We start from the raw sequence: 64452 nt of genomic DNA, 5'->3' as shown, positions 1-64452 counted from the left end.
AACATATGTATGCAAGACCTTCCTTGTATTTCTATTAAGGATTACCCTATGTCGAACACCTAACCCCCAAAGATGATGCAAGGATGAATGATGCATGAAATTAAAAGTAAGAAAGGATAATAGGAAAGAAAACACCTATTTGTATTGATAAATGAAGTGTACAATACATCTTTTGACTTTTTAGGCCAGCTAGGCCCTAACTAAGGGTTTAGCCTCTCAGAGTCATAAGGGACCTTACACTAGAAAAGGAGTATAGGAAGGGATGGAAAAAGGGAACATAAAATGATGAAAGAGAAGAAAGAATTCTCTAAGGGAGAGTTCTTAGGCTTTAGGTGCGTATTAGAGTGTTCTGAGACTCGGTGTGTCTTTTCTCCTTGGCTTGACCCCCTTTTTATAGCTACTGGAATGGACTTCAGCTTGACTCTCTTTCTATAATTGCTGGAGTGGACTTAGGTCTGATGCCAAAAAGTCTTCCTTATTTATATTTTTGATATTTTCTGGATTTTTTTTTTTGCTTTTAATCACTCCTTTTCATATCTACAAGTCATAAATAAGAAAAATATCAATTCTTAACATTTAAGCCAAAAATAACTGCTATATAAATATTTTTAAAGATATTTTCAATATATTTTTATTATAAAAAATAACTCATAATTAGCAGTTATCAGTCACGTGTCACCTTCTTTGTTTTTTTCAAATATTATATTCATGCTTTCGAAAATGTCGTGCATTCCTTCCTCTGCTTCTTCGTTCCAGCATTGGCCTCTACTTTTCAAATTTCAAATTTGAATTTGAATGGGTTTCCATAGAAACAAAGCAGAGCCTCCACATGGCCTTATGTGTTCTGCTTAATTAGTTTTTGAATTTAAAAATTTTCATCTTCTTGTTCTCCTCTTTTTCCTCTTCTCTTTTCTTTCATCAAATTCTCCATCAACAAACCCTTTGAAACTGGCACATCAATCCCAACTCCTGGGTTAGCTTCGACGAGCTCACCTATTTTTTTCGCTCCCTCACCGACAACAATGACAACTCCATTTTTTTCTCCTTTTCTTTCTTCGTTTGCTCTCCATTCTCCTCTCTCCTCTCTTCTGTTTTAAGGTGTTGTCTGTTAAAATCATGTTCACTAATTTTTGGTTACAAGTCACGTTTTATTTTTGGGTTTAATCTGTTTCAATAGACTTTTGTAAATAATAGAAATATCTTTTGATTTTATTACTAATCATTTGTCTTCGCCTCATAACAGTGGATGCTTCAAGCACGAGGTGCCATGAGTTACAAATCTGGTATAGGAAAGGACAATTTTGGAGAGGAGATGAAGAAGAAATGTACACATATGGTGTAAAGATAAGTTTAATCTTGTGATTTGTCTCCTCTTTTCCTTGTGATAAGCTACTTTGTGTCTGATCCATGAATACCTTTTTTCTTTGTGATTAACTACTCTTGTGTTGTTTGTGTGGTTAGTGGTGAAAGATCAAACGATCAAACTTTCCTTGATTGTTTTATTCTACTTATTATATAACTCAATAATAATGATATTTTATGTTGTTTTTTTAATAGTATACTTCTTCAGCTTAACATAATACTTCATTACAAGGCAATTAGGAGGAATTGGGTGGCTTAATAAAAGGTCTATTGTTTTATTAATAAAAGATTATCAATTGGGTGGCTTGGAGTTTCTATCGACCCAAGCATAGGAATTTTAGTTGGTTGTTTTGAACTGAGTTTAGTCTAAGCAAAGCTTCATACCAAATTTCACTTTATAGATAAAAAGGACAGAGCATGAGAAAAAAATATTTATTATAACATATTTTCCTAAAAAAACTTTGTTTTTAAATTTCACTCTCACTTCATGTCTCGGATCACTTCTTCATGTTTTTCCTTTTCATCAAAAAAAAAGAAAGAAAGAAAAAGAAAAAAAAAGTAAAGTTTGTTATCTGATGCGCTACATTATCATACTTATCTTAACCATCATTTATACATTTTTTTAAATAATTATATGTAAACATAACATTAAATAAATTTTTCATTTTTTGGGTTTAATTTTGTTTTCTAAATTTTTAAAAAATACTCTGATTTGTTCTCATGTTTTTATTAACTCATTTATCATATGATATTGTCAAGCTGATGCTTCAAATTAGTTTGAAAATTATTTTTTAATATACTTATCATTAATGCATTTCAACATCTTGACATTTTTTTGTTCTTACTTCATACTTTAGTCTTTTGTAAATAATATGCTAACAACAAATCTAGCAACAATAATCTCAATAAAATTAAATAATTATTTCATTGCTTATAAAATTTTAAAACATTAATAACAATGGATATCATCGAAGCTAAATAGATAATGTTATTTTATAAAATATTAATATATTTTAATCATATTAGTTTTGATTCTTATTTAATAAGTTTAACACAGTTACAATTAAATGTATACAATTATACTATATATTTAATTTTGTAGCTTACCTGTGCGTAATGTAACATTCCATTTTTTTCATAAAATAAATTAAAAATAATTTTATGTAAAATAAATAGAATTTTAGGAAAATAATGAGGTTTCTGTAATTAAATAAATAAGATAAATAGTTTTATTAATTAAAACAATATTTTTAAGGTAAATAAAATAAATATATATTTTAAGAAAAAAAATATTTTATGTATTCATTTAACAAGGATTAAAATAAATTTTCTTTATTTAAAATGATAGAATAAAGAAAGATATAGTAAATAATGGACCTAGAGTACCCTACCTATTACATTTAGGTCACGTCTCTAAGCTCTTTCTTTCTCTCAAATTCATTTTTCCTTCTTCCTTTTCTAAAATCCTCTTTTTTTCGCATACACTCAAACCTGTCTCACTAAAATGACGATCCTGGACTCGTTAACCATTGGATCGTCGAACACAATCTTGGGAACTTATTTTAGCACACACCCACCATTGGAATTTTTGAGATAATGTCTGTGGTTGAAGAAATGTCTCTCGCACTAAGTTTTTTCTTTTTTCGCATACACCCAAACCCGTCTCAATAAAACTATGATCCCGGACTTGCTAACCGTTAGATCGTTGTGAAATTTAGACATCACCTTTGGAACTCATTTTTGCACATTCTCATCATTGGGATTTGTGAAATAATGATTTTGCAGAGAGAAATTAGTCTTGCACGTTGATAGTGAAATGGAGGCCATAATCTCTTCTCCTTCTCTCTAACGCTTGGAAACCCAATAGAGGAAAAGCTTGAGGAATCTTAAGAAACCGCTAGAGGCGATGTTATCACTATCGAACTACACGCGTGAGCCCTCTTAAGGGAATGAACATGTGTGGAGATCCTTAGGGAATCAAATTGAGATTTATTTTTGGATGTTTATTGTATTGTAATTCTTCACGTGTGATTATAATTATGAGATTGTAATATTGAGATCATGAAATAGTGATTAAAATTATGTGTAAGTGATAAATTGAATATGTGATGAATTGTGAGATAACATGTTGCTTTGAAATCATAATATTGTTATTGAGATTGAGTATAAGTGTAAAGTTGAATATGCGCTGATTTGTGGATGTATGAGTATAAGTGTAATCAATTGTGAATGTATGAATACACGATTTTGATGATTTCAAAAAATAATCAAACAATGTTGCTTTCAAGATTACTTTAACAGACATTCAAAGGTTAAGCATTGCTTTAAGATTAAGATAAGGTTGCTTCAATAAACAAGCATTGCTTCAAGATTCATTCAAGATCAGCTTTTACCTCAAAACACATTGTTTCCAACATATCAAGGCTCTGGTAATCGATTACCAGGCAGTGTAATCGATTACCAGAAGACAAGTTTGCAAATCAGCTTCTTAAAAGGGTTTGAAATTTGAATTTTGAATGTGTAATCGATTACCAGCAACGAAACTCTTGAAATTCAAATTGAAAAGTCATGACCCTTCAAAATATAACTATGTAATCGATTACCAGAAATCTGTAATCGATTACCACTGAAAAATTTCAGAAAAACCTTTTTGAAAAGACACATCTCTTCAAACCATTTTGAAAAGGCACGAAGGGTCTATATATATGTGTGTCTAACTTCAAAAAGCAAGAGAGAGATATTCTAAGAGAACTTCATTGCCAAATGCTCTCTCTCAATAACTCTTGGGAAAATACTTACAAATCTATTGAGAGTTGATCCAAGAACTTCAAATTTTATTATCATCTCTAAAAGAGATAAATTCCTCTAGAAACTTCAATTTGTATTATCCACTGTAAAGGAGAGAAATCTTTCTGTTCATCTCAGAAAGTCAGTTGTAATTAAGAGACTGGTTGTCTCTTGAATTGTGAGTTTTCTGAACACAAGGGAAATGGATCCCCCGGGTGTTCAAAAGTTGTAAAAAGGATTTTTATAAAGTTAGTGAAAATCTCAAATGAGTTGCTTAAGGACTGGACGTAGGCACGGGAAGTGGCCGAACCAGTATAAATCGAGTTTGCATTTCTCTCTTCCCTTATCTCATTTATGTTATTGCAATCAATTTTGTCTTGCATGTTTAAAGAACATTATTAAATTGATTGATGTTTCTTCTTCTGCATTCTGAGCCTATCATTTAGAAGGGGTTAAAAGTTTGTTAATGGGAAATTTTGAAACTTAATTCACCCCCATCTTAAGTTATTGAGATCACTTATCCAACATGTGAGAGTAGATGACTAAGTGGATGACTTTAAAGAATCTCATGCCAAGAGAACGCTGGGACATAATGCTCTAATAGGATGTGACATTGGGGCATAAGTTTTTATTTCAATTACGTGATGTTATTTTATTCCATTGTTTAACAAGATTTCTTTTGTAAACTTTGACGGTCTTATTCTAAGCCGAATATGTTTTTAATAAATTTTATTTGGTACTAATGAAATGAATGTAAATCTTTTACCCATGTGAGTTTGTTTATCTGCATTTTTATATGTTCTTTATTTATATGTATGTCGGAGTAGAGGGTGTCACATGTAGCTTACATGATACTTATTTTAGGGGAGAGGTTCACTCACTTGGTTTTGGAAGATGTTGTGGAAATGTTGCATTATTTACAATGACCGAAGAAAGACAAAAAAATTTGTTCTGGATGGAGAACTTTTTCTAAATCACAAAGTTTACCGCCTAGCATGAAAATTATCTTTGAATTTCCTGATCCAACAATTAATTATACTTTTTTTAGGTTATGTTTATAAATTGAGTACAATGTAATTGTGCCATATGTCAATTTTTGTAAATAGACAACTTTTATCGTGGTCGAAATTTTCCTACAAATAATGTTTTTAAATTTAAATACTTTATTAATTAGCAATTTATTATATAATATTTGTTTTATTTTACTTGACCTTTAAATCAATCTCAACGTGTTGATTATAAATTTTTTAACTTACATTCATTTTCGTTCTCATTTTATTAGTTTTGAATTGAATTCATGATAATATTATCTAATGTTATAATTATATGCCAATAATTACATTATAAATATAATTTTTCGACTTACTTATACATACGCACGCGTACTTAACTAGTTAAGCATAAAGGTTAAAAACCATTTAATTGTAGTTTAGCGCGTTTTAATTAAAGCAACATTGTTTTTAGACATTTTTTTCATAATATTTCTTTGTGCAATATATCGGATATCTTATCTTGTGATTCTATCTCTTTTATACTTATCTTTTTCTTAATATAAAAGAAGTTATATAAAATTACGAAAAAATTATTTTTTTCTTTTAGTTATCTGTTTCTCTGTTTGAAACCTATTCCAAATACTGTGGCTCTGTGCTTTAAAACGTGATGGAATGTTCAAATCAAAGTCGGCGAACATTTGTACTATTTGCCGTCATTATGTTGAACAAAGGATACTACTTTATCATTTGATTAGACCATTTTTTAGTATTGGTTGGCTACTAGAAACAGATCATGTGACTAGTTATGTACACCAGGCATGCTAAATGCCTTTTTCTTGTTGTCAACTTGCCATAGCAAAATTATGAGAAATAATTTTAATTAGTACAATAAAATTGTACGGCTTTTTTTAAAATTATGAGATAAAAGAAAGAAAAAAGAGTACGGTAAGATTGATGGTGTGAACCATTGAAGACATAAATCAACTTATATAAGAATTATTTTAATTTAATTAGTAATTTTATATTTAAGTTTTAAGTATGTATATTGATAACTGCTAAATAATTGTATTTTGATAATAGAAAATAAGGCAAAATTGTCTTTAAAAATAATTATTTAACAGTTATTTGCGCTTAAATATTAAAGAATTGATGTTTTGTTGAATTTTGGCTGCAGATATAAAAACTGGAGGTGTAACAAGCAAAAAGGCCAGAAAAATTGAAGAAAAAAAGAAAATCTGAAACAGGCCCAGTCCAATGCGCGCGCTGAGCGCGCGTGCCGCGCTAGGCCCATGACCCAACAGAAGCGCGCGCTAAGCCTGCAACACGCGCGCTAAGCCTGCAACACGCGCGCTAAGCCCGCGATCTAACAGAAGCGCACGCTAAGCCTGCAACACGCGCGCTAAGCCCGCGATCTAACAGAAGCACGCGCTAAGCTTACAACATGCTCGCTAAACGCGCGATCTACACGCGTTGAGCGAGGGGGTGTTGCGCTAAGCGCGCCTACGAAGGCCCAAAGCCCACTTTAGCAACTATAAATAGAGAGCCAGTCCAAGGGACAAAAACACACCACGACAGAACCCCCTCTCTTAGGGGTTTCATTTACTCCCTTTCTTTCACCCCCTCCTCATTGTAAAGCCCTCAATGGCCATGAGTGGTTAAACCCTTAGTTAGGGTCTGGCAGGCCTAGAAACCAATGTGATGTATGATGTACTCTTCACTATTTATCAATATCAGGTTTTTCTTTCCTATTTTCTTTTCTGTTTTTACCTTGCATACTTATCTTTATATTCTGCTAGGGGTTAGATGCTCGGGAGAGGATAACTCCTAAATAAGATTTAAAGAAGATATGCATGCACTAGTTTTAGGGGTTAGACGCTCGGGAGAGGATAACTTCTAATAGAACAAGAAGAAAAGATATCATAATAAAATCATTGCTAGGCATAGAGTGATTGCATTATGCCCATGCGTCAAAGCAAACATCTAGAATTAGAACTTCATGCATTTTATCTATTGAGTCTTTACAAAGGCATTTGGGGGATAGATAGGTAAAATAGGCTTGTCATCGTGAGGCATCAGGAGCAAGTAAATGAATAGATGTGGGTGGGAAAAAATACCTGAATTGGTAAAGAAAAAATCATAAACTCATACATCCTAGGCAGACTAGGCAAGTCAGTTCCCAACATTATCTTATCTTGACTTTATCTTTATCTTTTATCTAAATCTTTTATCTTTCTTATCTTTCATCTTTTTCTTTATCTTTTAATTTTATCTTTAATCCTTTTATCTTCTAATTTTATCTTTAAATCTTTTATCTTTTCTTTACCTTATCTCTTATCTTTCTTTATCTTTTATTTTAAATTTCTTATCTCTTGCTTTTAAATTAGATTTGCATTAATCTAAGTACAAACAAAGTTCATGTGTATTCGACACTCGGACTTCCGAGTACTTTACTACTTGTGACGATTTGGTGCACTTGCCAAAGTCTCAACATATATCAACTGTGAACTTTGTTATCTAGAATAGTTTTACAAGATAAATGATGTGATAAAAAAATAGTAATGTAAAAAATATTATATAAAAATATTGTATATTAATAGAATGACATCTTACCTACCAATACTTAGAACCCATTTAGGAACGCAAATTAAAACATAGTTCCATACTAACATCATTAATCTACACAAACTGTCCTTGAGATAGTGATAAATATTACATGTATGTATACGCATACTACTTAATCAACCTCCCACTTGCTATTTTCCACGCCAACTGATATCGCTAATCACACATTGATTGTTTCTGCTGAGTCATGTGTCTGTCTAATCATTTTCGGTAAATTGGCAGATGGAGAGAAATTAAGGACCGGTGATGAGTGTTAGCAAATTAAATGGAGAACTCTTTGTAGGGCAACAGAATCATATGTAAAAGCAGCATAGGTTTTTAAATATTGTGATGTTGGTTAAAATTAACTTGAAAAATTAGTTGAAAGTTAAAAAATTAGTTGAAAGCTAAAAGATTAATTGATAGTTAAAAGTTAAAAACTCATAAGTTAATTTATTAAATTATAAGTGCTCGATAAAAATAGCGGTTGAAATAATTAAAAAATATAAAATAACATAAACACCATAAAATCATGATTTATTTAAAAAAATAATTAAAAAATTAGATAAATATATTAAAAATAAAAATAAAAGAATATAAAAACTAAAGATAGAAATTAATATTTTTAAAAAGTGACTTCAAATAAAATTTTAAAAATTACTAAAAAAATATTTATTTATTAAACACTCAAACAAATTTTTCATTGGAGAACCATGAGGGCGATATTTTAAAAACCACAGGAATTTTTATTTTTTTAAGTTCCAAAATTGAAGAGGAAACGAAGAGTATAAATCATAATAATGCCTGCATAAACTTTATTCTAACAATGTTTTCATGATATTATAAAGTGAACTAATGATTTTTTTAGAAAAAGTTACAGTGATTCGTCGGCGAAGCTTTCCCTTCATTATAACACGTGAACGCTGACAGACACCAAGAGAGAAAAAGAAGGAATATATATATATATATATATATATATATATATATATATATATATATATATATATATATATATAATAGTGTTATAGTATAAATATTAGATAGAAATAAAAAAAGTGAAACAAAGACAAAACCAGGTTAAAAGTCTTTGAAATGATGGAGAGAGAGGTGTATGGTGGCTGTAGTCGTATACGTCCATTGGTGGCAGACCTCCGATTTCTATATATCCTTATAATTTAAATTTAATCTAGATTACTTTGAAATCCGTATCTATAATCTTTTGGATAAATCTGATGAAGAGTTTGTGGTTTGATTTTATTAAATAAAGATGTATCCTGTACCAAAGCAGCATCGATTGAATTTTAGTTTTCTCATATGTGTGTGCCAAAATTGTTTGAGCCAAAATCCGGAGACCCTAAATTTAATCAGAAAGACAAAGACATAGTACGTGTTTAAGTTATATATCTTTTTAAAAACACTTTTTTTTATATCTTTTTAAACTATAAACAAATATTTTTCCTAACAAATTTCTCCTAAAACAACATATTCAAAAATCCTGGTGATGATGCAATACTGATATACTTTTTCCTATATTATAGCCCACAATGATAATATAAGATTACAATCAAGAAAAACATCAAGAATCAATGAATTCTGGAAGGATTTTTCCGCTGAGGATGCAACATGCATGGGAAGAAAACTCTTCACTACAAAACCAATTTTCTACTTTTAGCCTTAATTAAGGACAAGGCTGGTGCTTGTGATCGAGGGTGGTGATGTGATAGAACTCAGAAATTCAAAGGACTAAAAGATCTGGTGGCAAATCTGAGCCTCTCGAGAAACTTCCCATTTGGAAGGTTAATTTATTCCAAAAAGAGGTGTACGTAGGAGATAGAATTTGTCTTGTGACATGTCTATATGAGCAATTAATTATTTTATGTCTAATATGATTGTACGTACACAGTAATCAAGTTTAGTTATGTGCAGTGTAGTGTATGTTTGATGTGGTGATAGATAGTTATTAGTTTCAGTTATGTATTTTAGAAGTAGTTAGGTGTATGTCTAGTCTAATTGTGAGCAGTTAATAAGTTCTATATCAGTATTTATTATGTAAAATTTGAATAGAAAATAACCTGAGTGGAGAGGGGAGGGAGTGTGTTTAGAAGTTCTTTGGACAAAGTTATTTTATGTAAAAGTTGTTACAACTCTAGGATAGCTTCTACTATAGTTTTCTATTCAATTAGTGTGTCTAAATCACAAATTTCAATCTTATATCAAGATACATACATGCACAGGGTCGTAATGTGCAATCACCGCGTAGAACTAAAAATAATAGCATCTAATTAAGGTTCAAACTCAAAAGGTACCTTGTACTGAAAATATAATCTTATGCTGCATTAAAAACAAAGAACATAAAATTAATTAATTAATTGATTAATTATATATATATGTAAACAGGTTTGCTTTTCTTCCAAAGCTCATCTCTCTTTTATAAGGTATCTACTACATTGCTACAACTAAAGAAACAAATGCAAAATGATTCTCAGTCTTTTTGGAACATTGGAGTCCATTGGTTTAAAGATCACACAATTGATCCATTAAGGTGACGTATCTTGGACGAGAAACTCATCATATTTCAAGTACTAGCGCAAGGACATTTCATTTAATTAGAGTGATTTACGTACTTCAACCTACCCTTTAATTTTTTACACTTATCTTTAAAATTTAACTTACTCTTTGTGCATAATTGTTTCTTCTGGATTGCCTTATTTTCATTCTGAAATATCATTACTGCCTTGTTTTGCTTCTTTGATGATTGCTTGTTATTCTACATTATGTTTTTTTCTAACAAAAATAAATCCAATTCAATACTAGTCCTTGGTACAAAAGAACTTCCAAATCTTCCTCTTGTGCTTCAATGGTTTTACAGTACCATCAAGAGAGTTGCTATTGGCACTATCAAAATTGCTAACAGCACTACTCACAGGTGCCTTTTAGCATTATTCTAAAAAAGTCCTTTTGACAGAAACATAATGGAATTATAATTTCGTTATATAATTTTTGGAATGAAAAAAAATTGCACAAAAAAATTATAATTTTATTATGTACTTTTTGGGGGTGAAAAAAATTATACAACGGAAATATGATTCTATTGTGCAATCTCCTCCCTCTAATAACACAACAGAATCATGATTTTATTGTATAATTTTTTTAATTCCTAAAAAATACTCAACAAAATTTTGATTTCGTTGCGTAATTTTTTTCACTTCAAAATAACACAATAGAATCATGATTCCATTGTATAATTTTTTTCAACTCCAAAAAGTACATAAAGAAAGTATGTTTCCCATTGTGTTATGTGTTGAGAAACACAATGAAATCTTACTTCTGTTGTGTATTTTTTTGTTTGATAAAAAAATACAATGAAAATATAATTTTATTGTGTTTCTAAACCCATAACACAATGGAAATATATTTCCTTTGTGTAAAGAAATGGAAAAAAAAAAACTTACCACATTAGTTCGACAAAGAGGTGAAGGAGAAATGAGAGGGAAAGTTGAAGGGAGAGGGGATTGAGCGCACAGGGAAGAGAGATTTGGGTAGATTGGAAAGGAAGGGAAAAGGGTTGGGGTGTAGGGAAAAATAAAGAGAATAAATTGGATAATTTGCTATGACAGATAATGTCAATAGCAAATTCGGTAGTGAGAATAACAATGCCAAAACGGGGTTAAGTGGATTAGGAAGCCCACTATCAGTGGCCTATGAAAATAGGGGGCTGGAAGAAAATAGGAAAACAGTGAATCCAAAAAGGGATTTTGCCTATTTTTTTGTGTCCATCGTGTTCTTTAATTTTACGTTAGCTTCATCAGACTTGTGAATAATTGAATACTAAAAAATTGAATAACCTTCGACGCGTTCACTTTTGACTTTCTTGAGCAAAAAAATTAAAAATTAAAATCCATATAACTCGGATCAGTGCTTATCATTGTCACTAGCTCACTTTAGATACATAGAGTCTGCAAAATATACAGCGTTTCATGGTCAGAGGCAACCTAATTTCCATGTGCTTTCTTTCTTTGTCGAGACGACTTCTATTTAAACAATGTGAATGTTGATTTTTAAAGTTCAAATGTGGTTGGTTTGGTACAACCCAAATCTTGAATTTTGAACAAGCCTAAGGTTTTGAAAAGGCTACGTTGTTATCAATATTGCTGCTGATGCTGAACACTATGCTAAAATTCAATGCAAATATACACAAAATACTGAAAAATAATAAATATATTATTGAAGAAATTTCAATGTCATCAACCCTAACTAAAAACCAACCCATCCAACGAATTAGCAACTCACTCCTCAAACACATTAAATTAACAAGTATCTGTTTCTAGATCCATCGAATTTTTTTTTAGAAGAACTCTTATGTAATGAAATCTAATAAAGTAAAATCAATGAATATAAGTAGAGTATAATAATGATCGAGAGAGAAAAATAATTATATTTTAAGTAAGTTATGATTATTTGCTTATCCCGCAATCCAACCACCCTGATTTGGTTTATTTGGATAAGATGGGGCCAGATGATTAGGACTTCATATTATTAAAAGTAAAACTTGTGGGTATTACTCGTTGAAGGCATTGTCCAATTTCAACTGTATAATGATTCCCGTTAATTATTATTAACTTCTGATTGATGACTCATTTGATTCGTTTCATACAAGAGGCTACGAAACTACTGCATACACTTTCCTCCACGTTAAAGTACAAGATATCCGTCTTGTTTATTTGTAAAATAATAGTTTTGGATTAAAATATATGTTTAAGAATTTAATGATAACTAAATCATACACAAAAAAAGTAAAATCACAACCGCCCCCATAAAAGTTAATGTTTTTTTTTTCAAATTAAAAAATTAATGGCTTCTGCCAAAAAAAATATAAAAAAATCAAAATATATTATTTCATTCATTTTTTTTTCAACCATTCCCATTCCGTCAGCGAGTACAAAATCCTTCTAAATTTTATTTTACTTTTTCTAATATTTTGGCTATTATTATAATATAGATAGTTGCAACATTCCCATTCCATCATATTCCACGCCTACAAAAAGAACAGTGACGTTACATGACGTGAGATCCTACGTCAATATGCACAGTAAAAATCAACTCTCACACATGCGGAAATTGACCGTGTCTTTAGCAAGTCCCAACATTTTTGTACAAAAAGACATATTTGCCACCACAACTTTCAACAAATCAAAGGGCTTTTTAATGTCGCATGAAAGATGAATTAGACGCGGGGAGGACAGAGTACGAATTTTGTTAGCCATCTGCACCAATGTTTACATTTGACAGAATGACCCTTTAGGGATAATTTTTTTCTAAAGTATCACATGAAGATAAATTTTAAATAAATACTAAAAAGAGATAAATAATAGAATAACTTTTGAGTTTAAAGTGGTGAAAAGTTTATGACTTCATAAATTTTTTTAAATACGACTTCAAAGTTATAATTTTATTTTTTATATTTTTTATATAATTTATGATTATTTAAATTAATATTTTTATTTTTATTTTTATTTAATATTTTGTATATTATTTTATTTAATATTTTTTATATTTTTTATTGAATATATTTTCTATAAATGAAATACTAATAAAATGAAATTATGACTGTATGTATCACTTTAAAGTCGAGAGCTTGTTGAAATGTATTATAATTAAAAAAAAAATTTAACATTAAAAAAATATAGAAATATTAAATAAAATATGTAAAAAAGCAAAAAATATATTAAATAAAATAATATAAAAAGATAAATATATTAAATAAAAATATTAATTTAAATAAATTATTTATGAGTTTAAAGTCATGAATAATTTAGGACTTTTATAAAAAAAATATACATAAAAAAATTTATGACTTTAAAATCATATTTAATTAAGAAAAATAAGAAATGATAAACTTTTTTATGACTTTAGTAGAAAAAAAAAAGTAGTATGATTTAATCTGTTTTTGAGTATTTATTTAAAATTTACACTATTTAAGTATTTGATAATTTAGAAAGAAAAAAAAAACCTAATCGGTGGTTTCGCTGTTTACATTTATTTATTATAAAATATGCATACAGCATTTGAAGTCAGTATAAACATGAAGACAGACATATATAGAATGAAAGAAAAGTCGGGGTAAAGGTAGCTAGACACAATAATGTGGTAAATGAAACCAAGTCTTTGATGAATTTTCCACTTGCGAATTCCTGAAGCTCGGGTTTTTTTCAAAGTAAATTACAAACCAAAGTCCTGTTAATAAAGAAATATTTACTATATTGAAAAAATGAAACTTAATTACTTTTTACATACATGAAAATATTCAATTAAGTTTGTTATAGTTTTTTTAAACAAATATTATTAAGATACTTGTTAAGAAACTCTTTTGTCCAGCACTTGTACTTGCAACAAGAAAGAAAGACACGTGTAGTTGCAGCAAGAAGAAAGATTCACACAGGATTTAGATTAGACCTACCCATTAAAATGAGCAAAAATGGTTCATAGATACCTAGTGCTCATATATGCCTAAAGAGAGAAAGTAAGACAAGAAATAGAAACATAGATGTGATAAATAGTAGTAGTATGATGCAATAAAAGAAGAAAGATAGAGAAAAATTAGAAGTATTAATAAGATATTTTCACTGTAACATGTTAATGTATCATCATTACTCAAAAATAAAGTCCACCTAGTTCCTGTGCCTGTTTCGCTCCTAGCTACATGGTATAATAACAGGTGTAGTGTCTAAAGAAGATCCAGATTGGTTAAGATAACTTCTTACCTTAATTTTTTAGTGTGAATGAATATGACTAATTTTTCTTCCTCTTAAGACTTCCATCTAGTTTAATTAGTTCTTATTATCTATACTATAACTTTGAAAAATACAATAAAAAGTTTAGCTAAAGTCCCAAACAGTGCATCTTAAACTTTATTTCCTTTTATAAAGTCCAAATTAATCAGAGAGACCAACAATGAAATGAATGACACTAAAAAAATAGAAAAATGCTCCTTAGAAAGTCGTTTTAATTGCTTTTATCTTTCAACAGTGAAGAATTTTTTTTGTAAAATTAAAATAATTTGTAAAATAAATTAAACGTATCCTTAAATAAATATGAAGTGTAATTTCCTTCCACTGATTTTTTGAGTTGCTGAATTCCTCTTAACTGGCTTCTATTTTTTGGTCCAATCATTGTGAGATTCAAAGGTGTTTTCTTCATTTCTATACAGTTACTTAACTGTGCATATAAGTTCCCAAAGTTCCCTCTTATTAACATCGGCTTTTGTCTTATTTGTTGGTTTTCTACCAACCCGAACTCCTAATCCAACAAACATTTTTTATTTAGAAACCAACCAAGCTGTGTTATTTCTATTTGGCCTGGCTATATCTCTATGGCACTAGTCGAAGACCTATGCTAACCTTTTTTCTCCCTCTAAATACAAATTTTGAGATTCATATTCATCAGTCTGTGTACAAAATGGCAGGGTAGGAAGACTGCTATGGTCTATGTGCTTCTTTTTGGTTTCTAATTGCACAGGTATACTTCCTCCCTGGGGTGATTGATCTTTAATTTCTATCTACAAAATCTAGATGATATTTTTCAAATACTGTAATTTGGATTCCTCCTTCAGATATATGGTACTATATGTTGCAGTCCTAATGAACTGATGCATGCATGTGATTGTAAAAAATGTTGAAGAGGGGTTTAGTTCCTCCTCTTAAACCATGTTTGTTGAAATTCAATCTTCTAAGGAAGTTTTTACTATTCCTTGTATATATGTCTCTCCTAAAGGATTTTGTTTAGCCTATTCTGTTACTATCACTTGATCTATCTTCTCATATATTGGGCTGCTATTCCAAACAAGAACTGGTTTTTGGCAGTGAGTATTGTTTTCTTTTGTCTTAAAAATATGCTGTTTCTTATCATAGTGGATTTTGCTACCCAGAGATTCTGCCAGCTAAAGACAAACTAAGATATGGATGATATCGAAAGTTTTGTGCACAGACAGCACAGTTATCACTTTTATCTAAGAAATCAAATTGAATTGGAACCTAGGTGTTTCTCGAGTCTCTTAATCATTAACATCTCAATTAGTATTTGCAGTAGGAGCTTCATTTCAATGTGATTTCTGACTACAGTTAATATATCATATTTGAAGAGCAAGTGGTTTGCAACCTCGTAAGAGTTATTCATTTTCTAATTTGCCAGATAAGGTTTAAACATTTAAGTTGAAAGTAAGAAGAATCATAGATCAATTTTTATTTTTTTATTTGTTTCCTGGGCATTTATTTTGATTTTATGAGTGTATTTTGTTTTGTGGATTGGATTCTAGTATCTGCAGACAGCAGGTAGATCATAGTGTAAATGAAAAAGCACAGAAGTGCTTTTTAATATTTATTGTTTTTTTTCCAAATACAGCGGAGGCCACAATGTCTTTGCTAAGGTGGAATTTTAACTGCCATGTCAACTCATGTTTGACTGAATCCAATAACTAACTTTTACTTTAAAAAAACTTTGAAATTCATTCTAGGGGTTGGCCAAGTGGGATCATATTCAGTACTTGGAACAATTCCAACCATGGTGGCTTGTTTGAGAATCAAGTACCACCAAATTCTCTTTCCACTTGAATATGATTAGTTCAATTTTATAGATGGGAAAAGATACTTGCACAAATTATGTGAGATATGACATAATCTGGACCATTACTTTTACTCGGGCAAAAACTTTTTGAATTAGAACATGGTGAATTATCAAACAGCTGATTTATGATGGTTTTACCCTTTTACTATGTTTATCTGTTGACTGAGGCCACAAAACTCACAAGTGTATCTAGTATTTTACTTTCATATTCACATAGATTAATAGTTCTACCTGAAAAGTTCATCTGTTTGTTTTCTTTGCCTTTTTTTTCTCCCATCAGGGCACAGTCATCCTATTAGGTTCAACAAGATTGCATCACTGAGAGAAAGCCTCAAATAGTTATAAACCATAATAGTTTTAATTTATTGCAGATTTTATAGCATTATACTGGCTAATAAGTCAAGGTTTTGATACAGCTTCAAATTCAGCGTGAAGCAAGTAACAGGAAAATCATGTCATTAGTTAGGTCTGCTGATCTAGCTCCAACATCATATGAAAATGCTAAGCTCTTCTCACTGAAGGGAACTGATGTTCGACCGGGGCTGTCCTCACAAATTTTTGGTCCTGATAAGCATAGGAGCACGTACATGACGGATACTTACCCCAGCGAGAGTTATGAGAAGTACTTCCATGACTCACAAACAGAAGAAATAATAGAACCATCTAGTTCCAGCATCTCTGGAAGTTCAATTCACCCTGATGTAGCCTCTTCTTACCAGATCAGAGCCATTTCAGGAGCTTCTATGGTTGCCAACAACCCATTTGATTCTTCTTTCATGTCTACAAGGCATCGTGATGCTTATCAGTCAAACTCTGGATCAGATTTGATGGAGAATGGAAGCCTGGATTCACGCAACGATGATGGTCTAATGAGATTAAAACTACAAGCATTGGAAAGGGCATTGCTTGATGATAGTGATGCTGAAGAAGAGGAGGAAGAAGAGGAAGACATATTTGAGGCTGCTCAAAGCATGGAAATTGATCCTGACATAGCTGAGTGGGCTGATTCGATGCAGAATATGCTGCTCCATGATTCACCAAAGGAGACCTCTTCTTCAGATTCCAATATTAGCAGCATCAGCAGCACCAAAGAAATATCTCAAACTTCTCAGAACCCCAGGAAGTTGCTTTATGAATGTGCTATTGCACTTTCAGAAGGAAATGAAGTGGAAGGATCATCTATGATAAACAATCTCCGGCAGATGGTCTCAATTCAGGGAGAGCCTTCTCAAAGAATTGCAGCCTATATGGTTGAGGGACTTGCAGCTCGCCTGGCCGAATCCGGCAAAAGTATTTACAAAGCTCTGAGATGCAAGGAACCTCCAACTTCAGATCGTCTAGCAGCTATGCAGATACTGTTTGAGGTTTGCCCATGTTTCAAATTTGGATTCATTGCTGCTAATAATACAATTACAGAAGCAGTGAAAGATGACATGAAGATTCATATAATAGATTTTGACATCAATCAAGGAAGTCAGTACATAAATCTAATCCAAACACTTGCTTCAAGGTCAAGCAAGCCACCCCATGTTAGGTTGACTGGAGTTGATGATCCTGAGTCTGTGCAGCGATCTGTTGGAGGCCTACAGAACATAGGACAAAGACTAGAAAAACTTGCAGAGGCACTTGGTTTGCCATTCGAGTTTCGAGCAGTGGCATCAAGGACTTCCATTGTCACCCCATCAATGCTCGACTGTAGTCCTGATGAAGCACTTGTGGTGAACTTTGCATTCCAGCTTCATCACATGCCCGACGAGAGTGTTTCAACAGCAAACGAACGGGACCAACTTCTTCGCTTGGTGAAGAGCTTGAATCCAAAGCTTGTGACAGTGGTGGAGCAAGATGTGAACACAAACACCACCCCCTTCTTACCTAGATTTGTTGAGGCCTACAATTATTACTCTGCTGTGTTTGAGTCACTTGATGCTACTCTTCCTAGAGAAAGCCAAGACAGGATGAATGTTGAAAGGCAATGCTTAGCAAGGGACATTGTCAATGTCGTTGCGTGTGAGGGCGAGGATAGGATAGAACGGTATGAAGTTGCAGGAAAATGGAGAGCAAGGATGACAATGGCTGGCTTCACTTCATCCCCCATGAGCACAAATGTGACTGATGAAATCCGACAACTCATTAAGGTGGTGTATTGCGACAGGTACAAGATTAAGGAGGAAATGGGTGCACTTCACTTTGGTTGGGAAGACAAAAGCTTGATCGTTGCTTCAGCATGGAAGTTACCAAGATAATCATTAATCAATTATGTTAGGCAATAGACACAAACTAGTATTGGTAATGTAGTGTTTGCTTGCTTGTTTAGACTGTAGAATACTTCTGATGTTCCTACTATAGTGTTTGCTTGCTTTTCCACATGTATACTAGCGTACAATCTTAAGCTAATAACGAATTTTGATATTATCTAAGTGCTTTCCTTAACGTGGCTGGAGGACAAGGGAGCATAAAGCAATGAAGCTTAAGCTCATAAATATTTTCTATTTCGATAATTTGTTAAAAAATAAAAATCAAATGATATAAACAACCTTCTTCTAGTGTCTAGAAACCAACACTCTGTTATATACTAAGCAAACAAAACATCAAAACGAAACAAACAACTAAAGCATAACAAGGCTCCTGTAAATGGTATATATAGATATAGATTCGAGCCTACAACAGTTTATCTGTGAGGATGTGTGTTTTGGTGCATTGGTAATGTAGTCAAGGGAAATATAACTGGATCTATTGGGAACAAAACAAGTATTTAGACAAAGCACAGAAGTATAGTTTTTAGTTTTAACTTTGTACACAAGTATCAACATTTAGAAGTCTTACTATGGGAATCTAGATCACTTAATTGAGCAGGATGTGAGACTTGTTGTAAATCTCGCATCTGTCTTTGATTCCTATGAATAAAAAATGTTAGAATTCTTGAACCATTTTATCCCAATTGAATTCTTACAAACAACTCACTATCTCAGCTAAGAAAATGAAGTTTTTTGAAAAAATAAAAACAGCTAAAACGTATATATGAAAACCATCACTATCACTCAGAGTGTTAAAAATTAACTAAGCAGAGAAGAGAAGCCTTGTGAAATGAGAAAATATAAGGGAAATCCTAAAGAAAGTTTAGATGTGGTCCACTCCACAGATATTGTATGTAGACTTAGGGGTAGTTTGGTTGTGTGGAAGAGAAATGAATGGATGAGAATTGAAAAAAAAAATGAATTAAAGTATAAAGAAAGAGGTTGAGAACCACACAAATTTTTTAAAAAAATTTCTCCTTTCCTTCTCATTTGAACACAACCAAACAACTCCTTACAGCATTTGGCTGAATCCTTTCTGCACCCAGGGAGTAAAGGTTGTTACTTCCTGCACCCCATAAATATCATCTTGCACCTCCTTTTAATTTTATAATAAATTAAAAGTCCCTAATTACCCTACTTGTTTATTCTCCTCTTTTCGCACCCCTCATAACAGATGTGTATTATGGATTGCAACTGTTTATATTTTATTTATTATTTTGATAACTCGTGTTTATATTTTTTATTTGAGTGAAGAATCTTCTTCAAGTTATAAATATACCAACATGGATGACATAAGTTGATAGATAACTTTATTCTTTGATCAAGAGTTTGACATTTTTTCATGCTTATAGAAAAATATATTTTGAAAAAAAATTAATTCCTTGGAGTGAATTTTAGAACCTCGAGATCCAAAGGATACCTGGTTCACCAAAAAACAGTTATATAAATATAAGTCTTTCTCCATGTTTGAATGCACTTACGGGATTGGAAGGATGGTTAACAAGTATTTTGTATGTAGGCTAGTTGTGACCAATTTTCTGTTCAAGTGGCAACTTGACATGGTAATGTGACGTTTCATATAAAAAAATAGTAATCTGCTTGAAGAAATATATCCAATAATGCAAGTTGACGCGTTGGTATTAGACCAATCTAACGGAGCATTTTTTTAACTCTTGGACTCTTGGTTAATTATTTCGCATCATCTTCCTTTTGCCTCTGTACAGTTTAATAAAACGGTTTTCAGATAATTATGAAGTTATCATGTTGGTCCACCATCGACAATATGCATAAAGCCTTGGACATTGGTGTTCAATCAAGTTCACTTATCATATAGATAAGGTCCTTCAACTACCAATTTGTCTGCCCAGCAAGAGTTTTTTTTTCATAAACAGGAATCAGAGTAAAAATCTTTCTTTCTTAAGATTCAAGAGCAGCAACTTATTGATTAGTTATTTATATAATAATTGGTTATTCACATGTTAAGTGAACCATCAGCATTATGCTGCCTTGTTAAGTGGTCTGGTCACAATCATTTGAGGAATTTGAATCAGATGAACATTTTTCTACGTAGCAGATATTTGGTTTTTGTATTCATCAAGACAACAATTCTGAAATTCTTGGTCCAGCTTATCCTGTCATGCTGACAGCAGCTTTAAGATCCAATCAATTCCCTTTGCAAGTTCAAGTTTAATTAATTTTTTAGTCCTTTAAATCACGTGTTTACATTTTGATCCTTATGTCTCTATTTTATAACGGTCTTACATGTAATAAACAAACTAATAGAAACTAAAACATAAAAGAATATACTCAGAGAATCTAAAACCTATAATTTTTAGGTATAAGGCCTTAAACAAAGAGTTTGACACAAATATAAGGACTATATGATTAATTAAACCTCTAAAATATATCTTTTGGATTTGTTTACCTTTAATTATTATTATTACTAAAGATTTATACGCCAATTACAGAGAACAAATCCAGAAAAATTGATTCTCAATTACAATTTTTTGTTGTACCAAAACCACCATTAGAGAGCCGAGGTTTCAAGAACATCTAGTTATATAGCGTAGATGATAAGTAGAGTCTCAAGCTCTTGATAGATATGACATGAGACATACATTACATATACTAATCGAACGTACAATAATCAAAAGATGCTATATGCTATGGCTCTATGGATGCTCATTGTTCGTTAATAATATCAAAGTGGAACGAAACCATGAGTGGATTGATTGATTCCGATTCTAACTAGTCCTGACCTTGCATTCCTGCATTTCTTTTGACAACCACACGATCTCGTGGAGCTGATATCACATCAATTCTAGAAAAAACTAATTTTAATTACTTGAAGTTTGACTCAAACAATTATTTTCAAAACTCGTTTTCAATTTTATTTGCATTGTATGATTAAATAAGTAAGCCTTTTTTATTTGGTGAATAATAAGTAAGGACTACAATTTTAATAATTAAAATAAAAGTATAAAAATTTAAATACTTAAAAAATGATATAATTATCATCCAATAACTTAAGTAGGTGAACTGAAATATAAAAGTTGAGACTTGACAAGCTAAAAGTATTTAACAAAAAAGAAAAAAACGAATTAAAAAACATTAATAAATTATCAAGATTTAAATCTTTAAAAGAAAATACATAAAGAAATATTTCTTCTTTAATTTTCTCTTTTGGGTAGTTAATGCACACACCTTAGTTTCTGGTTCTGAGAATTTTGGACAATTTGTACTTTTTTAGTAGGATGAAAAAAAGTAGAGGGGTTTGAAACATAAATGACATCCACATGAACTTGAGCCTTCTTAGAACCTCACAATCTTGTAATAATATCCACATAGGGAGATACTGCATAATCAAACCAAACAAATTGAAGAAGAAAAAAAACAGCACAATAATACATGAGCTTATCCACAAGTCTAGGAGTGCATTTTCCACAGTTGTTTGTTTAACTAGAATTTACACAAAAAAGCATAGCTAGCATGGGCATGGAGAACTGTTTACGAGTGACCACAGTAGGCACAGCCACACCCCAATGCCTTTCTCCATTCTTTCCATCTTCAAGGGATAAGCTTGTCTTCCCAACTCACAGAGGTTTCAAGAAATCCTTGCAAAACTCAACACTGTCATGCCCTTCTCTTTACTCAACCGGTGCTGCCTATAGAAAGTCCCGTTTTGTTTGCAATGCTCGTGAAGCAGTAAATGAAGGTAATTAATTAATTATCCTCAACTTTAGTAGCTTTCCTTTCCACTTGCTTTTCTATTTCTTTAGTACTAAAGCTAAATTGCGGATAAATTTCTCAATTAGTACTCATAAAATAAATTGAATTAAACTTCTCTCATAATAGAGTAAAATAAACTTTTGAAGAAATTAAATAAGAAAACTTCTATAATTTAATTCATTGGCTAATTTTAATTTATTTACTTTCTTATTTTCTTCTCTTATAATTATTCGTTTTATAAGTTTATTCAAATTGAACCTAAATAACCTTTTTTATGACATGATTTTCCTATTTAAATCTTCATTATGAATTTTAGTCATTCTAAGAGACGCTTAAAAAAGGTCTCCTAAAAAGACGTGAAGAAATAGAAGATATTAAATCAGATACTGTAGTTTAAAAAAATTACAATAGAATGTGTTTTATGACAAGAATTAAAACTAGGTAGTGGCTCATGCATTTGCACAGTTTATAGAAAACTGAAGTTAAAAAGAATGATACCTATATAAAAATTATACAGCCGACACGTGGTGATAGTGTCAGGTGTTTTACGAAGAGCGATAAAACGAGTTAAAACTTCACGTACACTTAGTAGTGTCATTGCAGAGATTGATTTCATGCAGACACACATTTGCTTGAATGAAGTAGCTGATTGATTTTCTAATTTCATCTTGAAATTGATGTGCTTGTTTTCTTGTACTGAATTCTGAATTTGTTTCTCCATGGGGCATAAGAATGCATTTAGGTAGCAGTTTTAAATCACACTCAAGCTTTAAGTGACTTAACCCTCTATGTGGTGTCTTGTCTAATGAAATAATGCATATGTTTGATCAAACTTTGCAGTTAAAGTGGTGACTGACTCAAGCTGGAATAACCTTGTGATTGCAAGTGAGACCCCTGTGCTGGTAGAGTTTTGGGCACCGTGGTGTGGTCCATGCAGGATGATAGCGCCTGTTATCGATGAGTTAGCAAAGGATTATGCTGGAAAAATTGCATGCTACAAGCTTAACACAGATGATTCTCCAAACATAGCAACACAGTACGGCATCAGAAGCATACCAACAGTTCTGTTCTTCAAGAATGGAGAGAAAAAAGAAAGCATAATTGGCGCCGTTCCCAAATCTACACTGTCCGCAACAGTGGAAAAATATGTTGAATTATAAACTGAGAAAATGATAAACAATTGCATGCATTACAGTGCTAGAATTGAAGGGATGGAATGGGAGAAGTGACAATAGTGACATTGCAAATTTCATTCTCTTCAATTCTTTTCCATTCCTTAAATGGCAATAGATAGTGTTTGTTTATAAGTTTAAAGACCATCTTTCCTTCTGGGATTTGACAATTTTAAGTAATACTTGTACTCTTATTTTTCATTTTGTAAATGTTACATTGGATAATCAAACTTCATTCAATGATTGAATGTTGATTACTTCCTTGTGCATACGAAGTTCAAATTGATCATTGCTTGGGACAATATCTAACTATTCCCCCAACAACCAGTTGCTTTTTGTATCCCAAAACTTGTCACCTTCCTCAAGTGTGTGCGTGTATATCAGGGATGAGTTTGTGAAAGCTCATAAGAAAAATTAATATAAAAAGTTACACTTGAATTCACAAGAAAAATCAGCCCCATCAGCCACACAACCAGCCAACAAATTTTCATTTCTTATATATAAATTCATATATTAGCACAGTGGCCTACGCCCTGTGACTACCCAACCCAAATACTTTCTGCCATATCATCAGGGGCCGAAGGCAAATACCATTGCTCATGTTGCATGAGCAACTGTCAAGAACCACAACATTCATAAATCTACAAAGGGCTCTCAAGGAGAAGGTTTCCAATCAAATTGAAGATTACTAAAACCACCAACGGCCCCTAGTCCACTAAGTAGTTGGTTTGACATATCCTGTTGATGATTCATAGCTTGATCCCGGGCAAGAGACGCCATTCCTCCCCTTCCATTCATGATTGAATTATTTACCATAGCAGATCTGATTCCATTAGGCATAGCAGATTGACCGAGACCCATTGTGCCATAATTACCAACCCCAACGCCTGAATTACTGTTCATTGTGCCATTACCCACCAAGCCATTGCCACCATTGAGCCCTGTATTGGCACTCACTGGCAGAATACCATTTACATTCTTCACATCATTTCCAAGAGATCCGACACCAACCATTCCACCATTGCCATTAATCTGGGAGGACATCATCATCTCGTGTATGATTTTCTGGACTGAGCTTTGAGCATCACTAGGGTCAGGTTCACCAGAAATAGATGGCTGCTGTTGTTGCATGGAAATATTAGCTGGAGAGTTTGTTGTACTCATGTGATTGGCAGATGTTAAAGCAGGGTGAGATGTTTGTGGGGGGTTGTTAGAAGAGGATGGTGTTGGTGATTGAAAAGGGGATGAGTTTGGCTGGGCTTGTGGCACTGTACTGGAGGAACCTGGGGATGGAATCTGAACAGAACTACCTCCATATGGACTGCTTGCATTGTTCATTGAATTTGGTTGTCTAGAATTCATAGAGTTCTGGTGAAGAAGACCAACAATAGTGCTTGTGGAGGTTAATGTGGATGCTGGGTTGACAGTGTTATTTACACTAACCATACCATTGCTAGAAGCAATTTGCATGGCAGCAGCTTGTACTGAGTTTTGATCACCATTTGAGTTATGGGCCACCATCTGTTGTTGTTGCTGCTGTTGTAATTGTTCTTCATGCTGTTGTGCTTGACCACGAGGTCCAGATGAACCACTTGTTCTCCGAGGGAATTTTGCTAAGCTCTCTGAGAGATGGGGAAAAAAAAAAGAAAATTCTATTAAACTTATCACGATCAAATAGCTGGCAGTAATTCTTAGTATATGAAAACAAAATCTTCATAATGTAACTGTATAAGTTATTTCAAAGACTTAAACTTTCCTCCAGTTAAGTGATATGAAAAATTACAGAACAATAATCAAAAGAGTTGGAAGCCATTTCCCCAACTAGGTAAAGAAATCAAAGAGAGATATCACTGCAGAATTGGTTGCCCATATAAACAATTTCATGTAAAACAAAAATGATTCCATACTTGGGACATAAAAAGGTACAAGATGGAAAAGTTTTGCTCCTCAAATAAGTTCAGTCAACTTTCATCAGCATCTTGACCTCAAACCTATTATCCATTAACAACCTTCCTGTCAGAAAATATTTAATGAGTGATTTATTACACATCCTTCGCCCTCCAAATAGACACAAGGATATCTTAATGTTGGAAAGTATCAAAGACATTGATACCAGGCTCCAGAAACAGGATTTGAGTAGAAAGTAAGACAACTAACAAAAGAAGTCTTTCCTCCCAAATATCGGCGTCAACTCTCTCAAGTTGTAATAGCCTAATAGGTAAGCTCCAAAAAATAAATCTTTAGGGGAGACATTATGAACTCTAATTATCTGCTCTTGATTCCCTTTAACATCTCTTTTTTTTATCATTATTGTCATACCAACTATGACTGCAAATCATATTCCAAAGCAAAAGACCAGGACTACATTGCAATTTCTGTAACCATGTATAAATCAGTTGGACAGGCTATACAGAAACTAGCTATTCCTTGATAGTTAAGTAACTAGGCTATTCCTCTCTCTCTCTCTCTCTCTCTCTCTCTCCCCTAACTGTTAAAGGCATAAACTGCATGCAGGCTCAACAAGACTTAATTCCTTCTCACAACTTCCAAACCATACACTTTTGTGAAACTTCAATCAATCTTCCATAAAAATGTCCTCCACTATCACTAAAATCCAAAGACATGCCCTTAACATTTAACAACTACACTTTTACAGCAACTTTAGTCACCAAGACCAACTCTTAACCAGATCATGAACAATCTTCAATCTGCGTATCTTCAAGAACCTTCTTTTGTCAAAGGTAATTTCATCTGGAATTCAATTGATTCTATTACTAGGCATAGCTTAGAAAGGTTGGATGCAAGCCCCACGACACAAATATCAACCAAGTAGGATAATCTTGAGAAAAACAAAATTAATATCCAAAAATAATTTTAAACTGTAATATATAAAGCCAAAGTATAGAATTAAATGCATCAAGACTTTCAATTTCTAAACAATGTTCATTTTTTTAATTAGAAATGGAAAATCAACATTGGAACATTGTATGGGAACAGTTGCTCTCTTTTTAATGATGCATTATTAATACACACATTCATATCCAAACAAAATAAGTAATAGTAAACCATTAACTTACCCATAGGTCCAGTCCCAGTTTCTCTGCTGTAATCTATCAAGTCTTTCATACTATTTACCACTTCTGATATCTGCAGTATAAACAAGTAAGAAACAATAAACTAAGTTTGTTTTATTCACTCAGTATATGAATAGAGTTCATTGTAGATTATACTCCAAATGAAACTCAAAAATTTTAGATAAATATATCATTACTCTCTTATATATATACAGAATTTGTATCCAAACAGAAAAATATGAACTTTATTCTTTTTTTTTATCAAACAGCCAGAATTCCTGATTTATTTAGCCCTTGACAATAACTCTTACAAAAAATACAGATGTATATTTATTAACCAAAATATAAAAGCACCATCAAATATCAGCCAGCAATTACTGGGCCCCAATTCCTCACTTAGGATATCTTATTACAAACATGAACTGTAACCAGCATAATTGCTATATTTGCAATCACATTGAGAGAATCCGAAAAACAAGACCAAGTAAGGTTTTCCTATTCAAACAACCAAGGCAAGTGGGGTGTTCTGTTCAAAATTTCACAAAATAACATTTCAACAGGCAGGGATGATAACACAAAAGACATGTAATAGAGCCGGAAAAGAAACCAAGTTCAATTTGAAACATTAAAAGGAAATAAATACATGATTGCCCACAAATAACTAGATTAAAATTAAGCATTGAAAATGTGGTAAGCAATGTCTTAAGAATGGAACACTACCTGTAGGCAGCGCACGTATCTCTTTGTATATCCTAAATCATTAACCAATGGTACTTCTAAGGCTTTAGCCAACTGACGGGCTGATGCAACAAACCTGGAAAGGAAGCATATAAAAATATTAGAAGAAAAAACAGAAACTTTCATAAAAAGCAAACCTAATTAATTTAGACTTGGACCAAAAAGAGATCAAGAAAAAGGACTAGTGCAATCTAAATTGTAGACAGTAGACACAACACAACCAGCAGAAAACAGAATATACAAAAATAGGAAATGGCTGTGTAAAGCATGCAACATGTCACTGAATGTTGTGACGGTGAGACTCACGTGCAAAGTCACCACAATTCCTCACAGCAGCAAGACCAGAATCCAACACTCCCATAATAACCAAGGAAAAAGACTTTTTATTGAGAATGAAACAAAATCAAAATATACAAATCTATATATTAGAAACAGATTGGCCTAACTCCAGAAGGCTTACTAAAGGGAGGATGATTGCCCAAGTCCTATATGGAGTATTCTGGCCATATTCCTAGGCAGTATGGGACATCTTAATTCTTAACGCTATTTTCAAGAACAGGTCAACCAAGGTTTATCATATACAAGCGAATTGACCACCAAAAAGGTCTAAAAAAAGTGTAGAACGAATTGCAGAATACATTTTACTAAGTGCATCTCCAATCCCAAACTCATCCATGGGTTTTAAACCTACTTTTAGTGGACCCTACACAACCACATCATATTTAAGAACCTCAGTAATTTTTTACTCCAATGATGAACTCACTAAGAACTTAAATTGGGTCCCACACATTACATCACATCTTCATATTTTTATATGTATTTTTATTTCAAGATAATAATCCATTTATATTTTAATTTTGAAAAAATAAATATGCAAAAAAAATATAGTTTCAATAAATTTTTCACAATAATATTTTTGGAAAATATTTATATATATATATATATATATATATATTAAAAATTTATGATATTTTTTCAAGCCTCAAAATTAAAAGGAAGCTAAAAAATAACAAAACAAAAGGTTTCAGCTTTACACACCATACATTAAAAGTAGAACTAGTCACTCGAACATTAAAAAATTGCCTAAGAGAACGTTACAAAAAATTACAAACATTTCAAAACACGGCAAACATTAATAATGACAATAAACACAGTTTAGTCACACCCAAATCTAGGGAAAACAGATACAAAACACACAAATCAGTAGGTGAATCGCTCAAATCCATTGTTAAGGTTGCGGAAAATGGCAAATCAAGATCTGAGCACTGCAAAAGCAGCGGAGAAACTCCTAACAGCAATGTTGTCAAGATCAGCAGGAAGATTGCAAGATCGTAAATGTGGGATCATAACAAGGATCATAAGATCCTACCAAAAATATGAAAAATATATTTTGATGCAAAAGTATGATAAATGATAGTATAATTAGCTAATAAATATAATAATATAACTAAAATCCAGTTAATAAATTAAATAGTTATTTTATACTTATTATATTATTTTATAAATATTGTACAAGTATTATTAAATATTAATATCTCAGTCTATTCTATATTTTATAATAATTATGAAAAAAAAACAGAAAGCAAATATAACAAAAAAATTAAATAATATAATAAAAGACACAGTAGAGAAGATATCACAAATAAAAACCAACTCATGAGTTTTAAGGGGAAAAATACTAAAGATGATGGAGAGAGGTGGTGGCTGAAAAATAAGAGTTTAGAGCCACATATGTCATGGTTCAGTGAGAACAAAATGTAGAAAACAAGAGAAGGCAAAACACGGCAAATCTCACTCACAGTAAGCAAAACAAGAGTGCAAATCAGATCCCATAGTCAAAGTCACAGCAGGCCAGAGAGAGACGGTTGAGTATCAGGGCCTGAGAGACTGAACGCACACCACAGACACAGGTGCACAGCAGCAAATAATCATAGCAGAAAGAGGGTCAGGTCAAGACTGAGAGAGACAAAAAGCAGAGGCCGAGAGACAGAGAGAATTGAAGAGGAAAAAAGAGAAAAGCTGGGCAGTGTTCATCTAGGTTTGAAAATGGGGAAGAAGCAGAAAGTATTAATTTAGGGCAACAAAAAAATAGGTTAAACAAACTTGGGGGAAAAGCGGGTCTGCATGCTGAACTGGAAAAATCTAGCAAGCAAGATTGAAAAAACATCCAATTTCACAATTTTGATCCATTCCTACTACAATCTTCAATCCAACCGCTTCACGATTTTACCCCCAATCCAGCTCGGAAGCAGGGAGCAAGATCGTGAAATCATGCGAGTACACAATTTTACTTGGGATCCTGACAACACAGGCTAATGGGCGGAGGAGAAGGTCATCGAAGAGGCCCCGGCAGAGAAGAAGGTAAATGATAGTTACTTTCCTCAAGTTGAATCTGAAACTAAAAAAATGTTTCTCTAATAACAAGATCGCAGTTCTTATGAAAGAACCGTTCTTACACAAGGATCCAACTCGTAGAACTCCAATGCTGCAAATTTAGAAAGAACCAATTCTTATTTGTAAGAGCAGTAGTAGAAACTCCAGTTGGAGTGGCTCTAAAGGAGATAAACATGATGAAACATTCTCATGAATCCATATTCAAAAGGAAGTAAGTCACACCCATTCCATGTTTCTTTAACAAGGTACAAGATAATTAAAACAAAAAAATAGTCAAGTTTTAAAGAAGGCAGGCATCAGTATAAATAGAAAATTAAAATAAGACTCAAAAATTAACATAAAGAGTAAATGCAAAATGGACTTACATATTGCAATTATTTTGTAATTCGGGAACAGATACATTGGGTGTTGCATTTTGAGTAAAAGACTGGTATTTTTGAGCAACCGTTCCAAGCTGACTAACCTGTATATATATATATATAATAATAATAATAATAATAATAATGATAAGTAAAGACAAGAATAACCATAATGTATAATATCTAAATGCATGGCCAAGAACTTTTCTGGCAAAATCTATAGAGTATAAAACCAGCATTACAAAAGGCATTCCCAACAAAATAATAATCACAATACTAGCAACAAAACCAGGAATCCATAGATCCTAGCAAACATCTAATCAAATGCCAGTCTCAAAACTTATTGCAGACCTACAGTGATGGGAAAAATCATCGAGACTAATAGTCAACAGATAATAAATGGGTTTATTAATCAATATTCAATCAGCCAAGTATGTTTGTCTATTTAACTAAACAGAGAATCTAATTTAATAGTTATAATTACAAAGCCCTCTCATAATGCAATTACTGGCAACCTGTGGTATCAACAATCTCCTGGGTATGAGCTCCTCATGGCGCCGAGCACAAAATTCCCAAGAACATATCTGCAAATGAAATAACAAGAGAATGCCAATTAATCTTTCTTTCATATTAAGAAAGTCAATAATGACAATAACATATAAGCATTTTTCATTGAATATTAGAATGTTAATATTTCTATAATTGTATGTATAACCTTCAGGTCCGGAGAGAAAACTATTCGAAGTTGGCCATCACGAACAACACGAAGTTGCTCAAAAACACTTTCTTGTATTGCTTTTGCATAATCTAGAACAATCTGACCAGAGGAATTATGATATTCACGAGGCATGTCAACATAAAGTAGTTCTTCCAAAGTACCACTTTCATACTTTATCTTGAAAAGCCGTGGAAGAACCTCAACAGTTGCTTCTGGAAAAGAAAAAAAAATTGACCATTCAGAAAGTGAATAGCACAACTCAATCATATTTACATATATTTGACAAATATTTTAAGATGACAACATTCAAACAGTGAACAACCAAAAATAGACTGAGCAGGGAAATGCAGAAAAAATAACCCCAAAAAACATAACTTACCAAATCCACGGCCAGGCTTGCGATTACATATTTCGCAGTGCCATACATCCTGAAAATATTTAAAGAATTCATTTTTTAGGTTAAACTAATGTTTAGCATCAGTGAAACTACTATATCTGGTTCCTTGAATACCATAAACTATATGTGGCAACATGTAAGAAAATAATCACCCAAATCCTTATACATTACAATATGACAATCACAACAACAAAATCAAGATGCTAATCACTGAATATAGTACAATCAAACATGCCATTAGACAATTAATTCATGAACTTAGATAAAGTTAGACAGCATTGAGAATTAGTTTATAAGGTTTTCTCTAGAACAGACCTGAGGGAAAACTCCAGTTGTTTGTCTTCCACTTCCATACATTGAAACACACCATTTCTTTTTGGCATTAGGAGCAAAATACTCAGCAACAAACTTTCTCCAGAAATCAATATTGTTATCCTACATAAAATCAAAGTGTAAATATCTCTTAATAAGATATACGATTTACACACACAGATTGGTTCTTACTTCAGGTCTATGTTGTTGCTGATACATGTAATGTGTCAGCCGCCTAGCACACATCCCTGGTTCATATGCTGGCTTCACAGGAGATCTCATAGGCATATTCTGCTGTTGAAATTGTTGTGGTAGTTGGGACCGCTGTTGTGGCATTGCCTTCAAGAGTTGTTGCTGCTGGTGTTGTTGTTGTAACTGTAAAAGCCTGTGATGGCGCAAAAGATTGATCTGGGCAGCAGCAGCCTGAGACGATTGATTTGACATGTGGAGAAACTGTTGCTGTTGCTGCTGTTGTTGCTGCTGCTGCATAAATAATGGTTGATCAGAATGCTGAGGCTCCATTTTAACAGGTCCCAGAGTTCTCATTGTCTGCATTTGTTGTGGTTCCAACTTCACTGAAGCTAAATTCCTCAAGGATTGCAACTGCTGCTGCTGCTGTTGTCCGAGTTGATCATTGCTTACCTGCTCCAGCTTTACAGGTCCCATACCACCCATCCCTCCTCGAATTGATTGAAAATGCTGCTGCGGCTGCGGCGGTTGCTGTGTATTCAGGGGAGCAGAGAACTGTTGCATTGACTGCTGACCATGTTGGAAATTTTGAGGTTCAAGCTGTTGGGAATGTTGTTGATCTTGCAACAGCTGGTTACTAGAAGGGTTTGAAAATTGTTGACCCTGACCTTGACCAGAGGAAGCAGCATTCACTATACTTGACTGTACAAATGTGGACGAAGAATTATTGAAGTTCATTCCATTGCCAACACTGGAGACTGGATCTTTTTCAGCTCCAGTATCAATTGCTCCACGCTGGCTGTTTCCAGGACCAGAGAGCCCGGGATTCGGAACTCCATTTGGGAAAGACTGATTCAGTATGGAAGTCACATTGGACATATTTCCTAGAATATTCATGTTGTTGAACTGAGTGCGTGGTGAGACGAGTGAAGGGAAAGACGACTGTGGCGGCATGGGACCCCCTTGAGCTCCTAGCATTCCCGAATTCGATCTTAAGAGAGAAGGCGAAACAGACTGGGCACCACCAATGGGAGTGGGTGGCCCCGGAGGCACCATCTTTCGATATCACGGTCTTCAAGCAATCACCTAAGCATAACAACTGAGTTACTTAAAACACAAGTTCAACAAACTACAATTACACAAGAGCTTGCCAGAAACTGGGCAAATTCACAACGCTCAACCCAGACAGTACTATTTCAACCCCGAGTTCAAGGCCAAAGTCTTCACTATGATCCAACAGAAGCACGTTGTGCTGAGTTTTACCAAACACAAGCCATACACCAAAGAAAACCAAAAGCAAGAAACATTCTTTGATTCTGAACATTATAATTGCGCTACCTCCCTTAAATGAGCAACCTCCAAACAGCTCTCGCATGAATCTCTGTACAACACATGATTTCTCAGATCCAACCATTAACCAGTGCACTCAATAATACCCAAGAAACCAATACAAAAAAACAAAGCCCCAAAATTTCAGCACACTGAACACTTTAAAAACTTGAAAATTAAAAGAAAGAAAGAAAGAAAAAAAAAAGAAAGAAAGAGAGAAGCTTAAATCAAATTAAGACACACATCTCACACCAAAATCAATAAAACCCCGAGCTACAAGTTCAGAATTACCATTTCACAAAAGTTCAAGCTCAATTAAAAAAGGGGAAAAAAAGTGTAAAACATAAACTTCATAAAAGTGGCGACAAAAATAGCAGCCGATCGAAGCGTAGCTGAAGCGAATCAACGATCCAGGGCTACAAATGAGACAAATGGGGCGCAGCAATTGAGGGAAACAGAGACAGAAATATAGGCGAAAGGGTCAAACGTTTGGAAGTGTAACGTTATAACGTTAAAACTTGTCATGACTCACCGAGAGTTGAAAATTGTGAAATTGAACAGTAACAGAATCTGGGAACTGATCAAGGAACTGAGAAGGAACGAAAAGGCTCGGACTTTCCACTTGGGGTTTCTGAATTCGCGTCCACTATAAGTGTCTAGGGTTTTCTCAGTGCAGAAGCAGCATCGTCTTTAATCTCAGTGAAACAACGTACTGTTGCTGTTGCTGCTGCTGCTGCTGCTTCATGCCGTGCGTTTTAGAGAGAGAAAGTATTGAGAGAGAGGGTCATTGCGGACGTCAAGTTTGTATTCGATCCGATTGAATTTTCTTCATTCTTTGGTCTTTTCTTTTCGCTTCTATTCCCTTTCTTTCTCTCTCTTCCTCATCTTAAAAAATGAAGTCAAATACTACCATTTACTTCTGCGCCTCTCTTGTGCACATGCACCATGTTGTTGATCATGATTCATCATAATGATGTTATCGCATCAACATCCCTGTGCATCGGTATCATTATCTCTAGCACATAGTATTGGACTGGGTTGCTAAAATTACGAATACGTCCTTCGTTTATTCTTTTATTTATGGAGTTAACGGGGTTTCCAAGTTTGATGTGTGTTGTGCGGTCAATTAGGTGCGATTATTGGTTTCACCTAGAGTCGAATATACGAGTAAGTTTATCGTTTTGAGCCCGCATTCACATAACTCATAACCCATTAAACATAATTGCATTTGAAGTGTTGCTAGGTGCACCCAGCATTCTGAAAAAATGACAAAATTGTCCTTACTTGATTTTTCTCTTACGAATCAAATTGATCCGTAACTTGATCCGTAAGAGGAAAAATAAAAATTTTGTTAATTATACAATATATTTAAAGATATTTATTTTGCTAATCAATCGATCATAATCATAATTCATGCTAATCAATTAATCATGCTAATCAATCATAATTTTCTAAAAGAGGATATATCTATATATAATCATAATTCATTTTAATCAATCAATCATGCTAATCAATCATAATTTCCTAAAAGAGGATATATCTATATATAATCATAATTCATACTAATCAATCAATCATGCCAATCAATCATAATTCCCTAAAAGAGGATATATCCGAGAAAACTGAATCTAAATCAATCATAGTTAGCATGAATTATGATTATATATAGATATATCCTCTTTTAGGGAATTATGATTGATTAGCAGGATTGATTGATTAGCATGAATTATGATTATGATTGATTGATTAGCAAAATAAATATCTTGTATAATTAACAAAATTTTTATTTTTCCTCTTATCCGTAAGAGAAAAACTAAACAAGGGCAATTTTGTCATTTTATTAGAATGTTGGGTGCACCAGCAATAATGCTGGGTGCACCTAGCAACACTCTTGCATTTGTTTAGCTCAATTTAAATGAACTTTTGTTTTGGAAGCTCGCAACCGCACTGTTTAGCTCCCGCGCTAAATAGATCGGTCCGCATTTGCAAAATAAAAAATAAATTAAGAAATTCTTGCTCACTAGTTGATTCATTTCTTTCATTTATTATCCTTTTTCACTATTTGGTCTATTCTCAATGAAAACACTACAAATTGTAGAATTGTTGTCTATGGTTTTTATGTCTAAAATTGGTAATCATATTTCGTAAATTAGACATTATTCAATTAAATGGTAATTTAAAAGAAGAATAAGATCTTGAAACACAATTCATCCTGATCGGAATCAACATCAAAATTAGCTCCCGAAATACAACCCATTGAAAAATATGACACACTTTAATGGTTTTAGAGAATAAAGGGCGATTGTATGCTTGAACGACTCTACAACACAGGATGACCAGAGAAAAACAATAACAGTGTAAATATGGTTAGAGTATAAGGGATTATGACAGTGCAACTTCTTAGGAATAGACTTTATGTCAAGCACTCGAGTCTAAAAACCCTAAGTCCACAAACAAGCCTTCTAAGTTTCAAGTTAAAGTGTTAGACACATACAAACTTACTCTTGAACTAGTAATTGTGAACTTTGCCAACATATGTGGGCTGCCAGCAAGGACCTTCGGTCAAGCTTGTTTAACTCGCAAGTTAACCAAGTCACCAAAAAGTTTGCTTATAGGGAGAAATAAAGTGAATGGAAATAAAATTTGTGAGTGAAAATAGGTGAAAATTAAAGTTGCTTAGTTGAAGCAAGATAGAAAAGAGATAAAGAGATAAGTGGAAATAAGTGAACAATATTGGGTCTCATTATTTTTGAAATTGTTTTCACCTTATTTATTCTCTTTTTAAACATCCTAAATTAATTCATCCACCTTAAATTATTTTCATCTATTGTACCAAAGTGATAATAGGTACAAAAAAGTATGTTTATGCAACATTAAGTGCTAGGTCATCAACCCTAAGTGAAACTCGGACTAATGAGCTAAATGTCTCTTTAAGGTGATTGCAATTTTTTGAAGTTTTGGTTTTCAAAGAATATTTTAAATCAAAACATGTTTAGTTAAAATAAAGTTGAAATGCTATTTAACTTAATTTCAAAACACTTCATTCATTTTCAAAACCCAAAAAAAGAATTGTGAATTAAATTTTGTAGTTGTAAAAAAATACAATCTCATTACATTTGATAACAATCTTTCTCACTTATGTCATTACCACCAACAATAGTGTCACCGTTATAGACATCACCATTATTGTTATCGTCATCACTATCTTCGTTGAGCCATTACTCCACCACCATCAATCATTACTGACATTGGCACCATTACCATCATCAATGTCACCATCAAAATAAGTCTATTTATTATTTAAGATTTTTATAAATTTAATCTAATAATAAAATAATATGTTGAAAATGTCATATAATCGCGTCATTATATTTATCATACTTTTTAAAAAAAAAGTTAATGTGAGTTACGTCTTAAGGATTCCTGGATAAAACAATCCTTAAGACTCAATGAGTATTTATAGAAATATTTACAAATTATTCACTGATAAAGCTTTCGCATTGGTAATGAAAATCGAATATATAAATATAAGTTTATTTTTCATCAATTAAATCAACTTTTGTTGATTTTAACAAAACTTTTAAAATGAATTTGATTAATGTGTCACATTATTGAATTAACTACTTTTTTTATCCATTTGAAAACAATTGACATCATTTATCATTCAATCTACTAATTTAATGATATAGATTTTTCCAACAATTAAATACTTATATAAACACACTTGTAACCTGACCTAATGACCGAGATTTACGTTGACGTGGGTCCACCTCTTTATTTTTTTTCTTTCTTTGACATGTCTATATCTTCAAGGCCCCTCCACTTAACTGTCTCTGAAATCAATTCACACGACTTTAACTTTATGTGAAGGATTTTACCATTCTATAGTGCTGATAGTCACATTGTTAATCGCTTTTAGAATTGCAGGACAAAACCTACATGGCATAAGCGTTTCTGCCTCGTGTCCAATTCAATGGGCAAGTACAAACTGATTTGCCTTTTCAGATTTTTTTATTTCTTCCAACTATTAATAAATAAACCATTACAAAGACAGCCTAACGGCCTTGCATGTCTGATCCAACGGGCTTTTGATATAAATTAAACAAACACTTTTTAGATTAGCTTAAGATGTTACAGTTAAACAAAATGCGCTGCTATAAAGTTTCAAACTGGACTTCACATAAAATACTACTCTGTATCTCACATAAACTGAAAATTATAATTAAACATAATTTTTGTCCATTCATTATCTACATAAAAATCTGTAGATTTACAGCACTTACAATATAGCAAGAATGCAGTTAAAGAAAGGAAAAAGACTCAAAAATTTCAAAACTTGAGAAGTCTAGCATTTTTGTTTTCATTCTAGGGAACTAAACCTAACCATAATTAAAAAGTTTTTTCAAAAAATACCGTTAGAAATAATTGAGAGTGAAATCATCATATTTACTATTATGTTGTTTGTTAATTTTAAGAGAGATGAACGAGAAATATAGTATATCAAATAATATTATAAAAATGTTTGATATAGATGAAATAGGGAGAAGATTAGATATAGTTTACTTGGTTGATTGAATATAGTGTGTGGGTTTGTTGTAATTTTGATATCTATCTTTTGATTCCTATAGGAAATTAAGAAAAAATTAAGTAGACATACAAAAATTGATTATGATGCACGGATGATAGATGATGAAAACAATAAAAAATTCAAACTAAGAATGCTAATTTTAGTATAAAAATAAATACACAAAACATTTGCTATTTTATGAAGAAGAAAAAAAGCCTAAAGGAATTTTCGTACGAGGGAAAAACATGCCACAAAATATTCATTAATTGAATAAACGATGGCGGCGGCAGGGAGGAATGAACAGAAGTTGCAGAAACCCTAAAATCGGGATGGGATACGAACATGAAAGCATGAAATACGGTCCCTCTCATTATAAGGCACAGTGATACTTGCTATTGGAGGAAACGTTGCTTTCTTACCAGTTTTCTGATATTTTATGTTATATCATTATGGCTATTAAAATTTTCATTGAGGCTAAATATTCAATCACTTCTTTGAGGTAATTAAGACTACCATAAATAATAATAAAAATAGCTGATCAACATAATTTTTTAAAATTAAGTATACATATTAAGATAAAATAAAAGTAATGTTGAAATAATTAAAATATTTTTTTGACTAATGTGTAAGATATATATTTAAATCACTATATATATATTTCAATAGAGAAATCAAAAACATGTAATTGAGTTTTTTTATTCAGTGTAAAACATGCAACTGAGTTGAGACACCATCAGATAAATAATCTCGGAATTACGTATCATTAATATGAGTCAAATCGGATTCTGTTTTGTGCCAAAAGAAAATGGGAATCGTTGTGGCCTGTGGGGATCATGGAGGGGAACTGCGGGTTCTTTTGGGCAAGGTCTTCCAAATGATTTATTTTGTATAGTATTGCAGGCAAGTCTTTTGAAATTCAACGGCATGTTTGGGTACATTGAGATTTTTTTTTTCAACTGTCATTTTTATTATTAATAATTAATAATGAATAATAGCTAATTAGCTATAGAAATAAGTTAGATTTATATTTGAGAAAAAAGGTCAAACACTCACCTTATACAATAATTTTATCCTATTATTTAATCACATATATATAATATTTATTAATTTTTAAAATAATTAATTTCAAAGTCAGAATGATTTTTAATTAAATAAATAATATAAAATTATTTTATACCGTAATTATTGAATTCTTTATATTTTATTTTCTAAAACATAAAAGAAAGCACTCTAATGAGTGGGTGGGAGGGACTCTTTTTTACTTTGAACCAGTTTCCCACATCGCTTTTTAGCCATTGATGATGCATTTCATAGAGAAATCAACGGTTAAAAATTAAAGGTACATTGATACACCGGAACTTCGAAGGACCATGAAATTCCTCACCCGAAATACAACACGCGAACATTCTGATTTCTGAAGCAGTTTCGAGTCATAGAATGGGATGTCATGCATGATAGTTGATGGTAACATGACATGATGATTAGGATGCGGATGACATGAGTGTGATAGATTATGGATGACATGAGATGTGTTGGGATTTGTGTCGCGTTATTTGACGGAAAAGCACCGTTATGTTAGTGAGTAAACAAACAGACATAACGCCGTTTAAGGATTATAATTGCTACGAATATAAAGCTGATCAGGTGACAGTTGGATGATCCTGGCCTTTGGCTGCTTCAAAAGAAGATTCTCTCATCCACGTCACCAACAAAAGAGAATATAGGGTGTGTTTGAAATATATATTTTTTTAGTTTATTTTATGGTGTAAATATTGTTATAAGTTTTAGAAAGAACTCACAAAATAATTTAGGCTGTGTTGATAAGCTATTTTTATTTTATTTTAATAACTTTTTTAGAATAACTTATCAAAATAATGTAACATTATAAAAATAATTCAATAATTATTTAAATAAAGATTATTTAAATATATCTTTTAGTAAAAAAAAATAGATTAAATTGTTTTAATATTAGATTGATATATTTTTTGAAAAGTTAGTAATATAATAATATATTAGATTAATTAAAGATAATAAAAATAAGAGATAAATAAATGTTAGTTAAATAAATATCAAAATATATAATTTAAAATTACATACAAGGCTTGTATAAGGATAGATAAATTTTTTTTCCTAATAAGTATATACAATTGGACATTCAGGTGTGATTGAATATAATTTAAAATTGGTTGGAATTTTAAATATGTATAACAGTGCATGTTGCAGTAATATTTTCTCTTAAGTCATATGACAAATTTTAGTGACCGTGTTTTATAATTCTTAGTGGAAAAGTAACAAATCGTTGTAGTGCTATTATTGTTAAGGCAAATTTGAATGACACTAATTAAAAAAATAATGACATTCGATTAGCATATACAAGTTTATATATATGTGTGTGTGTGTGTGTGGTGCATGATTTGAATAAGGGGTATGAGAACGCCAAACTGATATAACAAGGTTTTAAGAATTTTGATTATTAAATGATTTTTGTGATGTATAATGTTGTTGTGGTATGATGTTGTGAATTATTATTAATGCACAAAAGTAGGGAGTTTATTTGGTAGTTTTTTAGATAATATTTTTGTAATTTTATCATCACTTTTTATGAATGAATGATGATGCACATTTTATTATGAGGATATAATGTTAGATATTTTCATTTATGATGTGAATAATACTTATTTATAGATATCCTATTTGAGATAGAAAAATATTTAAGATACCTACATCTATGATGGAAAAGATGATGAGATGTCATTGTATAACTCATTTGTTCGTTGAAGAATAAGAGATCCGCACTAGTTTTAAAAACCAAAGAATTGTGTTGTATGATTCTAAAAATCATGAAGTTGTGTTTGTTATATTTATTTAAATGTGTTGAGGTATTGTCATTTATTTAAATATTTTATTTATTCAAAATGTCATGAATTACGAGTGTTTTAATCTGATTTTTTTATTAGTGTATATATACATATATAATCTTATTTTTAAATTCATTACAGATACCATAACTGATTTTCGTGATTACTACGCTAGCTGAGAATAATAATATTTACAAATCTTCTAAGTTTGTTTAATTCATTAGATCTCATTAAAAATGTTGTTTCCAGAGCATGAGAAAAAACGTGCCGGAATTGAATAGACTTGAAGACCTGGTTACTAGTTACCTTTAATACATTTTTAGCTTTGTTAGTACTTAGAGTAATATGTCGATTGTGACGGATTACATTATATTTTTAGTATTGGTTATTTTTAGATACCCATACTTGAGAAAATAATTTATGTGAAAATAATTTAATATTATTTTCTATTTAGCATGGTAGATTTGGTTGCAATAAGAAGTAAATAGGGCTAGATTTGGTTGGATGGAAAGAAATTCAAAGAGAGAAAAATTTAAAATTCAAATTGAAAGGAAGGTTGAAGGAAGAAAAATAATGACTAAAATATGTTTTTCATCCTTATAAATGAAAATGTTTAAAATTTGTTCTTACAAATTTTTTAATATACTTTTCGTTCTCACAAAATTGAAATGTATCATTTTTTCTCCTAAATGAATTGGAACTTATGATGATGACTTTTTACATCCATCATGTATATATCCAATGCGAATGTGACTACTTTTACATTGGTTATGAATATAATCGATGTAAAAAAGTATGTAGGTAGATTCAAACATTTCAATTTTTTGAGAATGAAAAATATATTAAAAAATTTACATGGACAAATAAAAAATATTTCTATATTTAGGAAGATAAAAAAATATTTGCCATTAAATTTTATTTCTACAAGTCAACTATTCTTTTCATTTTCCTTTTATTTTCTCTTTGACCAAACAAAAAAACTTGATCATCCATATTTTTTTCCTTTCAATTTTATTTTCACCTAACCAAACATAGTGTAAAAGCAATTTAGACCTAAGGTGTATATGATAAGTACTTATCTAATAAATGTCTAGGTAAATTGTTTTAATTGTATTAATTAATAACTTTTTGCATCATTAATTAAGTAAGATTGTAACAACAATCATAACATTCATTTGAGTTGGTTGCAAGTTTTTATTTTTAGTTTATATATGTAATTTTTAAAATAAAATGTGTTTGATAAAAATGGAGACAAAATGTTTTTTTAAATCATTTTTGAAATACTTTTATACTTATTTTCAAAACAAGAAAAAAAAGGTTTTGTTAATTTAAATTTTAGTTTAAAAAAGCACACTTTTCTTAGATTTGACAATAACATTTTTTGTTACCATCATTGATGTCGTTACCACCACTATTGTTGTCACTGTCATAGCTAGTTGTCGCCACTACAATCACCGACACTGCTATCACCACGACCATTGACATCACCATCATCATCAATATTACTATCACTACTACCATCGTCACCAACATTGCTATCATCGTTATCACCACCATCATTAGTGTCACTATCGCCACCACCAATACCGCTACCATTGTCATTGCCGCCACCATTGCAATTGAAATTATTGCCACCATTAACTCTATCACCATTACCGCCATCATACGGTCACTGTCATCATCATTGGCATCGCCATTGTCAGTATCACTATTGTTACTGTCACTGTCACCACTAGTATTTTTGTCGTCGCTTGCCGTTTATAACATCATCATTATCACCATTATTATTATCACCACACAAAAAATATTTTAAAACTAATTATTACACAATATGAAACTTTCAAATTGAGTTTATCTGAAATTAATCATATTTTAAAAAATAGTTTAAAATGTTTTTGAAACTAAAACTAAAAATCAGTTGTTATTTTTAAAAAATTTCAAAACTCAATCAAAAATTACCCCAAACATGACCTTAATTTGATGAGTCGAGTTTTAGTTGTAAATTCAATTAAAACTTAAATTGTCATTAACAGATTGTGTAGACTTAGATTGACTTTAGTAGGCAAACAACTCAATTTGTCTGATCGTTAAGCGTGATAACTAATCATGTTTAGTCTTTCGAATTTTTTTGAAGCAATTTTGAAATTTTTGATAAAATAATTTTTTGTTTGTCAAATGCATACTTTATGAGGAGAAGCACTAGAGACGCAGTAGTGCCAAAACACCATTAAAATTGCTAAATTGCCCTTAAAATTTCAAGTTAAATAAAAAGATAAATGTTTTAATTAGTTTAATTCCAAAGAGAAGGACATTAATATTCTTTTTTACACAGTTGAAAGTTACTTTGTTTGAAAATTTTCAAGCTTTTCCCTCCCATTTGGCATGGCCTTTCTTGGCATTAGTGGAGAGTTTCATTTCAATTTTAATTAAAGCTCAAAACCTAAACACCAGGTATAAATACCTAATTGATGGATTCCCCCCCTCATTTTGTGCCCATTCTCCCACATTTTGCTTCCAGCTACACACTTCTAAGTGTGTAGCAACCCCTAAGACTTAGATTCTTAAGTTATGCTGTTCGGTTTATTCCTTCTCTCAAGTTTCAAATGCCAAGGTATGATTTCTCTTTTCTTTTTCTCCTTCCTATCTTAATTTGGAACACCTATCCTCTTCTCATCCTCCATTTTAATTTCCAAAAAGTTTAATTTTTGAACCACTATGTTAGGTTCTTTGATGTTTTGGTGGGAAATGAAGAAAAAGTTCAAAGCTTAATCTTTGAAGCCCATTTGAGGTAAAGAGAGATGAAATCTTAAGCCCATGGAGACATGGTTGACTTAGTTGTAATTTTGTGTTCTGGTAAATCCTATGGTAGAGTTTGACCTATTCTTGATTGCTTTTTTATTGAAAGCATGGGTTTTTATGGCTTAAAGTTTGATGCTTTGGTTGATTTGTGCTTTGAAGATGCTATGCATGCCACAATTTTGTTCATGTATATGTGATATGCATTTTTTTTATAAAAAAATTAAGCGTTTGTATTGTTGTTTCCTCGAGCTTTATATTGGAATATTTGAGCTAAGGTGTCAAAGGTGTTTTGTTGAAATTTATACAAGATTTAATGGAGAAAAATGAGACATAAGATTGCATATGGTTTGTATGTCCCTAGCCAATATGTTAAGGGACACTATTGTCTCTATCACTCCTTAAAATGAGATAACTCCATGGAGTAGAGTCGAGTTGTGCTATCATATATGCTAATAATATACAAAATATTATACTATACTTTCATTTAAGATTAATTTCATTTTGGTATATATGTTTGGTATGTATGGTAAGTAGGTTAATTTTTATGATAATTATTTTAAAAAATATATGAAAATAATTTTTGATGATTTAATAATGCAAAAATATTCTCATAAAAAAGTAATATAACAGTTTTTATACTGATAATGGATAATAATTAAACTCAAATATGAAAAAATGAAAATTATCTACAGTAAAGAAAATGTCAATTATCTCCTAATCATCGCGCCCAGACTTATGCGAGGTTTTGTAGGCCCTGGTTTGTTTGGTGTTTGAACTCATCAGTGATTTTTTCTTTGAACCCATCAGTTTTTTATTTTTGCTTTAAACCCATCAGCTTTAGTCACAGGTGATTGGGCCTTTATTGGTTATTTTTATCATTGGGTCTAGCATATTTTGGCTCCTTACAACAATGAGCATTCGAAACCATATTTGCTGTCAAGTCAAATCTATTTTGAGTAATGCTATATTCTTTTATAGTTTTTTAAATATTTTATCAAGAAAATAATAAATGAAAAGGTAAATAAATAGAATATTTTTAAAATTTTAAAAAACATTTGATATTTTTTATCTAATAATTAAGAAGATTAATAAAAAAAAGTTATCAGAGTATTTAGAGTAGACCCCCAAATTGTACCAAAAATATTTTGTACAAAAAAAAGAGTAGACCCCAAAAAAGTTGAATCTATTTTGAATAAATATAATAATATGACTAGCAAATAGTTAACAGTTTTTCGTAAATTGAAAATTTCATAATCTATTCACCTAAAGTTGAATATTCAACCCATTCTAATTGAGAACTTGGAAAACCTTCTGCCTCATCTTTGTTCCTTTGTTTTGCATAGTAATTGAACACCCACTGTTTCTTTAGGATTCTTAATGCTATGATTCTCTTTAAATTCACCTAAAGAATTAACCCTTTCAATAGGGAATACTGGCTCATTTTCTATATAAAAAAATCATATAAATAATTCAGTAAATCTCGTAATAAATGAAATTAAGAACCAAACTTCATTGATTCGAGTTTAGGACTTCTAAATGAAATTAAATGAAGCCTAATTTCAATGTCTTATCCAATTTATTTAAATTTCGGGTTATCATACATGCACATTTTCTATAATTATTTTTTCCATTTCAGATTATATGACTAAATTTTTGACACAAATAATAAAGAATGTAAATAATTTGTTGAATTTTTTAAAGAAATATTAGATAATTTTCTAAGATATAATTTATTTCTCTGATTAATGACTCATTTACTCTTGTTATATATTCTCACTAAATATTAATTAAAAATAGTCTTGAAAAAACATTTAATGCAACATTTATTTTATAAAATGACATATAATCAATTTATTTTAAAACGTCATATAATCTGGAAAAGAACTACGTATCAAAGGAAATATTTGATATTTTTGGATCTCCACTTTTTATTCTTTAATTATTTTCTAAAAGTTTCACTATTTTATCGATTAATACTCTCTAAATTACCCACTATACTTACAATTATTTTTTAAGTTTTCATATAAAGATAATCATATTAAATTGTTAGTCTATATAATTATAATAAAGAAAATACCTTCTTTTAATTAGTCTCCACTTTTTATTAGACTATTTTATTCTTTAACTATTTTCTTAAGAGAATTACTAGTATGATTTTATAATTCAATCATAGTTATTAAAATTGAATCGACCTAGATTGAGATTTGATGTTTAAAGTGATCTGATTAAGGTGTAGGACAAAAATACAAGTAACTTGATTTGACTTGATTGATTTGATGAAATCGATGACCCTAATTGAGTTGGTATGATTTGATCACATTGAGATTTTTTTTTTCCAATTTGTATAACATGTTAAATTCTTAATAACTAATTATTGAATGACATATACATAATATGCTCATATAATATTTTTTTTTATCTTGATAGCAATATATAATAACTAATTATTATTATATTAATCATGATATAGTGTAATATTTGTGTTTTATACATTTTTATTAAACTTATTTATGATTATTTAATAACTTTTGTATTTAGTCATGAAAAATAAGAATTTTCTTAGTTATTTAATGATAATATTCACAAAATAATTTATAATAATAAATGATTATATAATATTTATAATTTGATGATAACAATAAATTTAATTTTAAAATATAAAAATATAAATTAATTATATTTTATTAGATATATATATTTTAATTTTTTATTATATATATATATTAGATCAATCAGATCAAAGTGACCTATCAATTGAGATTGAGAGTCTGATTTATTGACTCAATATTTCAATCAAATCAAGGATCAAACCGGTTTTGATGCCTTCGAACTACTCTCAAATTACCCACTAAACCATCGGTTATTTTTAAAACTTTCGTGTGAAATTAATTGAATTAAATTATTAAAAAAATCAAATTTATTAAAAAAGCAAATTTAATAGACAGACATTATGCCTGTTTTCCACTAGTAACCATAATAAACCTAAGAGAGAGCAAGAGAAACAACCCTTTTGGCTTCTACTGTGTGCTTGGTAATTGTTTCATCTGATGCGTTACTAGAGCCTAAGAAGTCTATATTCACCTGTTTTTCTGCCATTTGTATGTGCCTTTCTGTTTGTTCCTGGCCATGGTTGCCACGTTAATTGATCTGTTGAGAGCACAGCTGTGCCCCTCACCCCTCTTCATAATGACAGTCAAAGATGCCCCATTTTCAGCTGCACACCTTCGGTTACAAATTAGGAAAAGCAAAGGCACAATCAAGTGCCCTTTTCTCCACCTTTCTTGTTCTATTTATTCAAGATTAGGAGTAGTGGTGTGTTGTGTGTGTTTCCTTTCCCTCTGAAGATGAAGAAGCATCAAGTAGCAGCTGCAGAGAAGAAGAAGGACAACAACATGGAGAAGCCATTAACAACACCATTGATGACTCCTCCTCCCACACTTGAAAGAAAGACTTCCATTGATGCTGAGCCTAAAACTTTGTTTCAGGAGGAAATGAAAGTTGCAAGGGTTTGATATACATTCTCCTCTCTTTATATACGGTTCCAAGATTCAATTAATTTCTCTCCCTTTTTTATTTTAAACATTCTTAATTAAAATTCTTTGTGCAGGAGGCAGCTCTCAAAATCATCAATTCTCACTCCAAAGAAGATGCCCTAAAAATATTCCTGGCGGTAATTGAAATGTTTTTTTTTGGATTCTGTAATAATGATTCACTTTTTATTCAGCAGATTTATCAGAACTTTTTTTTGATGTGGGGTATACACGGGATCCTGTTGCTTTCAAAAGTTTTTTTTTTCTGAATGGAACAGGATCTGTGAAATTACCCAGCACCATATGCTAGTAAATGAATTAAGGATTCTTAATTTGCTTCTGAAGATTGTTATATTAGAGTTACATATGTACTTCTCCTCAACATTTTGATGGAAAATGTGAAAATGTTGAAAGTTTATGTGTTTATTGTGTTGGTGGTATTAGGGTTTGGTGCCAGTGGGAACAAGCTCAAAGCAGGTGAAACATGATGTTGTCGTGTCTGACTGCGATGACGACGACGAATGAAGGATTATTCAATTGGAATATGCTGATCCATGGAAAGCTGAAGCTTTAATTAGGAGTTCTTATGCTATGTGTATGTTGTTTTCTTTGTTTTAAAATGTGTTGTGGTTTTAATAATTACTCCTATCAAACAGTTCATTACCATCAATTGGGAATGTTATTGTCTTGTATTGATCTGAATTTGACTTCATATCTATTCTGCTTTATAATCTTCTCCATTTTAGTATTAAGGAGTTCTTCTTCACCTAGCATTAAAGGCTCTTTGATTGCAGATAATACCATAAATGCATCAGTTAATTTGAAAACATTACGAAAGTCAAATTTCAAAAAATTATTAATTTATTATCATTTCCAAGGAATGTAATATTACATTAAATAAGGTATTGTTAAGTGTTAGCCGACTTAAGTGTCTGTTTGGATACAAGTCATAAATTCTTTTGAGAGTTTCTCTACTGAAAATATAGAATATATTTTCAGTAGAGAAGTTTTCAAAAAAACTTATGACTTGTATCTAAACAGATCCAAGTGACGAGTAAAGTGAACACTAATTTTATATGGACAGGACACGGATAACCAAGAATCATACATAATTTTAAAAATAAAAATTACTCTCTAAAATAATTTTGTTCACTCCATTTATGTATGATGATTCACGATAAATGGAACAAAATACCGGAATAGGTCAGTATATATGAGATTAGAGAGGACGGTACATTTTTTTCCCCAAAGGTAAATTGCAAACTTTTAACAACTTTCGTATTACATTACATTTGGAAAAACTTGAAATTCAATGGTGCTCTAGAGGACTATTATGGATGATAATTTTTTTAAATATTTAATCAATTACATATATTTAGGTCTCAGAGATTACTAATTAAATTTAAATAACTTCACGTCAAATGATTCACACGCTTAATGACGGAATATTGAAAATTGTAACTTCAAATTTATAAATTGATGGTTTATTACGTATGGTGTGAGTGTTTTTCTTTTTCTTCACGCAAGAACTTGAGTAAGAGATGAAGAATATGCTACTAGCTAAACAATGGCGACAAAAGGTGCTTCTTTCTCTACAATGGTGAAGGAGCTAGGAACCGCTTTCACCAAGCAAACCATGAGATAAAAAACAACAGTGCAATTGTGGCACCACCACCAGCTCTATCTATCTCATTCTGAGATGAAGTCTTTTGGCCTGGGAACAATCACCCCTAGCTTGTGAGGGATAAGAAAAATTCCTGCTTTAGAATTTAGTTCAAATAGAGTATGAGGACTGGGACTACCTACTACCAAAGGTCCATTAGGATGACCGTGTGTTCCAAGAATTATATTAACCCTAGCAAGATACTTGAGGGCAAGAGGAGAAGATTATTTCAGATAGCCCATGTGGATGATGTTTGATAATTACTGGGTAGTAACAGAATGAAATTCAAAATTTGTATCTCCCACGCAAAAGTGGAAAAAATCATGGTTTAATTGGATTAGGTTTCCATGTTTAAAATTGGTCTATTATGATGAGAGATTTTTACTAGTCATAACAACTGTAGTGGATAGACCCATCAAATTATAGTTTATAGTACCAGTGTCAAGGGGCTGAGAGAGTGATTTGCTCATATTTATGTTGAGATTTATCTTACTCCATGGGGTTGGAAAAGTGTGACATAACGATGACCATTGATACAAAGTTGAATATGAGAGCTATATCATTTAGCCAAAAATTGTCTCGTGGTGCTCATATGGAGATCGACCACGTTCTTGGTAGAGATTCTTCAAGATATTTTTCAATAAAATCATAGAACATAAAATTTGTTCAATTTTTGTAAAATTATTTTCTAAATCAACTATATAACAAGATTAGAAATAAAAGCATTGGTATTTTCATTTTTTTTATAAAAAAGTGTATTGGTTATATTCTTATATTTAATTGTAAATCATATGAAAAATAAGTTTTTGCTCATTATCATTAGATCTTACACCAAATATTCTTACAAATTTGGCTCAAAACTAATTAAATCGTTATTGTTATTAATTGCACAATGTTGGAGGCAATATTTTACCTTTTAAACCTGTAATGTATTAGGAGATTAAAAGAGTTTTTTTTGGTAATTTTTTTCAACTAATTTTATACATCAGTAACACAATTTGGAGGAAGAATAAATAGGGACTTAAATAAAATTTTAATCTCTATAATATTATTTATTTATTTATTTATTTATTGGTCCTCTATAATTTTCTTGTCTATTTGGATTCTTATTAATTTTTTTTGTTTGATTTTAGTATCTTAGGTGTTATCCCGTTGTTTTACTTCATTATTTAAGTTGTTATGGAATTATAAGCTTTTGGTATAATTTTTTTCTTATAGTGAAAATTTGTGCTTTCTAAGATCTACTAATCACATTATCATTAAGAAATTTTGAGTTAGAATCTAAAATAAAAAATATTTTATTAATAAAGACTCATATATAATAAATGGAGTACCATTTTTTTAGACAATTAATAAAAAAATTTAAAATTAAAACATTATTTAAATTAAAAATAATAATATCAAAGAAAAATCTATTCTTGAAAAAAAATCAGTCAGTATTATTTTTCTAACTCTTAACTGAAGCAACCTAATAAAAAAAGGAAAAAAAAGTAGAAAGAGTAGTTTCTTTTTGTCTTTTGTGATGATGAAAGCACCAGGGAAATTAATCAATTAAGTATAAAACACTCCAACCATATAAGCTCAGGAAACGCCCAAATTTGTTTCATCGGGTGAAGTGAAATTTGACTGCTTAAGCATTAGTGTAATCCTTATTCCGTCCATGCAGGTAATAGAAATGGTGTTTGAATACACAAATTAATTATATAATATATTATTACAAATTGGTGGACCTGCAAAAGTCCAATATTTTTCTTAAGACAATGACCCGGCTTATGGCTAGGTATAAGCACACAGCACAGGCTTACATGCAGGTACAGGTTAGTCTGAGAGAGTGGGAGGTTTTAACAGCTAAGCTAGAGTTATCAGTTTATATCTGATATTTCAGGGGGCCCAAAAGAAGGAACTCAAAAGACAAGGTAGTACACATCAAAAAGCATTATGAATGACGGTTACTTTTGACTTCAATACGTGTGCTGTGTTTACAGAGGCTCTACGTACACGTCACTGCTTCACACCCTTGCTTGAAATCTCCTTTTAAGTTGTGTTTGGATACATACATGTTGATGTTGAAACTAGGTTGAACATGAATATATATATATATATATATATATTAAAGAACACTTTTGAAAATCATACTTTTCAAAACAAAAATACCAAAAAATAACTATGATGTATAGTTTTCATTGAAAAATTTGATGATGTTAAGTTCAACTATTTCTCAAACACATATTTAATTAAAAAAAACATCAAGGTTATAGTCTTCTAGAATGAAAGACTTATCTAATTCAAATAATAATTATTATAATTTATTTAATAATATTTTATATTTTTATTATCATATCATTTATTACAAAGTATTTCTTTTCCTGAAAATGTACTCCACCACCGATGGTATATAAATCAAGTGTTAATTTTTATTTTACCATGACATGACATAATTAGGCTTGGAGTAAGGTCCATTTTTACATGCTTGATAGTACATAGTATGGCTCTAAGCCTCTAAAGTTCACATTACGAACCGTGGGCCCCTCATGAAACTGCTATTCATGTGTGTAGAGTCCACTAGGGACGGTTTCACTCTGATAAAGTGATTTGCTACATGCCAAATTTGCTTACAATTACTTGTTTCCAAAATGAATTGCTAGCACAATAGAGATATGCATGCTTTCCCCATCCTAGTTCATCAGATACATAGTTCTCTACTTTATAGCACCATTGCCTAATTACATTTTCTCCCTTGGACACTAAAATACTTTATAAACATTTACAAAAAAGAAATTCAACAATGGGGTTAAGCAGACGACCTGCAAGGTTTAAAAAACCCGATTTCATGCCGACCGAACCAAACGGTGAAGAAAAGCTCGAAGTGTTAAGGGTAAGGGTGTGACTTGTGATAAAGTATATATGATACCAATAATTTCTTTCATTATGATATAAAAATTGGTATGTACTCTTTTTTTCTTCCTTTGTTGTTGATGATTCGTAGGTTGTTGGTGCTGGTGTTTTTATTAACGAGCAAAATCCTGAAGGAGAATCCTCGGTAAGAGTTTCAACAAGTAAACATAAAAAGCTTTTGATTAATTGGAGAAACTTCAAGTTAATTAAAACAGTTGTTGATTTTTTTTTTATTGTTTAAATATAGTTTCAGGAAGTGAATACTATTGTTGGATATGAAAATAATAATGTGAGGGACGAAGCAGGTAACAATGACAATGGAATTAACCTTCTGGCAACAGTTGCAACTAGACTTATTAGGAAGAAGGTGGAGAAGAAGCTGAGGAAGCTGCCACTGCCACTGGACTTAAGATGGCGGAATCAAAAAAGGAGGGTCTTCTTGTCGGAATTAAAGAAAACAACACCCTGATGAAAAATCACTGTGATAGATTTTGAGAATAAAAATCAATTTGTACTGAAAAATGTTTGAAAGAGTCCTTAAAGTTCTAGTGTAGTTGAGATCGATACATCTCTTGGTCTAATTAATAAACTATTATATTTGACTCAACCAACAGAGAAAGAGGTGAAAGAAAAAACTAAACATGATTTGATCTCATGGTCCTGCTTGAGTTCGGCTGATTCTGTAGTATTTGATGTAAGAGACTATCTATATTAATTTCTATATAAATAAATAATTATATGTAGTGTTATCAACTTATCATTTCGCAGCTAATTAAGTGCTAGAGTAACATACGCATATACCAACTTTTAGAAGTGAGTAAATTACTGACGGGTTGAAACTGGTTTGTTGTTTTCTTTATTTTACTAACAGATGTATAATAATCGTTTAATCAATTAAATTACATCTCTTTATTATAATCTTAGTATTAATATAACTTGAAAAAATTGTAGAACAAAATAATATGAAAATGGTTACATTTGAGGAAGAGTCATACAGTGAAAAAAAAACTAATAAGTATAATAAAGTATTTAATGAATGATGAAAGGGAAACAACTAATAAATATAATAAGGTATTAAAAGAGGTGTGACAATTAATTACTCCCTTCATTGTATTTTTTTAAATTTCAGTCAAAAAATTACTAAAAGTTTAATTAATAATTATTTTTGTCAAGAATAAAAGTTGAGTATTACTAAAAAAAATCAATCTTAACTCTAACACATTAACCACTAATGTTCAATCACATGATTATTCCCTTCATTCCATTATAATCATCGTGTAAGATAAAAAAAATTATCCCAAAATAATTATTTTAATTTTTCAATTTATCATTAATCACTTTTCTTTTTATTTATATCTTTTATAATATTAATGATGAAAAATAAAATTTATCAATGAATTAATGATAATATAATATTAATTTTATAAAATTATTATTTATTTATTTATTTATTTATTACTTTTTCTTTATGTTTATAAAATAATATAAGATGAAAATTATATTGGGACAAAAAAACATATTTTTTCATATCCTAATTAATATACTTCTTTTTATATTTTTTATTTATCTAAACTATTTAAACTTTTTATTACTATCTTTATCAGATTCTCACATCAAGCATTTGTCTTTTTAATAAATAGGCAAACTCACATTTACCTCAACACACACCACTTGCAAGTATCTATTATACTCCATTACAATATCTATGCTCAAATACTCCCTTCCTCCTTCTCCTCTGGGAAGGAAGAGTTCCCTCCCTCCCCAAGGGTAGCTAGCTAGATGAATAAGCTAATTAATTGTTTGATTTTTCCATTTTTATAAAAATTTGTGGTTAATTGGCTTCTTAATTTTATATAATTAATTACATGCATCACATTTGAGCAATTCATGTAGATATCGTGTTTTGTTTCATGGTTCTTGCAGGAAGAGAAGCCCACCGAATCTGAAACGTCGAACCCGGAGATAGCATGTCCTAATGATAGCAAAGCTAGGAAGCGGAAAGCAAAGTAAGAAGATAGGGTGCAGCTATATGTTCCATTATCAATTACTGTTATGGACTTGCATTTATAGTATAAGTGGAAATTAAATACGCAGTAATTAAATCAATCTACTCTTGTTTTGGCCGATCTAGTTTTGATTTCGTTTTAGATATACGATCGAATTGCCTGTTAGAAAAATTCTAATAAATGGAGAAATGAATCAGTATTAGTAATCTAAATAAATTAAAGCTTTAATTATGAGATATTTGTTGAAGCAATTTTTTATATGTGGAAACAAGAAACACTGATTTAACTCCTTTGGATTCATGAATATATCTTTTTTGTGTGGAACTAAATATGTTATTAATATTTTCCTCTCTCGAACACTAAGTATGAACAATATTTAGTAAAAGAAATTCATCAATGGTATTAAGCAGGCAATCAATAAGCAGGCAAGATGAAAAGATGGAAATGTTAACGGTAAGGGAATGAATTGTGATTAAGTTTAATTTGATATTATTATAATTTGTTTCCTTATGTTATATATAAATTGTAGGTTGCAGCTGCTAGTGTTTCTATTAACGAGCAAAACCCTGAAGGAGAATCCTCGGTAAGTGTTTCAATAATTAAACATAAAACACTTTTGATTAGATAAAATTCAAGTTAAACCAGCCGTTGAGTTTTTTTATTGTTTAAATGTGGTTTCAGGAAGCAGATGATGACAATGGAATGCAGCTGCTCGCAGCAGTTGCCACTGGGGATAAAACACCCTGAGATATCTCTGTGATCTCATAATTTCCGCTTGAGTTCTTCTGTTGATGGTGTAATGCAATAGACTATTTATCACCTTATATATAAATGAATAATTGTATGCATCTTTTCATTTTGCGTGTAAATAAAGTAAATGATTAGTTGAGGCGGGCTCATAATTTATTTTATACGACCCAACATTTTAATTATATATTTGGGTCATTTGATTAAATTCGAACATGATCTACTCAAACTTGAAATATATGAGACAAAATCGGATCAATCCTACTTTATCTAACATAGTATTTCAATATTAATATTATGTACGTAAGGAGACTTTAACCTTTCCTTTATGAGATTATTGAGACTCTTTAGAGCAATTTTGTTTCTAGTAGAAGTACTTTTGATAATGTTATCCTTTGGGAAGTCTCTACTCGGTGCACCAACAAAAGAGTAATTTTTTTTTATAAAATTATCTAAAACAGGCTTATCATAAAGTTGACTAGTCTCTCTGATATTGCATATTTGAGGGTTTTTGGTTTTCAGAATCACACTATCAAGCTAATCCTGTGTAATTTGTGTCACCTTGTCATCTTTAGCCATTTTTTGGGATGGAAACAAACTCCTTTCTTTTGCTCCTAAACGAGGCCTCAGAGAGGGGGACCTTTTGTCCTCATATTTTTGTTATTTGTATGGAAAAAACATGCTTTGATGTCTCCAAAAATGTTCAATAGAGAAGATGAAGTCTTGCAAAACTATCTCATAACGGTGTTGATATTTCTCACCTTTTCTTTGTAATGACATTCTCCTCTTTAGTTTTTTTTTTTTTTTTTTGTATAATTTTTTAAGGCAGAAGGCTACCTATAGGTGTGAATATGTTTAGTATTATCGTATTTTATTTTTTTGCAAAATATAGAGCTTAATAAATATTTTTAAGTCCGAGGCTTTTTTGTAAAATATTGGGTGAAGGAGTTTATACTTGTAAGCTTTAGATTTGCATTAATTTCTTTTGTTCTGAATCATATATCACATTTATTTTTTTAATTTATTAGGTCATAAATTAATCTTATTTATCATATATGATTGTCATTGATTTAATAAAATTTTATATAAAAATATTTACAAATTTTATTATTAAATAAATTGTTCATTTACACGTGAATATATCAAAATCTATATTATTATATTAACGATTTGCATCACAGCTCATATCTTTATCATCAAAATCTATTTCAAAATAACAATAATAATGAAATCGATCTAAGTTATTCGAAAAGAGAAAATATAAAAAGTGAATGAAAAAGTTAAAAGAACTAATATATGCACATGTTTATACCTGGTTTGAACTAAAGCAACTGATTGTTTCAAGATGGATGCTGCCATCATTAAGGAAAGGAAATAGATCTTTGGGAAAGAGGGAGGGGTGTTGATAAAAGAAACATATAATATTACAAAATATAACTGATAATGACCTTATAGTACTAACACAAACATTGAAAAGTTGAAGAGTAAAAGCGTAAAACAATATAGTTCGAGAGAAGAGGGATAAGAAAGAGAAAAAAAATAAAAAATATAATAGTGAAATAAATGAGGAAAGAGAAAAGAAATAAAATACAGTAGTAAATGAAATTTGATGTTGCTGCATGTGTATTTGATGTTGCTCCTGCATTTATTTCTAATGCTTTACTGTCTGACATCACTTGTACCAGCTTTCCTAGGTCTCATTCACTATCTTTTTTTTTTCTTTCCAAAACATATATATCTTACGTTGCGTCAAATTTGTTCGAGGTGTGTAAGATGATTTTGGATAATAAAGTTATCATTTCCATGATTTCACATAATTATATATTCAGACTTAAATTTAAGATGTTTGTTTAAATTGAAATAATATCAAATCAGTTAATAAACAATTTTGGTGGTGGAAGGAAAAACATTTTTGGTGGTGGAAGGAAAAAAAAAAAGGTAGTATTATGTTAGCAATTTTTATTTAAATATTATAATTTCTATTTATTATCTCATATAAATTTAATTTTTTTCACACCTATTTTTTTGTATTTTTTTTATATTCACCCTAAATATTACATTTATTACTTGAGTAATAACATTTATATATTTATTTTCATCTTTTTTTTTTATCACGTATTTATTTTTTTCATTAAATCACTTATTATAATTTTGTTTTTTTCTTATACTTTTCTACCATGAATTTGGGGTGGATATTATTTTTTTATCATTTTTTCCTCTTTTCACGTTAAAGAAATTTTTTATTCTAAAGTATTCAAATTTTTAAGTCAAATAATTGATGCAGCGATGTAAGGTTTCACATGTATTTACACGTGGAAAAATAATCTATTTAACTAAAGAACATGTGTTTTATTCTCACATCATATAAAATTTCCTAGCTCAACAATAGTTGCACACCACGATTCAGATTAGTCTCTAACCCAATAGATTGAGAGACACTTGTAATCCCTAATGTCTAACCTAAAAAAAAACTATTCAAATTTCAAACTTTTCATTACCATCTTTATGGTTTTCTCACACATTTCTATTAATAAATATGAAAACATGCATTTATGCTAACAAATATCACTTGCAAACCAGATTAGTCTCTAATCCAATGGATTGAGGTACACCCATAATCCATGGTCCTTGGCCCAAACAAAAAATATACAAATTTCAAACTTTTATTACCATCTTTATGGTTCTCTCACACATCCCTATTAATAAATAAGCAAATATGCATTTATGCTAACACACAGCAAGATAAATTTCTAACCCAATGAGTTGAGGGACACTTATGTGGTCCTTGATCTTTGACTTAGAAAAAAAACTATTTAAGTTTCAAACTTTTTATTACTATCTTTATGGTTCTCTCATGCGTTTATGTTAATAAATAGGCAAATATGTATTCATGCTAACACATATCATTTCAAGTGAGATTAATCTCTAACTCAATGGATTGAAAGACACATGTGGTTCCTAACAAAAAGAAAACTATTCAAATTTCAAACTTTTTATTACCATCTTAATGCTTTTCTCACGCATTTTTATTAGTAAATAGATAAATGTGTATTTATGCTAACTCACACCACTTGTGAATAAAATTAATTTTTAACCCAATAAATTAAGGGACATATCTAGTCTCTCGTCTTTGATCCAACTTAAAAAAAACTATTCAAATTTCAAAATTTTTATTATCATCTTTATGGTTCTCTCACATATTTTTATTAATAAATAGACAAATATACATTTATGTTAACACGCACCACTTGCAAGTAGCTATTATACTCCATTATTATGGCATGCAATTGCAACTCCAGCCAACCCCCTCCTCTAGTTGAAATGCAGAAATTTCCCCCCTACTCCGCCCCCCACTCCTAACATTGAAGAGACCAGTCCCAAAATTGGTAGATGCATAAGCTAATTGCATGTTTGAATTTTCCAATTTGTTGTTCGTTTTTTAATCTTTTGTAATTACATGCATGATATTTGAGTAATTCATGTATATATCTGGTTCAGGATATATATACTTCTTTGTACTAATTTTGTATTAATCCATTTATAAAGGATGTTATCGGAGATGGAGTTTGAAGAAGAGTTTTCTTTTCCCTTTGTTGCGGTAAGTGTAGAGTTTGTTCTATTTATCTATCGCTATCTTTTTTTTTTTCATGACTTATTTTGAGATATTTATTTATATATTTAGGTTGCTACAGAGGAAAAAGCTCCTAATGCTGTTACTGTAAGCGTTTTGATGAATTATATATATATTTTAAAATATCTGTAAGGAGTTATATGAATTTTGGGATTTTTTTCCCCTTTAGTAAGGGATTTTCGGGTGTTTGTTTGATGGTTTCTTGCAGGAAGAGAAGCCTGCGGAAGATGAAAATGCGAACGCAAAGGAAGCAAGTGCTAATGATGATGAAGCCAGGAAGTGAAGGCATTTTGAGATGTTTGGGTGCATCCGCCAATAATAAAAGACAATAATACTCTTGTTTGATTTAAGACTTTTCCGATCTAGTTTAATTTGATTTCGTTTTAAATTTATGAATTGCCTGTAAGGAGAATTCTAATTGATGGAGTGATGAATCAGTATTAATAATTGATAATTTAAATAAATTATAATCTTAATTTAATGAAGTGTTTTTTTTTTTTATGGAATTTATATATTTGGAAACAATAAACACCGATTTTAACTCATTCTTTGGAATCACTGGAACAAAACCATCTCTATTAAAAAAAAAAAAAACTAGAACAAAACCATCTCTGGTAACGTATATCCTTTGTGTGTGCAGCTAAATGACAATGTCTTCTTCTTCTAAATCTAACTCTCTTGTGATCATTTTTAAATCAGTAAATAGGACAGTATAAGTAAAAAGGATAAATTTATTCTATTTTATTAATTCACCAAATAATAAATTAGAATATAATAAAATAGCTTATTCATTCATTAGACCGAAAGTTGTATTTAATGACAATTATTTAGCCACAATAAACTAATTTGCCAGTAGTATTTCTTTTTCTATTCTAAAGTTATTGCGACTAATGAATAAGTATTAGTTAGTAAAATTGTAGTTAATAATGACAATTATTTTCAATAGTTTCTGATAACCCTCGGTGACCCTCCTCCAAAATGCATCTCCCTCATCCATTTTTCTTTAAACATTAGCACAGCGTTTCCCATCCCTCTGATTCCTCAATTCATCATCGTCCACCTGTGCCCTAAATCGATCATAACAATTAGCCTTTGCCCCAATTCTATCCCACTGCCACTCTCAATAGTAGAAACTCCTTCCCAATTTGCGAATCTCGGTTCTCAGTCATGTTTAGAATCTCACCTTTTCATCATTTTCACCTAGTATCACTGTGCCTATGGTTTCTGTATTTTGCTGGAATCACCGTGCCTCCAGCTACACGATCTGCCTAGGGTTTATCTCCACAACGACTAGCGTGCCACAGATTTCTCAGTAATTTACTAATCTTTCTCTCTTTGTTTTTTTTCCCATTTGGTTTGCTTTTGCCTGATAATTTCCCATTTGGCGTTAGGGTTTCTTCCTTTCTACGCTTAGCCTAGGGTTTCTCTCCTCACAACGACTAGCGTGCCACACAGATTTCTCAGTAATTTACGAATCTCTCTCTCTTTGCACTTTTTCCCATTTGACGCTATTGGTTTGCTCTGATAATTTTCCCATTTGATGCTAGGGTTTCTCTTTGCTACTCTTAGCCTAGTGAAGTAGCAGTTTTTGGGAGTTCTAGCACATAAAGGCTTTTACTTATGGAACCCTAGGCTAAGAGTATTTTTTTTTTGTTAGGCATGTAAGAAAATGCATTGGATGATTATTATAACATAAATGCCCTTATGGAGGTGACACACAAAGACATAGTTCTTAATTATTTAATAGCAGCCTTTTATATGTCTCAACTGTGCAATTTTGGTTTAGTGGAATACGAAGTCAAATCTGAGATGACAAGGGAATGGAGTTTTTGCATCCAGTTGCCCATACAAAAAGCAGAATGTACTAAATGGAAGTGATAAGATTTCTTGATAAATGTGAAAGACCCCTAGGAACAATTTTTTTGCTGAACAGGTTCAAGAATTAATCCTGTCAGTTATTTTTCTATTGAAGCTTGCAATTGCAAAGCGAAATTTTCAAGGACAATTTAGAAAAACACATTCCATAAATACCTTACATAAGCTATACGATGCCTCGATACATGGAGTGTGGTACTTTAAACTACTCTTCAATTGGTTCACTATTACTAATATATTTGTTTGCTGTGATATTGGTATAGTTCAGGTAAGTGGGTTTGTGGGGGCACTATGTCAAAAACGTTGCAGCTTTTTGTTTTCTTCTTAGCACCACAGGTTTTTTTTTTTTTTTAACTGCTTCAATGTTTGGGTATATATTGAGTTGGAAAACTTTCAGGTGGAGGGTTTTATTTGTAAGGGTCAGGTACCCTTTACCCTCTTTCTTAATATTTATTTTTCTGATAAAAAAAATCTACCGTCGTTTACTTGATTGAATATATAACTGAGCTTCTAAGTCAATACTTCAATTAAAATCATTTCCCAATTAATTCTTAACAATCGTTGCACACTGGTGTTTCATTGATATTCATTCCCTTTTAACGTCTATGGTTGTTGGTCATATCAAGGTGTGGGAGGGGAGGTGGGTTATTCCTTCACTTTTGAATGACTATTTGAATTGACAGTGCATGGGCTTAAGGAAAAAGGGATCTACATAAATATGATTTTGGTGATTGAAAAACTTAATTCAATAACACGGCTGTTGTGCAGTTGATCTTCAATTCATCTCGTTTCAAGATTTTTTTTTAAGATTAGTACTGAATAAAATATCTTTGATTTAGCTGTCATAAATTTAGGTTTAGTGTTCAATATTATATGGTTTATATAAAAGGTGGATAATGGATTTGGGAGCACAACACAAAGCAATGCAACCACTGCTTACTCATTTAATGTTTTTAAAGTTCAATTGCTATCAATTATAAATGAACTTAAATAAATATTGCCTTCATAGCCATGCTTCTGTGAGGGTGGATTTATTAGTGAGTTGGGGGTGGTACTGGATGGTACCTGTATTTTAGCCAATTTGAATTAGAATTTTATAAAGGATTTGTATTTATCTCTCGTGGTGTTCATGTTATGGTTTGTATCCATTGTTGCATAATTTCTGTCCTTTGCTTGGGGTCCATTTTATAGGTTGGAAAATACATCCATGTCATTCTTATGAGTGGTGATCACTAATTGTCTTGTTATGTTATTTTTTGAACACACAAGAATGTAATGGACAAGGATACTCCTTGTAGTCCATCATATAATAAATTTTGTCTTATAAAAAAAATACTATATATGTAAAGATAGATATATAACATCTTCTCTTTGATTGTGGTGCACTCTTTAGTGACACTATAAGATTATGCTATCTTTTTTATGTTTTAATAATGTTTCTTTTCATTGAAAGGTGATTTAGTGGCCATCATTTGCTTCTGCAGCTACAGATCGAAAAGTTATTATTTTCAAGGATTATAAAGACTAAAAGAGACACCTCTTTAACATTGAAATTTTAAAGATTTTATAATTATAATAATTCAGTATTTTATTTGGATTGTGATTATATCATGATTATATAATTCTCTTTGAACATCTATTCTTGTCACATGTTATTTTAAAAATAATGTTTTTTATTTTATTGTTTCAAGTCATACACTATGATCATCACAAAGCTAATTGTGGAACACTACACATTATGATTGAGAGTTGAAGTTTATAAACTATGTTTTGGAATTAATGACATTAATTATTAAGTTTAAATGACTTAGTTTTTATCTTTTCCTCATAATAGTAATACTCGTGAATTAATGGTTGATACTTGATACAATATTATTTTTTCTGGCTGTGGTTTTTTTTTTTGGTTACTTTCTGGTTGTGAATTTTATGAAATATCTTTTTCTGTTAGTATGATTTATATTAACGTTAATAAAACATTTTATATCTTAGAAAAAAATAAACCAGATTTAAGAAAAAAACCAATAACTTTTACTGGCTATAGTTATTTCTGTTATAAGTCTTCTGAAACTTTTACCTGCCACAATTGAAGGATTGTAAACGGGTGTAATAGGTTGTCTAAAATTCACTTTTAATGGTCATTAAAAATGCTGCCGAAATTGTCACTGAATGTTCTTGGTTTAAATAGGGCCTTTATCGGCACTTGTTATGATTGCCAATAACTTTTACTACGCTGAATGTGTTACTGTTAATCATAAGTTAATCATGGTCATTACTTTTCTTGTCTTAATGACCATACAGGCTATTCTTGTTTATTCATATTAAGAACAAAAATGAGTATGTGCGTCATTCTCTGTTTGATCCTTCTCTGTTTGATCCTCCTTTTGCTATAGTGTGTTGACTTGGTTCTGTGGAAAGCTTTAGGTGAATTTTTGAGAATCAGGTTGGGGTTTTGATATGTTCTGATGTAACAGGTTTGCTGTTATGATATTTTGCTATAAACTGAAAACTGAACTTATGACACCATTAGTTGGCAGGCAAAAGACTCGTATATAAACAAAGGATGGTGTGGTGATCTTTACCTTCAAGCAACGAACCTGGAATTTGGAAAAATACAAAAGAATACGTGCGAACCCGAGAGAGAACAATCAATGAATAACTTATATTACAAGTGTAAGCACTAGTATTTCCTCTCATAGATTTACTACCATGATTGTTAAGTATAAGCTGAGAGGTAAAATTAGGAGCTTCAAATTGGTTAGGGTTTTCTCCCAATATGTATACTGTGTAAGTTGTAAATCTTTGAACTTGTAAATCCTAATGATTTTGGAATGATATTCAATTGGGCTTGTTGGCTGTCGCGCTCATGCCCTTTAATAGGTTTGACCCATTTTCTGGGCATTGGGTTAATTAGTCTAGAACACATTTAATTGATGATGAAATGTGTAAATTGTAATGAAGGTCCATTGAACTGGACAAATAGGACAAACTATGTTATATTCAGCAGTTATTAGGTGTATTGACAGGATATATATGATTAACTTATTCTTTTGCTTTTATCATATATATCTTATTGGATCTATGTAATTTTTATCTCGTGGGAGAAGTTAAATTTGGAAACAACTAGATATGATATATAAGATACAAAGAGAGAGGAGGAGGTATCAAGTTGTTCTATGAATATTTCTTGTTAAAGTTTTGAATTAGCTTCAATAACTCCGGACTATATATACAAATTAAATTTTATTAATCTAATTTTTAAATTAAAGGTTGTTATTAAGTAAATTAAATTTATAATTTTTATAAAATTTCAAAAGCATTTTATCTATCATTAAAGTATTTTTATATAGTGTATATATACTTTTTTTAGAAATATAAATAAATATTAACTACAAGATTACAAAACTACATGAGTTAATCTTGGAGTCATTTAGTTCCTAGCTCTCTCACACACATATAAAGTTACACAAATATTACATTAAACAATATTTTTTTCAGTTTCTTATGTAATTCTAACAAAAAAAAAGTAATATTATCAATTACATATATTTTATATTACATTTTGATATTGTTTTATCTACTCAAACATAGGATAAGCTAATACAATATTAAATGTACATATTATATTTTACCCATCAAACATTGAATAGAATACGAATTTATCATACTCTAATTTTATTCAACTTTTATCTATATTTTATTATATTTTGATCACCAAACAAATCTTAAATCCTAAAAGTAATTAGTTTGGAATGCTTGTTCCTATGTTATAATATACATTAGATTACTTTCAAGAGTGAGTCTCTCACTTTGAACTACTCACTTTCTTTATTAGTCACTCAACATTCTCTCTCTATCTTCTCTTTGAGAAGAACATTTCACACACTATTCATGCAATTTGACAAAAAAAAGTTTCAATTTACTTTCTTTCAATAAAAAAAGAGATGGATGAAAGAACTACACAGTAAGTAAAAGGGGTGAATATATCAAAGAATAGTGGGTGAATGGATTTAATTACTTGTAAGCTTAACTTTGCATTAGTTTGCATTAATGCATCACATTAATTTGTATAAGCATCATACACTTAATATTTTTTTCCATCCAATCTATTTCATAATAAAATTGATGTAAATATTGAAAAGTTAACAAATTAATAATTAATATTTATCTATAAAAAATAAAAGTTGTTACTAATATTATGAATATGGTTACATTTGGCATAAGAGGAATAAAAGGGAAAATAAATAATAAATATAATAATGATATAAATGATGAAAGAGAACAGAAACAAAAATAAGTAATATAATTAATTTTGATGTTGCTCTTGCGTTTATTTCTAATGTTTTATTTGCTGACATTACTTGTACTAGCTTTCCTAGAAGTTTCTAAATCTTTTAATAAAGTAGCAATTGCCGAAAAAATATAACACGTGTTAACATTTTTTCTTTATTTAAAAGTTATAAAATTGTATTTAATTACACGAATTCATAAAAATTTAATTTATTTCTTTTCACACCCTAACTTTTATAATTTTTTATTCACATTAACTATTACATTTATTATTTGAGTAGTAACATTATTTATATATTTATTTCTTTTTTTTATCTTTGATTTATTTTTTCATTAATCACTTGTTATATTTCTTAAGTTTTTTTTTTTAAAATTCTTCTTTCTATTTCTTACATACACTTTTCCACCCTAAATTTGGGGTGGATATTTTCTCTTTTCAATTCTTTTTCCCTCTTTTCAGCTGTAAAGAATTCTTTTATTATAAATATTCAAATTTTTAATTGTCATCTTTATGATGGTCTTGCACGC

At 30.9% G+C, this 64452-nt stretch overlaps 5 protein-coding genes and 3 long non-coding RNA genes across 10 annotated transcripts; 7 read left to right on the top strand and 1 right to left on the bottom strand.

Moving 5' to 3' along the window:
• Positions 1-15021: 15021 nt before the first annotated feature.
• On the top strand, positions 15022-18778 carry LOC114410356 (scarecrow-like protein 1). Of its 2 annotated transcripts, none has more exons than XM_028374277.1 (2): positions 15022-15257; positions 16778-18778. In XM_028374277.1, the coding sequence occupies exon 2, from the start codon at positions 16814-16816 to the stop codon at positions 18602-18604; it is 1791 nt and encodes a 596-aa protein (XP_028230078.1). In that variant the 5' UTR covers positions 15022-15257; positions 16778-16813; the 3' UTR covers positions 18605-18778. The 2 variants fall into 2 exon arrangements, with proteins under 2 accessions (XP_028230078.1, XP_028230080.1); XM_028374279.1 differs by having other exon boundaries at positions 16733-18778.
• A 3142-nt stretch (positions 18779-21920) lies between these two features.
• Positions 21921-23825, top strand: LOC114410355 (thioredoxin M-type, chloroplastic-like). The gene is made up of 2 exons (XM_028374276.1): positions 21921-22370; positions 23225-23825. The coding sequence occupies exons 1-2, from the start codon at positions 22145-22147 to the stop codon at positions 23542-23544; spliced, it is 546 nt and encodes a 181-aa protein (XP_028230077.1). The 5' UTR covers positions 21921-22144; the 3' UTR covers positions 23545-23825.
• A 118-nt stretch (positions 23826-23943) lies between these two features.
• Positions 23944-33957, bottom strand: LOC114410354 (transcriptional corepressor SEUSS-like). 2 transcript variants are annotated; one of them, XM_028374275.1, is made up of 10 exons: positions 33599-33957; positions 31741-33118; positions 31552-31671; positions 31219-31267; positions 30837-31051; positions 30637-30705; positions 30128-30225; positions 27351-27444; positions 26634-26703; positions 23944-25178 (listed from the first exon to the last, which is right to left on the bottom strand). In XM_028374275.1, exons 2-10 carry the CDS (start codon positions 32791-32793, stop codon positions 24211-24213), a joined length of 2736 nt encoding a protein of 911 aa, XP_028230076.1. In that variant the 5' UTR covers positions 32794-33118; positions 33599-33957; the 3' UTR covers positions 23944-24210. The 2 variants fall into 2 exon arrangements, with proteins under 2 accessions (XP_028230076.1, XP_028230075.1); XM_028374274.1 differs by having other exon boundaries at positions 31741-32823; positions 33599-33956.
• A 9020-nt stretch (positions 33958-42977) lies between these two features.
• On the top strand, positions 42978-43633 carry LOC114408245. Its single transcript, XR_003665865.1, has 2 exons — positions 42978-43102; positions 43214-43633. It is a non-coding gene; the product is annotated as an uncharacterized LOC114408245 (long non-coding RNA).
• A 2707-nt stretch (positions 43634-46340) lies between these two features.
• Positions 46341-47548, top strand: LOC114408244. Its single transcript, XM_028371304.1, has 3 exons — positions 46341-46796; positions 46898-46960; positions 47265-47548. Exons 1-3 carry the CDS (start codon positions 46635-46637, stop codon positions 47343-47345), a joined length of 306 nt encoding a protein of 101 aa, XP_028227105.1. The 5' UTR covers positions 46341-46634; the 3' UTR covers positions 47346-47548.
• A 3619-nt stretch (positions 47549-51167) lies between these two features.
• LOC114408243 lies at positions 51168-52133 on the top strand. Its single transcript, XM_028371303.1, has 3 exons — positions 51168-51358; positions 51470-51523; positions 51626-52133. Exons 1-3 carry the CDS (start codon positions 51269-51271, stop codon positions 51845-51847), a joined length of 366 nt encoding a protein of 121 aa, XP_028227104.1. The 5' UTR covers positions 51168-51268; the 3' UTR covers positions 51848-52133.
• A 5271-nt stretch (positions 52134-57404) lies between these two features.
• Positions 57405-58213, top strand: LOC114408242. Its single transcript, XR_003665864.1, has 4 exons — positions 57405-57517; positions 57678-57729; positions 57814-57849; positions 57971-58213. It is a non-coding gene; the product is annotated as an uncharacterized LOC114408242 (long non-coding RNA).
• Positions 58214-58725: 512 nt separating this feature from the next.
• Positions 58726-62696, top strand: LOC114410352. Its single transcript, XR_003666290.1, has 3 exons — positions 58726-59074; positions 59154-59225; positions 62165-62696. It is a non-coding gene; the product is annotated as an uncharacterized LOC114410352 (long non-coding RNA).
• The last annotated feature ends 1756 nt before the right edge of the window (positions 62697-64452 follow it).

The sequence above is a fragment of the Glycine soja genome, chromosome 4 (assembly GCF_004193775.1).
Source record: "Glycine soja cultivar W05 chromosome 4, ASM419377v2, whole genome shotgun sequence".
Lineage (NCBI taxonomy): Eukaryota > Viridiplantae > Streptophyta > Magnoliopsida > Fabales > Fabaceae > Glycine > Glycine soja.
This window is presented reverse-complemented; position numbering and strand designations above follow the sequence as displayed.

Bases quoted from the DNA above. Each gene is read 5' to 3' on its own strand.
- LOC114410356 (XM_028374277.1), top strand. From the start codon at position 16,814: ATGTCATTAGTTAGGTCTGCTGATCTAGCTCCAACATCATATGAAAAT.
- LOC114410355 (XM_028374276.1), top strand. From the start codon at position 22,145: ATGGGCATGGAGAACTGTTTACGAGTGACCACAGTAGGCACAGCCACA. The intron at 22,371-23,224 runs GTAATTAATTAA...CAAACTTTGCAG, and splicing joins TCGTGAAGCAGTAAATGAAG to TTAAAGTGGTGACTGACTCA.
- LOC114410354 (XM_028374275.1), bottom strand. From the start codon at position 32,793: ATGGTGCCTCCGGGGCCACCCACTCCCATTGGTGGTGCCCAGTCTGTT. The intron at 31,052-31,218 runs GTAAGTTATGTT...TTTCTTTTCCAG, and splicing joins CAAGCCTGGCCGTGGATTTG to AAGCAACTGTTGAGGTTCTT. The intron at 30,226-30,636 runs GTTGCCAGTAAT...ATATATATACAG, and splicing joins GGAGATTGTTGATACCACAG to GTTAGTCAGCTTGGAACGGT.
- LOC114408244 (XM_028371304.1), top strand. From the start codon at position 46,635: ATGAAGAAGCATCAAGTAGCAGCTGCAGAGAAGAAGAAGGACAACAAC. The intron at 46,797-46,897 runs GTTTGATATACA...TTCTTTGTGCAG, and splicing joins AGGAAATGAAAGTTGCAAGG to GAGGCAGCTCTCAAAATCAT. The intron at 46,961-47,264 runs GTAATTGAAATG...TGGTGGTATTAG, and splicing joins CCCTAAAAATATTCCTGGCG to GGTTTGGTGCCAGTGGGAAC.
- LOC114408243 (XM_028371303.1), top strand. From the start codon at position 51,269: ATGGGGTTAAGCAGACGACCTGCAAGGTTTAAAAAACCCGATTTCATG. The intron at 51,359-51,469 runs GTAAGGGTGTGA...GATGATTCGTAG, and splicing joins AAAAGCTCGAAGTGTTAAGG to GTTGTTGGTGCTGGTGTTTT. The intron at 51,524-51,625 runs GTAAGAGTTTCA...GTTTAAATATAG, and splicing joins ATCCTGAAGGAGAATCCTCG to TTTCAGGAAGTGAATACTAT.